Consider the following 69,808-nt stretch of genomic DNA (forward strand, 5'->3'; position numbering starts at 1 on the left):
TGGCTGCAGTGTGGAGGAACTGGGGGCAGGAAGCAGAGAGAGGAGGAGGAAGGAGTAGAGGCGATGGCTGATTCTGCCCAGGCCTAAAGTGTCCCGCTCAAGTCCAGCCACCATGCCAGAGATGGGCACCAGAGGGCGTTGTGTGTCAGCAAGCCACGGAGGTCCCTGCCCGTGTCAGGGTGGTGCGTGGACACAGCTGTGCACGTGGACTGAGTCTGTGAATGTCTCTACACCATCTGCCCATTCCACGTGTGTGTTCACACTTTTGCACCCTGCTGTGTTCGTGTGCACATATGTATCTGGGCTCCGTGGACTTATAATGGTGTGAAACGGGGCTTGTGGGGTTTTGATCATGAAGGTAGGTGTGTTGGAGATGTGCCAGAGGTACATATAGAGCAGCCTCCCCCACCATCTCCCACTACTCCAGCCACAGTTATTCCACTAGAAGCCACCTACCTCAGGGCCTTTGCACATGCTGTTCCCTCTGCCTTTGTGCTCTTCCACCATATATCTTCTTGACTCCTTCCTCACCTCTCCAGCTCTGTGCTTAAGTCACCTTCCAGTGAGCCTTTTCTTGACCTCCATCTTTAAAAGTATAGTCCCCACACCCAGACACACTCCCAGTCCCTGTTCATCCTTTGTTCCATAGCACTTACCCTCTGACAGAGTATAATGATGTAACCTACACATTTTGTTTGCCTGGTTTGCCCACCAGACCATCATCTCCCTGAGGGAGTTGTGTCTGTCTTGTTCAGTCTTGCACTCTCAGTGCTAGGCACACAGTAAGTGCTCAACAAATAGCTGCTGAATGAATGAATGAATTCATTCATTCCTGGATTCTGGATTCTGACCATCCTCTTTCCAGTTCTCTGTCATCCCGGCTCCCTCCCGCCTCGGCTCACACCCACATCCAAACTCTGACCACACCCTCTTCTTCCTTGTGTCTCAGTTTCCCCGAGTCCACTGGTTTCTGAGTGATGATGGAGTTGCTCAGCTGTCCCGTGCTCCAGAGAGGCAGAAGGTGACCGGCAGATGCTGCCGCACCTTGCTCGGAGGAGAAAGAGAGGCTCCGGGGTGGGGCTTCCTCCCCGGGCAGCAAGGCAGCCCTGCATCCCAGACTGGCCCTCACAAGGGGACCCTTTTGCACCTCCTGCCCTTTGCAGGGAGACCCTCTCTGCTTTTCTTTCTTTCTTTTTTTTTTTAATATCAAAAGTCAGCAAGTAATTTTTTTAAATTATTTATTTAACAGACAGAGATCACAAGCAGGCAGAGAGGCAGACAGAGAGAGAGGAAAGGAAGCAGGCTCCCTGCCGAGCAGAGAGCCCAATGCGGGGCTCGATCCCAGGACTCTGGGATCATGACCTGAGCTGAAGGCAGAGGCTTCAACCCACTGAGCCACCCAGGCACCCCCCTCTCTGCTTTTCTACTGACCAGCTCCTACCGATTCTTCAAGGGCCAGTCTCAAAGTCACTTCCTCTGAGGAGCCTTCCCTGAGCTCATGCAGGTGGTGTCTGGTTCCTTCCTGAGGCTCTTGCTCATTAATCTATTTATAGCACCCCACATGGAGTTTTGTGATTCTTGGGCTGTCTGTCAGGCTCCCTGTCTAACCGTCAACTCCTCCAACTGAAGGGCCTTGTCTGAGTCACAGGGGTGCCTGGGAGGCTGGCACGAGACTAGAGTCACTCCATTGATGTCTGTGGCATGCTTTTCATGCTTCCTTTGTTCATTCCTCACGTACTTACAAGGCACCTACTACGCACCAGCCCCTGGGCTGTGCATCAGGACTACAGCAGGGACTGAGCTGGCAAGATTCCTGCCTGGGAAGGGCTGACGGTGTAGAGGGAGAGCTGGATAAAAAAACAGAACAGATAGGAAAGGCTTCGGTGGCAGAGAGTTAAAACTGATTTGGGGACATGGCCAGGAAGGCCTTTTGAAGGAGTTCATTTAAGTGGAGGCCTGCAGGCTGGAAGGGAACCGCCACAGGAATCCTGGGAGGAAAGGGGTTCCAGGCAGAGGAAACAGTGAGGGCGGAGGGCCCAAGGCAGGATGGGTATTGACACTGTTCAAGGGGCAGCACTGAGACCCTCAAACATAGCAAGGAATGGAGAGGGCGAGGGGGTGTGTGGAAGTGTGGAAGGCCGAGCAGATGGCAAGAGTCTGAGCCTAGAAAACCTGCAGGACCAGGATTACATTCTTGGTTGGGAGGTAGCTGCTACTGGGTGCCCATTTTACAGATGGATAAGCAGCAGGTCCTGAGGTGAAATGACTGGCCCATGGTCACATGCCCCATTGGGAACAGAGCACTCCACCCACCCAGGAGTGGTAAGGCTGAGATGGCTTCCTGGAGGAGGCAGCCTGCAGTGTATTTGTAAATATTTCCTGGGCATTTAGGAAGTGCCAGGCCTAAGCCAGGGACTCCCAAGCCCGAGCTCACGAGCTAATTTCAGAGAGGCCTCGTTGTCCCCATGGGACAGGTCAATAAACTGAGGCAAGGAGCTGCTCCATGACTTCTAGTAAGTGGCAGAGCTGGCATTTGAACCCATACCTGCCTGAGTCCATAGATCATGACTTTCCACCCACTGCCTGGAAAGGGTGAGCCAGAGACGCAGGAAGAGAAAAATGATAATATAAATAACATATCCCCCTTTCTTATCTCATCAGGCCCTCTCCATCATAGCGTGGGTGGGACCTGCAGGGATCACCCCTTTTTACAAATGGGCAAGCAGAGGTCAGCAACCCGCTCCAGGCATTTCTAGCAGGAGGTGAATCTGCTTCCCTCATGTGAGGTCCCTGGCAGACCGCACACTCATGCCTGCCCAGAGGCGAAGGGTTGACCCCTTGACCTTTGCCAGGCTCTTCCCGCCCTCCCTAGCCCGCAGCTTTCCTTCTGAGTCAGCTGATCTCGGGGCCAGATTGGTCAGTGGCTCCTAAAAGCCCCCTACCTCCACGTGGGAGCATAAGAGAGGACTGGCCTATGTGGCCATTATATACTTTAGACAGTCTATACACACAGATGGAGGCCCCACGAGCAGAGGAGAAGATAACCAACGCCCCACCTTACAGCCTCCGAGACTCAGTTTCACCGTGTGGGGAAGGAGAGGCAGTAAAGACATCCACCACCACGAACAGCCACGTTTCCTGATGTCTTACTAGGAGCCACAAAGCTCACCACCGTGACCCACCGGTTCCCGGTGCCCTGCACACGGCGGCGGGCGCTCAGTGGATGTTGCAGAGCAGGGAACAAATGTGCGCACGCGGGGCATTGTGCTTAAGGCTTGTACAACGTTTGGTGAGAAGGATGGAACATCTACTAAAGCCCGGGTCCCGACCTCTTGCACAGCGCCGGGAGGCAGGGCTGTCACAGTCGCTTTTTCACACAGGCGGAAACTGAGGCTCAGGGGTCACCAAACTTGCCCAAGGTCACCGCTTCTGGAAAGTAGCCACGTAGAGATCTGAACCCAGGTCTCGGCCCCGGGGGCGCACTGTAACCCCTCCATGGGACCCCGCCTTCCCGCTCCCGCCACCCCAGCATACGTGGGGTTTTCCCAGGTTACGCACCCTAGGCGGGCGCACGGAGCGCTTTGGAGCGGGGCGCCGCGGGGCTGGGAGAGCGCGGGGGCGGGGCCTAGTGCCTGACAGGCGCGAGGCGGGCTCAGCGAGTCCCGGGCAGTGGGCGCGGCTTGCGTCTGGACAGGCGGCGGGAGGGACCCGGCTCTCGCCTGGGGGGACCGAGCCGGAGTGGGTCCGGGTTTCCCGGGTGGAAGGCGGGGTTTGATAGACAGAGGAGGAGCCGGATTTGGGGCCAGCAGGGGCGAGGCTTGTGCTTGACAGGCAGGGCAGGTCGGTGTTTGATAGGCAGGGGACGGGCCCCGGAGACGGACGGGCCAGTCGGCGTGCAGGGGCGGGGCTTACGTCGGCGCCATCCGGCCGGGGCCCCAGCGGCGCTGCCCAGTCTGGCTCCGGCACCGCCCGTCCTGGACGCGTATTTGCCGCCGCCGCCGCCGCCGCCGCCGCCTCAGCACCGCCGTCGCGCCCGGGCCCCCTGCCCGCAGCCATGAGCGCTCTCCGCCCGGGTAGAGCCCGCCGACCTCTAGATTAGTTCTGCCGCCGCCCCTGGACCCGCCTGCACCATGGAATCGCCCGCCTCCAGTCAGCCCGCCAGCATGCCCCAGACCAAAGGTAGGAACGCCTGATAGGGAGCGCAGCTTGACACCCCCCCCACACACACCGCCCCGCGCCCGTTCGGGCCCGGACTGCGGACCCCGACTTCGGTCTGTGTGATCCCACTCCAGTCCCGGACGGAGGCAGCATTCCGGTCCAGAATCCCTCCCTCTTCGGGTCTCCGTCTCAGCCTAGACCTCACCTGGACCCCAGCTGAGGCCTTGGAACTGCTCTCGGGCCCGCATTCAGGCTAAGATCTCGTTGTGATGACCCCGCTCCAGATCAGAAACCTCACTCTGACCTCCTCATTTAGGCCTTAACTGCCCCTAGAACAGGAACTCTCCCAACCTGGGTCCCTCAGTTGGATCCAGGTGGGATTCACTCTGATCTGCACCCCGCCCCCACTTCCACTCCCTGGTCCCAGAGCTGTATCCACTCTGGGATTTAAAGGATTCCCCATCCGAGCCCCAGCAGTGCTGCCCTGCTGGGGAATCTCACTGTAACCCTCTCCTACCCCCCATGTGGGTGCCCTGGCTATACTCCAGCTAAGAACTCCCTCCTCTCCCCCAACTCTGTCCATCCTTGTAGGCCCCTCATTGCTCCTTCCCTGGCGGGCCTGTGGCCCTGCAGCCTGGTCCCCAGGAACCTCTCTTGGCCTCCCACCCCACTCTAACACACGGCCCCCCTCTCCATCAGCTTCTCCTTGTCTTGACTTGCAAGCTTCTCTCTGCACTTGGAGAGCTCACCGCCTTTTGCTCTCCTGTATCTCCAGGGTTGATCCGCACCGGGTTTGTCCCTGCTGCCTCTGGGTTCTGGGCCAGCCGCTAGGCCAGGGTGCTGGCTGTGCATTGGGCTCACTCTTGTCTTCTCCAAGTAGCCGGCCTTCCTGGAAATTTTTGTGAGGTGGCGGCTGCGGCGGCAAGGCAGCAGGATTTGTCATGCGGGCGGGGGTGGGGGGGTGAAACTTGGAGGGTGAAAGGGGGATTTTGTGTGTGTGTGTGTGTGTGTGTGTGTGTGCGCGCGCTCGCGCACGCACGGAAGAGGGAAGGATGTTTTTGGCATGTTCAAGCCTCAGCAGGCTAGGCTGTGTGAGATTTCCAAATCGGACATAGCTGTAATGAATGGGCTGCCTCGTTGCTCTCTAAATCTGCTGCTGCCTCACGCCGGCAGCAGGAGTATCTCTGGACCTCAGTTTCCTTGTCTGTAAAATGGGAGTAATCACACACACCTCGTGTGGTTTTCTGGGTGTGATACGACGCAGCAAATCCTGAAGAGCTTCCAGCAGGCATGGGTGAGGAGGGGAGGAGTGCAGCAGGGCACCTGGCACACAGTAGGTGCTGAGGCAGGCACAGTTGCCCACACCTTGTTACCGTTTTCCTTGTTGGGAAGGCCTCAGCATGTGGGGTCAAGGCCTTGCCTCTGTCTGGGTTGCAGCTGCATATAGTGAGGTGGAGAAAGGTAACAGATGTCACTCAGTGGGCCTCTGCTCAGGGGCTGATCCTACCTCTTTTTCTCTGGAGGAGCCCAGGCACCAGGAGGGCCTGTGGGGTCCTGGGGAGGGTGTGGGTCCATCTCTGCCCCTGTGGCCAGCAGCTGCGGTGGCTGGGGGCCAGAGCCCGGCCGGCCCGGTGGGCAGGGTAATTACGTCTTACGTAAGTGGGAGGCCGGATCCCTGACCATTGCCCAACCACTGTGAGTAACTCAGGAGGCACTCAAGGGGGGAGGCGGCTAGGGAGGGACTTGCACTGCACAGATCTCGTGGAGCTTGGGAGCTGGGAAATCATATGCTTCTCCATTCTGGAGAACCAGGAAATCAGACACTTATTTTCTCCAGCTTGGGGTCTGTGCCTGGCTTGGTCAGTGCGGGACTTAGGACAGGTCCCTCAGCTTCACTGGGCCACAGTGTTTTCACGGGCAGAAGGAAGAGGATGGAAGCGGTGTTTGTGTTCGAATGCTCTTTCAGCTTTTCCAGGCAGGCAATACCTCACCCCAATAAAAGTTGGAGTTGTAGAGTTGTGAAGGGAGAGGGGTCCTTGGTGTGAAGGGAAAAGGGAATTTGGGGAGGCACTGTTTGATTCCCATGTGCTGTGTGACTTGAGTCCTGGTGTTGCAGTCTCTGAGCCTCTCTGCAGAGAGAGAACCAAGGTGAATTTCCAGTTTGTGGGTCCAGGTAATAGATGGTGTTGGTGGGTTAGATGGAGGTTCAGGAGCCTCTGCAAGGCTCAGGGACCTCGTCTGCCTCTTTGGGGTCTGGGGAAGGATATGGTGGGGAGCCATAATACCTCCTCATTAAAATCCTGAGACTTGTCACTTATCAAGCTTTTTTTCATGTTCCATGTTCTCTCCCATTCATTCCTCCCAGCCCCATTTAGAGATGGGGAAACTGAGGCTTGGAGGTGGTTAGTGCCTTGCCTAGGGCTCATACAGTTGTGACAGGTGCAGCTAGGGCTCTGTCCACGACTGTATATCTCCAGAGGTCTCCCCAGTGCTCCTTTATGTTCCATTCTGTGCTTAGCTGGTGGGACCCACCCTCCCTGCACCCCATCATCCTAGCTGTTGGGACGCTCTGTTATGCCTTGAATCTGGGTCCTCTCCAGGGCTAGCCTGACCTGGCACAGGGCCTGAGCTGGAGGTGATGCCTCTTGTGTGCACAGCCCTTTACAGTTGGGACATTTTATATTCATTCAGCCTGACCCATCTGACAGATGAAGAATTGGGGCCAGACAGGGGAAGTGGCTGGACTGAGTCCACAGAGCTGGGATTCTTAGCGGGGGCCCTCCCCATCCTGGGCCCAGGGCCTTCCAGTACCGTGCTCTTCTCAACCTTCTCAGAGGAATCTGAACAAAACAGGGCGTGGTTGGTACTTGACCTTAAGGAGATTTACCTTTGAGCTTCAGCTTTGAGCTTCCTGCCTCACAGCTGGTGTCCTGCTCTGTGCTCCATGCCACAGGCCTGGGGAGTTTTCCATGAGTCTTTGAGGCCCCAGGTCCCTCATCCCTGCAGGTTTTCCCCCAGCCTCCTTGCCCACATGCCATCTTTGGCTGGAGTCAGAGGCCAGCGGCAGCTGGCGCTGGGGCCAGTGGTCAGGGGCACATTTGCTTGGCGTGGTTTGGGTCTGCTGCTTTAAGCCACATGTGTCCTTGGGGGTACCGTATGCATCCTGTCACCACCCGCACTGCACTGTGAGTGCCGCCCATGCAAACGTGTCATGGTTGATCTTCACATCGCTCCTGCTGACCAGTGGGGACACTGAGGCTTCAGGAGAACTGTCTGTGTCCTGGCCCTGCCTGCCGTGACTACTGTCCCCCCCTCAACCCCCCGTCCAGTCCCGCTCCTGCTGTCGGAAAGACTGGAGGGTGACACCTTGGGGACTTCCCCCACCCCTGGTGTGACGCACAGGAAACTCTCTATCAGCCAGCCCATGGCTCCAGGCCTGAAAAGAGCAAAGTTCTCAGTTGCCTGTGTGGGGAGAAGGCTGGGGCAGCAGGAGGCTTCCGGTGGGTGAGTCAGCGGGCACTGGGTGCTGACTCACCCGCCGGGCATGCCAGCCCAACTGGCTGCTGCTTAAAGGGGCGATGCCTGCTGACTGGTGGGTTGGGAGGGGGGCTGTGAGCCCCGGCCTTGCAGGTCAGCATAGAGTCCTCAGATGGGCATCAGAGGTGGCCCCCTTCCTGGACCTCAGACTAGGTTGGGACCTCTGGGCAGGCCTTCCCCGGCTCTGCTCCCGCCCCGCCCAGGAACTTCCTCTGTTAGGCAAGAGCCCTGCTTCCTCTTGTTCACAGAACAGAAGCAGGTGGCAGTGGCCATGCACCGCCCTTGCCTAGGGAATCCTCTGGTCTGCTGGGGGCTCTGGGAGGTTGGGGAGGAGAGGTGGTATGGGGTCGGCCTGAGCTCCTGGGGTGGAGAGGTGACCGTGGTCCAATTTCAGGGCAGGCTCTTTTGCTGTGTGATGTTGGCAAAGTTACATTCACTGCACTCTGTGAATGATTGCAGTGCCCTGGGCATGGCGCACCTATCCCATGAGAGGCCTCAGCTTCCTCATCTGCAGACTGGGAATAGGGACTTTTCCTGCCTGTCTGGCTGGCAGCCACAAGGATGGATGCTGACAGCCTCCTTCCAGTCTTGCTAAGTGTTAGGTAGTAGGCCGGCCAGATTGGCCTCAGTCCCCAAAGAAACTCAGCTAGACAGGAAGGAGGTGCAGGGAGTAGACAGGCCTGTGTTCAAATTTTGACACCCTTCACCGCTTCCTGACTTCCTCTTGTGCCCTCTCTGACCTTTGGTCTCCTTTTCTGTATCGTGGGAGTGAACACTCCTCCCTTGCAGGGTGGTGGTAGAGATTGGAGACAGTGTCTGTCTAATGTGTGGCATCTGTTATTATGTTCTTATTGTTATGGTCATGGCTGGTATTTGGCGATGGGTGAGTAAATAGAACCCTGGACTCTGGAGATGGGCTTGTAAGTCCTGTGACACGAGGACTCTGACACTGGCTGCAGGGTCCTATAATACCAGCTACAAGGTACCAGACTCTTTCCCCACTGGTCCACAGCTGGAGTTGGGGCCTCCCATTGCCTCTTGGGCCTTCCTGGGGAGGCCTGTGGGGAGTAGAGGGGACTGTGGCAGGCCTCTTTGCAGGTCTGCTCTCCTGAGCACAGGGGAGTGTGGGTTGGGGAAGTCCCTCAGTTGGTAGAACTTCACATGTCAGGTACAGTGCTGGCTGTGGGGATATTGGGGTGAGCAAGGAGCACCCTGACTCTCAAAGAGCTCTGCCTTAGGAGCAGGAAGAGGCTTTGGAATCCAGATCCAAGGTCAGGTATGTCCGTGGATGGGGGTCAGGTGAGAGGGAGCAGTGGGGTTGTGGGTCCAGGCTGGGTGCAGGGCCTTGGCAGCCATGCAGAGTATTGTCAGGGTCTCAGGTGGGGTGCTCTGTGTCCCTGTTTGTCCCAGAGGAAGAACGCTGGGGATGGCACAGAAAAGGCCGTGCACAGAGCCCTACCCCCCGGCCAGATGGGGTGATGAGGCAGGCCTTGAGCTCAGCTCCCGAGGTTGGGGCTTACAGCCCTCTGGGGACCATCCTTCTCCACATGGCCCACATGAGTCAGGATTGCTTGCCCGGCTGCTTCTGTCCATGCCCTCCCTAGCACTGAGCATGGAAACCCCAAAAAGCTTCATATAAAAGGCATGAAGAATTTACAGGGCTGGGCAGTGGCAGCCTGGTAGGTTGCCTGCAGCTCACAGACAGCAAGCCTGGGAGCTGTGTCCAACTTGGGAGAGGGTCATCAGGCTCACCCTGTAGGGCCATTGTCCCCCTTTCCCTCCTGAGAGGTCCCTGTCACCTCTCCCTGCCCCGAGGGTCCCTTTCTGGGCTGTCACGGCTGAACTGGCATTCCAGGGGCTGTCCTGGCTTCTCTGCCCTTCTCCCAACTGGTGCCCTGCTCCTGGGCAGCTCAGCATTGACCCTGTTGACGCCTCTGGGCTGAACCCCAACCTGGCAGGTGGAGTCTTCCATTCATTTTAAACTTTTCAATTGAAGCATATCACAGATCCCAAAAACATATATAAAATGTACCTCTGTATTTTAATGAGTAAAAATAAAATGAAATCTGTGTACCCAATACCCAGCTAAAGAAATCGAATATAACTGTACCCCAAAGCCCCTCCCAGAATTGTGCCTCCCTGACAACTGCCCTGACTTTTGTATTAAACTTTTTTTAAAGATTTTATTTGAGATAGGGGGAGTGAGGAGAGTGAGAAAGCACAAGCACAGGGAAGGAGCAAAGGGAGAGGAAGAGGCTGACTCCCTGCCGAGTGGGGAGCTCGATGTGGGATTCGATCCCAGGACCCTGGGACCATGACCTGAGCTGAAGGCAGATGCTTCACCGACTGAGCCACCCAGGTGCCCCTGTATTAATCACTTCTTTATTGTTTTTTGAAATTGAGTTCTAATGTACGAGGGGCATAGTGACGCTCACCATCCTTCAGAAGGGGGCCTACACTGCTGTGGTGGTGGGGAGAGGCTGCAGCCAGCTGGCTGGGTTCACGGCCATCTCCTGCACTCACAAGCTGTGGGGCCTCAGTCTGTATCATGGGGACGATCCTAGAACCTAAACGGCAGGGTCGTGGTGAGGCCTCAGTGCACTGGTGTATGCAAGGGCTGAGTATGGGGCCGGCCCAGAGCTAGTGTGGCTGAGTGTGGACAGCTGTCCTTGTTGCTTCACGTGGGTCTGAAACTCCCGGGCTGACTGTGCGGGGTGCAGCCAGTGTAAGGGGAACCTGGTAGCTCTTGACTTTCCTCCTCCACGTCACGTTGCTATTGCCACCATCTTCTGTGGTGCATCCTCAGGATCGCGCAAGCCGGTGGGTGGGAGGTGACCTGGGAGGGGCCTTGGGTGTCAGGGGAGATGTGGAGAGCTGAGGAGCGTTTCTGTGTGCCACTAAGTAGGGGCTGGCGGTCGGAGGTCTGCCCGAGACTGCTGTGGGTGTGGGGCAGGGGCATGTTCTCTGCCCTCCCTGTCCTTCAGTGTCTGTGTCTCGGTCTTCCACTTCACCTCCTGCCTCCATACTAGTGGCACAGCATGCTCAGGCCCGTCTGCCTGGGGCAGACCCCGGGGTGGTGCGGGGTGGGGGGACCCTTGCTGGGTGAGCCTGTGTGCGCTTCCGGGGGGAGGGGCTGCTTGGAGGCCCAGCTCTGTGCCACCTCCCTCTGTGACCTCCTGGGTGAGTGTTCTCATCTGAACGGAGGGAATGAAACACCTCTGCTGTTGAGAGTGGGGAATGATGCGATCTCTCCAGTTCAGGGACGCCTTGTGTGCTCATTTAATGCTGAATTAGAACCTGAGCTACGTATTGGCCTTTTTACCATCGAGAATACATTTTAGGTCTTCTACACATTGAACCCATGTTTTATAAGATTTTGTTTCGATGCAAATGATAATAAAAGCAAGAATGGCCTTTTTAAGGAAAGGGGCTTTTATCATTTTGCAGGAGCAGGCGTGTGGGGCCCGGCAGTGCCTCCTGGTGGCCTCGGTGACCTCCCAGTGGTGAACTGTGAGAGCTTAGCCCACTAGCCTGAGCAAGAGGAGTGTCCCATCTCCCCGAGGCCCTGGGAAGGTTAGATGTCACTCCAGGAATATTCCTCCCTAGGCATAGTCTCTTGAAGCCCGGAATCTGCAGTCTGGGGGTTCACTTGGCAGTCTGGGGCCCACCTTGGCAATGGAAGGCCTTGCGGCCAGGGTGGCCACTGATCCGACCCGTTTTGTGCCAGACACTTCCTGCGCAATGTCTCATTCAGCTGTTGTGGTTACCCAACAACATGGGGTGTCGTCAGCTCTCAGTCTGACAAGTATACTGGCCTCGAGGGGGGAGTGACTTATCCAAGGTCACACAGGTCTGTCTGAGGTCTGTCTTAATAACCCCTGACTCTGGCTCACCTGTCCTGGAGATCAAGGTCATTGAACTCCCCAGGACATCTGGGAGGAAACAGGCTCAGGGAGGAGGTGTGCTTGCTGGTGGTCACATAGCAGCTCAGCAGCTCAGGTCTCCTGGTGCCATAGCCTGTCCTTCTGCACTCACTGCCTATTGGCCTCTACCACCGTGGTGTGGCAGATGGTCTCGTGGCTGCAGATGAGGTATGTGGAGCCAGGATCAGGGGGCCTGAGAGGTTGGGGTCTGTGTTTGAGTGCCGGCATGGGACTCTGCGCAAGTCTCCATCCAGGTCCCTGGCCTGCAAGTCTGCAGTGGTTGGCCTCTGGGGCACCATCCAGGGCTGAGCAAATCCTGCTGAGCGCCCCCAGGAAGGATGCCAGCGAGCCTGGCTCCCCGTTTCACAGGGAGGAGGAGCCTGAGGCCCAGACCTCCAGCGGCCCCAGGCACAAGTTTCCACAGGGCTTCTTTCTTCCTTGTTCTTGCATTTAAATTCCTTCCATGGAACCAGCTGACACTGCATGTGGTTAGGAAAATCTCAAAGGTGCAGGAAGGTGGTCTGTTGCTCCTTGGACTCCTCTGTGAAGAGACCGATGTTCTCTCTCTCTTGAAATCTGCACACCACCTCCTGCGTGGAGAGTGCTTAGCATGTCACCCTGCCCAGGGGCCCGCTGGACCCTTGCCGGTTCCTGGGGGGGGGGGGTCTCTTTGTTTTACAAACCCTGCCTCAGTGCCGTCCTCTGAAGAGTGGAGAGCCTGTTGTCCCCGCCGCCTGGGGCTGCTGCAGTGGTCCACGGAGACAGGAGACGGGATCCAAGGCTTAGCACTGGCCAGGCACATGACAGGTGCTCAAAGATGTTGGCGGTGCTATGTTCTCTCTCTCTCTGGCGGGAGTTCCCCGAGGTGGGCTTCCTGGGTCAGTGGGTGCTTCGATAGGGCCAAGTTGTCTTCATGTTGGTGGCCCTGTGAGCTCACACAAGTACCGGCACCATGGGGCCAGACTCTGTGCCTCGGGGTCCTGCACCCCAGCTAGGAGCGGGCCTCCCACCCCACACCCTCCAGTCGTGCACCCCCCCACCCCACCCCGTGCGCTTCTCCCCTGCCCCTGACCCTCTTGGCGCTAGAACTTTCCTCCTCCTTGCCCGCTGTGTGTCGGCCTCAGCTCAAATCCCACCTCAGAAAGGTCCCCATCCCTGGCTTATAAACATTACACCCACAGGCTTTGTCTGTTAGTTGCTGTTTGCCTGTGGTCCTGGCTCCCGTCAGCCCCGGGTTTGGCCCTGGTGCATTCTCGGCTGTTGGGGCTGGGGTTGCGCTGGGAGCTGTGGAGCAGCATCTCCGGCCCAGGCCTCCTGGGTACCAGTGGCATTGCCAACAGTCATAGCCGCTTGTCCGAGGTGGGAGCCTAACAGTGGTGGGGGGCGGGCAGGGGCCCGACTGCTCATTGTCCAAGGGGCGCGCACTGGGGGGGGCAGGTGCAGAGTCCTTCCCTCCTGCTCTGTGGATGAGGAAGACCCTGAGAGGTGGAGGGAAGGGCGTTGTCAAGGGCCTCAGATGCCAGGGCCTGCCCGGAGGGCCAGCACTCAGCCGGCGAGAGGGCAGGGCCAGGGGGTTGAGGGGTCCCCACCTGTAACCTGTTGCTCACCTGTGGGGTGGAGCCCACAGCGCCCATGGCAGGTGCCACATGCTTGGTGTTCAGTAAGTAATAGAGCCCTTCATCTGCTCTAGGACCTTGGGGACAGGGGGCCGCAGTGCTAGGGATCCAGCTGGCCCCCTGCCTGGGGGAGGCAGGTCTGTTCTTGCTCCCCGCCAACACTTGGTGGCAGTGGCCCCTGAAAGCTCCCCAGAGGCCTTCTGTGGGAGGGATGCCACAGGGTGGAGACTCCAGCCTGACATATGTGGGCCTGAGCACCCAGCCCTGCCATTCGGCTCACCGTCTCTGAGCCTCAGTGGTACTGTCTGTGAACTGGGTGCCCTGAGCGCTTCACCTGGACTCGAGCACAGACCAGCAGCTGGGGCTGGTGTGAGGTCTGCAACGATCGGAGATCACTGGGGTCAAGTGGGGGTGTGGGCTTTGGCTCATGAGAGCCCCCGACACCAGCTGTATGTTAGCTGCCTGTGTGGCAGGAGTAGCTGGGCCCAGTTGATCTTTCTCTGAGGGACCCGCATAGGATAGAGGCGACGAGCCAAGTGCAGCAGGGGCTGGGAGGGGGCATGGCAGCCTGGGGCCTTCCGGCCTCCCACATCTGCAGGGCTGGCCCAGACACTCAGGGCCTAGGACTTCTCTAGTGGACAGCTTACCAAGCAACCAAAATACCCCAAAGGTGTGTGTGGGGGTAATAAATTGGGAGCAGTTGGTGTTGCTTTTGACACTGGAAATCAGGGGTTGCGACCCAACATGACGACATGTGGGGGGCTCCCTGTGTGTGTGGAGGCCCCCGCAGCGTCTGTGGTGAGGGACGCACCACCCCTCCCCCTCCCACTGTGGACAGACCCTGAGAGCAGGTGGTACTGTCCAGTCTGTTTCCCCTCTCCCCGAGGCCTCAGGGTAGGGTTGACACAGGGGGTGGGGAGACCCCTCTCTCAGGCTTTCTGTTGATGTTTGGTCTTTGGAGCTACACAGACCTGTCTTTGTGTCTGCTCCCTACCAGACACTCACTGTGTCACCGTGGTCAAGCCACACCTCCTCTCTGATCCCCTTGGTATCACAGGTACAAGAAAACACTTTCCTGTACAGAGCGGCTGTCTAGGGCCGAAGGCCTAGTGTTATTTGGGGTCCTGTGGGTTTCCAGATGGCTCCGTCTAATCTTTGCCTGTCAGGCACCACCGCAGTGTGGCCCTGATAACTTCGGAGGACACGCCTAGTAACCCGAGGCTCACTGTGGGTCCATTATCCCCATTGCACAGTTGATCTCTGACACCCAGAGAATTTAAGGCACTTGCTTGAGGGCATACAGCTAGGAAGAGGCAGAGCTGCAACTTGAACCCAGGCTGCCCGACTCAAGTCAGTGTCCATAAATGTTTTCTTAGCTGCCCCTGAAGTAGTGACTATAGAACCATGACTTGTGAGACGTGACAGAAGCAAAGCCAGTGGGACACAGTGAGAGGCAGGGACAAGGGAGCTTAGCTGGAGTGATCAGGAAAGCCGCTTTGACTAGGCGAAAGGTGAGGATCATATACCAGCAGGGATGGAGCTGCAGGGAAGAGCGCTCTAGGCAGAGGGAACAGAATGTGCAAAGGCACTGCGATGGAACAGAAGGCGGCTCATTTAAGGAATGGTGAGTGGGAGGAGATGAGAGCAGGGCCAGGCAGAGGTAGGAGTTGTGGGAGCCCGGGGTGCCTCTCTTTGTGGTCTTGTCCTGTCGTTCAGTAGCCGAATTCCTTATTCTCTGCCTGTGGTGGTGTTGAGAGGTTGGAGAGGGCCGAGGACACACAGAAGCCTGGCACTGTGCCCACCAGTGCCAGAGGCCCCGCAGGCTGAGGCTGGCAGGCTTGTTGTGGTTTGCTGGTGGCTGCCCGTGAACCTTTGTTTGTTGTGGTGACGGTCGTCATATCGGGCCCACACCTGGGCAGCCCTGGGCCGCCTGGCCATCTGGGCCTGGCACTGACGTGAATGGCAGACAGTGGCGGTGGCTGGTGGCCTGTGGCCTGTTCCTGAGCTGTCTTCAAGATGGCCTCACCCACTCCCTCTGACAGCTGGGGAGTTGCTGCACAGAACCTATGTCCCTGGCAGGCAGATAGGTGAGAAGGCCAGGACCCTACTCCTTCTTCCCACCCAGCCCATGTACTTGGAGCAGCCTGTGTCCTGCCCCAGAAGGAGGAGCATGTGGGAGATCTCATGTACTGAGGGCCTCGTTCCTCTTTCACCCACCTGGCCTGGCCACAGGCATAGAGGCTCCCTTGACTACTAGGGAAACTGAGGCCTGGTGAAAAGGGGCCCATCTCATGACATTTGCAGATCCTAGGGTGGGAGATGGGTGTGCAGGTTAGGGCCAGGGAAAGGTTAGGGAAGGCCAAGAGCAGGTAGTGTGGGGGGATGTGCTGTGAGCCCCAGGAGACCATCTAGTGGATTGTTTTTGTTGTTGTTGTTTTTTAGGGTTTTATTTATTTATTTGACAGAGGGAAGGAGAGAGATCACATGACCACACACGCAGGGGGAGCAGCACAGGGAGAGGGAGAAGCAGGCTGCCTGCTGAGCAGGGAGCCCGATGTGGGGATCATGACCTGAGCCGAAGACAGACACTTTAACGACTGAGCCACCCAGGCACTCCTGGATTGTTCATTTTTTAACATAAAATATTTTACTTTCTGGTTACAAAAAGCTTCAAGTGAAGAGTAAAAGCTCCCCATAATTCTCATTACATAGTTGGCTTTTTTCCAGCTCTGTGCAGAGGCTTGTAACAACTGTAGTGACCTGTCGTGTGGGCCATCGTATAGGGCTACCTGCTGTGCCCCAAGCCTATGCTGAGCACCTCGTAGATGATCCCACCCTGCAGGGCGGATGCGCTTACCAGAGTGCTGCTTCGAAGATAGAGGACTTGAGGGGCCGAGAGAAAGGTACCATGCCAGGTCTCATCAGGGGTCGGAGCTGGACTAGCTCAGGCTGCTGCATGTCACATGCAGCGTTAGCAATGCTGGCCTGGCCAGTGGCCTCCTCAAGCCTTGGGGCCTGCAGCTCAGGGCCCCTGCCCCTGCCACCAGGGGTCAGTGATGACTTAGTCTGACCCAGGGGCAGCACGGATGTGGCCTTTGGAACCCACAGGCCTGGATACCTTGCCTTTTCTGTTTTCCTCTTGCCATGCAGAATGTGCTGGGCCCTGGGAAACCCAGGGAAGCGTCTGGGTCCCTGCTCAGCAGATGTCACAGAGCTCTCTTTGGGGAGTACAGGAGGCCGGTCCCTCCTCCTACAGGGAGAAGCTCCCAGCAGGAGAGGGCGCCAGGAGTGGCTGGCCTGGCCTAAAGCAGTCTCCGAGTCACCAGATCTGGGAGCATCTCCCCCTGAGTCACCGCGCAGCATCTTAGTTCCCTCCAATAAAGTAAGGCTAAGAACTCCCTCCAGGGTTGTTGGAACATCTGGAATAGATGGGAAGGGCCATTTGTGTGGCCAGCAGGCCGTTGCTGGAGGAGAGAGAGACGCACTCGGCCCCTGACAGCTGGCCACGTTGTCTTATCTGTAAAATGGGATGAAAAGACCTCACACAAGGGCACCTGAATGGTGTGGTCGGTTAAGCGTTTGACTCTTGCTTTCAGCTCAGGTCATGATCTTGGGGTTATGAGATTGAGCCCCGAGTCGGCTCTGCGCTCAGTAGTACTTGGGATTCTCTCTCTCTCTCTCTCACTCTGCTTGTCCCCCCTTGTGTGTGCGCAGTCTCTCTCTTTCAAATAAATAAATAACTCTTTAAAAAATCCAAACGACAGCCACATGCCCCACACGGGAGCTCACGATTACGCAGCGGGTCTGCCCCGGCGCCGGGCGAGCGATGGTGGATCCCAGTGGGTATTATGTGTGGAAACTTGTTTCGTGCGGCCCCTGGGTTGTTCCCAGACAGGCCTGGGCTTGGGGGCAAGTCATGCTGATGCCATCAGGGTGCTGTTCTAAGTTCTCTAAAGATCACTACCATGTAGGTAGTGATCATTTGTCTTTGTCTGGTTGAGCATACAGGGACTCAGAGAAGACTGGGGACTTGCCGAAGGTCTTTAAGGGGCAAAGGTGGGATTTGAATTTGGGACAGAGAAAGCGTATGATTCGGTGACAGACGTACTCCAAGAGCTGGGGCCAGCGTGGGGAGAGCAGGGCTCCCACTGGCTCTGGGGTCGAGGACAGTGCCATCGCAGCCCTGACTTGGCAGTGGGCATGGGGCCACGTGGGTCAGGCCCTTGGGTTGCCAAGGGCTAGGCAGACCTCCCTCAGAGCAGGCATCTGGGGCCTTGGGCGGCTTCCGTAGGGAGAAGGTGCCTGCCTACACCAGCCCCAGGGCTTAGCACCGCCCCCCCCCCATGCAGATCTGGGACTCCCTTTCCACCAGGGCTCTTCTGTGGCAAGTCATCTAGCTCTGAGGACAGCTGGGGCCAGGCCTCATCTACCCAGCAGCAACAACAACCCTATCCCATCCCCTGACAGTGGTGTCAGGCCCTGCCTGGCTGCTGGGTCCAAGTATGTGGGCCTCCAGGCCAAGGAGACACAAGGTGGCTTCCGGGGCTCGTGCCTCCCAGTGTGCGGTGCACGCTCATGGCAGGTGGTGCGGGGCAGCTCCCACTTCCCCAGGGGGCAGGTGCTTCATAAGGGGCGGGGCGTGAGGTGGGCGGGGAAGGCAGAGCACATAGCGGGGCTATGCCTGGGAGGTGGGAAGGACACTCCCGCTGGAGCTGGCAAGTGGTCTGCGTGGTTTTGGGGACTTAGGGTCAAGTGCCACCTCTGTCACCTGCATTCTCAGTGACCTGGGAAAGTCACTTCCTCCTCTGGACAGTGGAGCTCCAGTCCCGGTGGCTAAGAGCGGGGGCCGTGGACTCAAGCCGGCCTCGGTCTTCCCCCGTGGGTCTGGATGTGTCCCGCCCTTGCTCTCCTGCCTGTAAGGTGTCATAGTGGCTTCTCTGGAGGGCGGCCCCCACGGAAGCTCCCTCCGCCGTGCCCAGCGCCGCCGTGTCCAGCGCTCCGGAACGTGCACTCCGCTAGCACTGCTGCACGCTGGGCTCCTGGCCACCGCTCTCAGCCAGCCCAGGAGCCATGGGCATGTGGTCTTGGAGAGGCGCAGCCCCTCTCCCGTCCTTAGGAGACTGCCTGGTGCCCTGGGAGGGAAGTGCCTTCCAGCGGTGCTCCTGAAGGGGCGGCAAAGGCGAGAACTTTGGGGGAGGGGGCGGCGAGCAATAGGCAGCAGGCTTCGGTCAGTAGCTCCCCAGCCCGCATCTGATCCAGACATCCCAGCCGCCCCTGAGAGGGGCCTCTGCGGTCCTGATGACAGATGGGGAAAGGGAAGCTCAGAAGAGGGGCGGGCAGCAGAGCTGGGACCTGAGAGGAGCTCTGTCTGCCTCCGAGGCTTTCCAGCTAGGTTAGCGCCACAAGTGGGAGCAGGAGCTGGGTCAGTTTGCTAGCACCTCTGTCTGGGGGCTCCCAGATGCTTCCTGCCTGATGGTCCCAGAGGCCAGGAGTTCCTCAAGGTGCTAGTGGGCTGGTTCCCTCTGAGGCTGTGATGGAGGGACCCGTTCCAGGCCTTTCTCTTAGCTTCTGGATTCCTTAGGGATTCCCTGGCTTGCAGATGGCCATCTTCCACTGTGTCTCCTCACATTCTCCTCCATCTGTGCGTATCTGTCTCTGTGTCCAGCTTTCTCCTTTTCTAAAGCCACCAGTCCTGCTGGACTAGAGCCCACCCTCATGACCTCATTTTTAACTTGATCATCCCTGTAAAGAACCCATCTCCAAACAGGGTAACACCCTGAGGTACCAGGGCTTAGGACTTCAACACGTGGGGTTGCTAGGGGCACAGTTCAGCCCTTACCAGGCACTTAGGACACAGGGCTTTTGCAGGGGGTGGGAGCACAGGCCCTGGCGAGCACTTTGGCTACTGGAACGTGGCCCTACTCCCTCAGGGGGTGCCCAGTGGTAGCCTGGTGTGTGCCCCAGCGGGGCAGATCTGTGATGGAGTGAGCTTCCTTGGAGGTGTGGTCTGGAGACATCTTGGGCGGCTGTCGGGTGACTGCCTGAGGCCGGCTTCCGGAAGGCCCTGTGGGGCTGGAGCCAGAGATGTCCCTGTGCGTAGAGGCACCAGGCTCCCTCAGAGCACTGCCCACACTGACTGACCCTCAGCATCTGTAACTGTGCTCGGGGCCCCTGAGGGCAGGGGGCCTGAATCATCTCTGTCCCCAGGTCTATTGCCAGGTCTGTCCCCAGGGGATGTTGACAGACTGAGCGTTGACCAGGTGCCTCACCTCTTTGTTTTAGGGAAAGCCAAAAGGAAGAAGGACTTACGGATATCCTGCATGTCCAAACCGCTCGTGCCCAACCCCACGTGAGTCTATCTCAGTTTCTCCCCTGGCTCAGCCTAGAGAGGCTTCCCGTAAGGGGTGGAAAGGAGGGGAGCAGGCAGGGGAAAGCGTGTCCCAGAGAGCACCTCCTATGAACTAGGCCCTGGGGGCGTGGCCACGGGGGCTCACAGGTGTCGCACGTCCATTCTGCATCTCCTTCTCGCCCACCTTGGGGATGGAAGGGTGAGGCTCTGGCCATGTCTGTGTGACCACGCCTTGTATGTGACACCGCGGGTGCCTGATGACAGACTGGGTGCCGTGAGGATCACCACGGCCTGCAAGCTGCCTCCCGGGCACAGGATGCGTCTTGGGCTCCTAGGCCAGGCTGGTTTGCTCCTTCTCTCGGGCAAGGATATGCTGCTTTCTGAGGCTCATGGGGTCCTGCTTTTCCCCCCACAGACCTCCCCGGAACCTTGACTCCCGGACCTTCATTACCATTGGAGACAGGGTAGGTGCCGGCTGCACACCTGGGGCGGGGCCTTCATGGGTTGGAACCTCAGCGTTTGCATCTGACAAGTGGGCCTAAGCTGACCCTGTAGGGCCACTGGGAGGTGGCTGTGGACGGTGGGCAGAACTGGGCTTTGGAGAGGAACCTCATTCCCCAGACATTAGCTCTTTGGCCCTGGGCTGCCCACCCTTAGACCCTCTCACCTGGAATGGGGAGAGTTGGCCTGCCTCATAGGGCTGGAGAGCCAGAGTTGTCATGAAGTTTCCTGATCTCAGAGTTGGGGTCCTGGGGCTACCAGTGCTCATGTCACCTGTGGGAATGGTGCATTAAACATGGGGAATCCTGGCTCTAATCAGAAGCAGCACCTGGGAACCTGCCTTGCACACACACCTGCTGATGGCTTGCTCCCTAGCGATTGAGATCCTGGCTGGGGACTGTGGTTCCCCCACAGGCAGAGACCCACTGTGGAGGCCTCTCCATGGCTGACAGCCCCCCTCTCCCCGCACCAAGGCTCATTCCCTCCTGACACTTGTCACTGGGTGACGTTTAGCTTTCTCGTCTGCCAGACAGCAGAGGGCATGAGGGAAAGCAGGAGGCCCAGGGCCATACTGCCTGCTGTGAAAGCAAGAGCTTCGTTCTGTTCTTTCTGTCTCTAGTGCCTGAAACAGGAATGTGCACATAGTGGGAACTCCACAAATACCGGGTGAATGAATGATTCTGTCCCAACCCCTGAATGGAGTGGGAAGCAAGAGGGAAAGGGCCTCTCTGGAGCTCCCTGTGCCAACTGGGGGCGTTTTATAGGTGGTCATATTTATGCCATGTGATCGTCTTGAAGGCTGGGCTGTGCCCATTTTACAGAGAGCGGTGTGAGTCTGAGAGGTGGTGTGACTTGGCCCAGGTCACACAGCAGAGGGTGGTTGGTGTAAGATTTGAGCTCAGATCTAACTGACTGGCTGTTTCCTCTCTGCTGCCCCTGCGCTCTCCTGACTTGTGGCCTCTCTTTTTTCTGTCCCCCAAGAACTTTGAGGTGGAGGCCGATGACCTGGTGACCATCTCGGAGCTGGGCCGTGGAGCCTATGGGGTGGTGGAGAAGGTGCGGCACGCCCAGAGTGGCACCATCATGGCCGTCAAGGTACGCAAGGGCTCCACGCCATCCTGCCCCACGCAGCCCGGGAGCTTGAGAACACTTGGGGGGCTTCCTGGAGGAGGCACAGGGGCTGAGTCTATAGTATGGCCCGTGGGTACCCCTTGGAGCTCCTAGTCCTCCTGCGAGGGATGGGGGTGGTCGCCCTCTGCCGCATGGCCCCTGACTGTAGCCCTCTGTCCTGCAGCGGATCCGGGCCACCGTGAACTCACAGGAGCAGAAGCGTCTGCTCATGGACTTGGACATCAACATGCGGACAGTCGACTGCTTCTACACCGTCACCTTCTATGGGGCCCTCTTCAGAGAGGTGCGGCCCTGGTGCATGGGTGGGAGGGAGGTGGGGGCTGGGCTTCAGGGAGGAGCACAGGCTGCCCCACCCCACCTTTCCTCTGCACACCTGCCCCCCTCAGTCTGGCTGCCCCACTGTCTGCTTTTGCTCACTCGGGGACCCCAGGAGACGTATGCCAAGCGCCGCTGTGTGCCAGGGAGTGAGACCATACGTGCAGGGTTCTTGAGAGCTTTTTCCCAGGACCCACGCTGCCTGGTGACCCTGCTTCCTCCCTCAGTTTCCTTGTCTATGAAATGAGGCCAGTGATTGTATCTACAAGGTCACATGAAAATACAGTAATGTGACCCACAGCCTGGCACTCAGTCGGTCTTGGGGGTCACCTGCTTGATTCCCTGGCGTCCAGGCTGGCATGGTGGGGTTCTGAGCAGGGGCAGCCAAGGAGGCGTGAGAGGGTCCGGTTCTTGGTCTGTGGGCAGCACTGGTTGTGGGATGAGAGAACAATTGAGGGTGATGCCAGGGAGTGCGGCTTGCTGCAGCTGAAGGATGGCCTTCTGCTAGATGCTCCCTGAGCATCTACCAGGTCCCCAAGTGTGCCGGGTCCGTGCCTCCTCACCTTTGGCTCATGTGCTAAGCACCTGCTATGTTCCAGGGGCAGGCTGCCGGTCCCCTTGCTGCGGGGGGGAAAGACACAAACCTGTGCCTTGCTGCATGCTGGGTCAGAGTCGGCAGGGAGGCACCTGTGCCTACAGGTACCCCACGGAGATGCTGTACCCAGCCTTCATAGAAGACTGTCCTGAAGGATGAGTGTTTGTGGCGGAGCTGGCAGTGGGGGAGGCTGGGCTTTGCAGAAGAAGAAGGGAAGCATCCTTCAAGGCTAGAGCTAGGATGACCCGTGCGTTTTGGGGGCCGTAGCGGCTGAGGTCAGGTTGGTCTGCAGGGCTGGGGCATGGAGCTGAGCTGTGGCTGGCCTGAGAGCCCCCATGTGGAGGGACACATTTGGGTGTGTGTTTTAGTTACTTCTTTCTGGAAACTACCATGGTCTTCAGAATCAGAGGGAGGAGACTAAAGGCTTGTAAGGCTGGCTGGCGTACCACCCACTAGGGTAGACAAGCAGGGAAGGCGGAGAAGCGGAAGTTGAAATATTGCAGAATAGGAAGAGCTGGGAGCAGGCAGGTGTGTCTGTGGGGATGCCTGAGGAGCGCCAGAGGGTCAGGCCCGTGCTGACATGGCCCTAGCGCAGGCTGTCCAGATACCGGCACCACCTGCGCTAACCCGGGCTCACCTCCAGCTGTCCTTCTACAGGGAGATGTGTGGATCTGCATGGAGCTCATGGACACATCCCTGGACAAGTTCTACCGGAAGGTGCTCGAAAAGAACATGACCATTCCAGAGGACATTCTGGGGGAAATTGCTGTGTCTGTAAGTGACCTTGGTCTTGGGAGGGGTTGGGGGATTCAGGTCCATAGCCAGGGGCCCCAGCCCTGTGCAAGCAGGCACAAAGCCCAGCCTCATGGTGAGAGCTTGGACAGAGCTGGGTCCCCAGTGGGGCCCTGAACCTGGGCGACTGCCCTCCAGGGACCCAGTTCTCCCAGAGCCTTCTTGCTGAGGAAACCCTAGAGCCTGGGGCTCCCAGAACCACACAGATTTGGCAGATCTTAGGTTTCTAGTTGTTCTTTTTTTTTTAGATTTTATTTATTTGAGAGAGCGAGAGAAAGCGTGCGCGCAAGCATGAGAGGGAGAAGGTTGAGGGAGAAGCAGACCCCATGCTGAGTAGGGAGCCGGATGCGGGACTCGATCCCGGGACTCTAGGATCATGACTTGAGTTGAAGGCACTCGCTCAACCAACTGAGCCACCCAGATGCCTGGGCTTCTAGTTTTTGTGTACCCACTCCAGAGATTTCTACACCATTTTTAAAAAAAAGACTTAGTACCTAAAACTTCCTTATGCCAGAAATGCCCTAAGACAGCTCATAGAGGTACAAGCTTAACTGGGGGGAAGCTTAGCATCCACCGCTTGAGGTCAGATATGTCTGGAGGAAAGTAGCCATGGGGGCTTGAGCGTCTGGCAGCCAAAGGGAAAAAGGAAACGGGATCAGTTATAGTGGTGCCTCTCAGTCCTCACTGCACGTGGGAGCACTGAAAACACACTGTGCCAGAGTATTGAGTTAGGGTCTTTGGGGTAATCGTCAAGGGTTCCCCACTGTGTGTTCTGGAGGGGAATGGCTCAAGCACACGGGCCTCTGGCTCTGCTGATGGAGAGGAACCAGGGATGCTGCGGAAGGGCTGGGGTTTGCCCAAGAGCCTGCTAGGGGTAGTGACAGCCCCTTGGGGGGGTTACAAGCCTGGGACTCTGCAAGATCTTGGGTACATCATTTTCCTGGTGAAGGCTGGGGCCTGAGACCCTGGCCCACTTGGGTGGGAGGGAGAAAAGCAGGAGGCCGGGTATGCCTGCACCGGGATGGCCACGACACTAGGGTCAAAGCTGGGATGCAGGCAAGAGCCTGGGACAGTGGGCGGGGGAGGGCTGGGGTGCATTTGTGGCAGAGGGAGACAGGTGGACATGAGTAGGGGGTCTTACTGCTGTGTCGTGGTTGACAGAACCGGGAGTAACAGCAGCCTTGTCTTTCCTTCTCCTGCCCCCAGATCGTGAGGGCGCTGGAGCATCTGCACAGCAAGCTGTCCGTGATCCACAGAGGTCAGTCTCTGCCGCGGCCCCACCGGGGGTGGGGTGGGGTGGGCGCCTGCGGGCTGTTCAGAGGCACGGGCTTGCCCAGTCCTGCAAGGAGCGGGGACCTCTCCCCTTTCTCCAGATGAGCTGCCTGAGGTGATAGGTAGCGAGGTCCCCTTTGGGATCCCGATTGAGCCTGCTTCCCAGTCCAGGCCCTGTCACTTCTCCAACCCATTGTCTTCCGGTCCCACCACACTGGGCCCAGCTGCACGCCCCCTGTCCACTCCTCTAGGCCCTTAGGTTTACTGGTGCTTGGAGCAAGAATTGGACTTCGGTCCTGGGAACACTGACGGGATTTGTTTCGACATAGCGTTGACATATCGTGAAATGCACAGATCTGTAATTAACACCTGATGAGTCTGTTCAGAATTTACATCCACATAACCTGGCCCTTTTCAAGATGCAGGATGTTTGCACCTTCTACCCCAGAAAGTTCTCTGGGCCTTTCTTGGTCAGTCACTGCCCCTATATCCCCCCTTTGCCTCTCATCTGGTTTTCCCCCACAGTACATGGGTTTTACTTGTTCTTGAACTTCATGTAAACGGATTCGCCTGGCCTTTCTCCAGCCTCTGGCACTCAGCCTAATGTTTGTGAGGCTCAGCGGGGTCGTGTAGGTCGTAGTTCCTTCTTTTTCATTCTGAGTAGTTCACTTACCCGGATGTCCCGCTTCTCTCAAAGCTCATTAGACCAAGGCCGCTTCGACTCCTCAGCGGTTCCCCCAGCCCCTGTTCCCCCCACCCCCAACCACTGTTGGCAGCTCAGTGTGGAACCTGCTGGTCCTTTTCCTGTGCATTTCTGTGCTTCTGCACGTCGCTATAGGAAAGCATGGAGGTTGCATGTGTGCTGCATGTGCTTTTGCTGGAAGATTCCCTGCTGTGTGGCCTGTATCCTACTCAGCATGGACCCCTGTCCTGTGTTTATGCTTCTACCCTGTGCCTCCTGGCCGAACCTCCCATCCTCTCAGCGTGGATGCTGGCTGGCTTCTGGGTTCTCCATTGGTCAGTGGCACCATCCCCCGCCAGAGCCCCAGCATGGGAGCGCCCCGGAGCTAGAGGTTCTGCCAGGAAACAGGCCAGGTGCCCCCTCTGGACATTGTGTCCCAAGTGCTGATGGTGGGTGCAAAAATGAGGTCCTGGTAGAAACTCCCTTTCTTCCCCCCTTGTGACTAGTGGCCAGGGCATGTTCTGGCTGTGCTGCTCCCATCTTTGTGGCCTTGGGCTGGAATAGCACCTCTTGGAGCCTCGTCCCTCATCCACTCCCTGGGCCCTTGTATCATCTGCCCCGTGGGTGGTGGGGGTGTTAGAGGAGCCTGTTGGCCTCTGGTAGTGCCCCACAACCCCAGAAGATGAAAAAGGAGTGTTCTATTCCTGGCAGATGTGAAGCCGTCCAATGTCCTCATCAACAAGGAGGGTCACGTGAAGATGTGTGACTTTGGGATTAGTGGCTACTTGGTGGATTCTGTGGCCAAGACGCTGGACGCCGGCTGCAAACCCTACATGGCTGTGAGTGCTCCCCCTAGAGGTTCAGGAAGGAGGTGCCTGCAAGATCAGGGTTGGGTCCTGTCCTCTGTCTGTTGGGGACAGGGCTGTCCTGAGGCCCTGCATTTCCTTCCACAGCAGGGGTGATCTGTAACCCAGCCTGGCCAGCAGCCCCACTTTACCCCTGGTATTAGCGGTGTCCCAGATGCCCTTTTAGATGATAAAAGTTTCCGTGACCTGTAGGATTTGTGTAGTTCCCAGCCCTGTCCCACAGGCCTGAGGGTCCCCCCCCTTCCCGGGGCAGGGGTGGCTGTGAGGCATAAGATTTGGGCCTTTGCCATAAGACTCTAGCCCTCATTGGCCTCAGTTTTCTCCCGTGGTCTGTGTGGGGTGGGAGAGAAGGATTAGCACTGACCCTTCTGGTTGGGGTTGTGGAGGGAGGATCTAGCTGAGGGAGCCTTGGGTGTCCCCTATTCCGGCCCCTCACCATGAGGTGGGTGTTCAGGCCTCACTGGTCCCTTACAGCCTGAGAGAATCAATCCGGAGCTGAACCAGAAGGGCTACAATGTCAAGTCCGATGTCTGGAGCCTCGGCATCACCATGGTAACTGCTTGCAGCTGGGCCCCACCTTTGCTGGTCTGGGGAGGGGGGCTGGGGGTGCCATGGCCCTCCGGGAGCTTTTGATGGGCCCATCCAATAGTTTAGGCCTGGAAAAAAGGGTTGGCTTCACAATCTGAGAAGAGACCATGCCATCAAAAATTATCATATATCTAGGGGAACATCTGCAGTGATGTTAGCCCTTTCCAGCGGGGAGCGGTGTCCTTCATGAAAGTTTGCGACAGCTTGTAACCTATCAGACCTTCCCCAGAGCTTGTGGCACTTGTTGAGAAATCACAGCCAATTCCAAATTAAGTGAGCTCCTGGTACACAAATGATTTAAAAAGCAAAATTCTTAAGAAAATTGTGTTTTCTCACAGCAAGAAGTTTATTGCTTGTGAGGTCCTGGTGCATTTCCTTGAGTGTGGTGGGATGGGGTGGGTGGGTTGTCAGTCCTGGGGCTGTGGGGGTAGGAGGAGTGAGGGCGGGTCTCCAGCCCTTAGCTCAGCTGGGATGGCTACATCTGAGGTCCAGGAGGAGGGCTGGGCCATTGTGCCTCTTGTTCTTTCTAGAACCGCCCAGTGAATGCCTGTTTCTGCCTGAGTCAGGGCTTGGCTCAGGTCTGGGTCAAGGTTTATTTAGATACCAATATAGAAAGCCTATTTTGGTACCCATGTGGAGACCAGAATGCGAGCTCCCCAACCCGGGTACATGGGAAAACGTTGCTGTCAAAATGGCCCCAGTGTGCACTGAGCTTGCGGGGGGGGGTCATCGGCCTCCATCCCCATCCCAACCATTGGCGCTAATGGGAAGTGTCCACAGCGTGGTTGTTTCCGTGGTCATCACCCTCCCTGTCCCAGGCCCGTTGGGTCTCCAGGTGTTGGGGGCGGGGCACAATCAGTAATCCAAAACCAAACCAGTATAACACCTAGTGGGAAGGGGTGTGGAGGGAGAGAGACTCAGGGGTGGCAGGAGAGCAGCACAAGGTTCCGAAGCAGTAGGGGAGGGCCCTGCAGGACTGTGGGGGCAAAGGCCCTGAGTGGGGGATGCTGTCTGGAGTGAGCCTGGAGGGTCAGATTCAAGAGGAGGTCAGAGAAGGGGTGCGGGGCAGTTTTGGGTCAACGTAGATGTTTTGGATCTTACTGATAATGGGTTTCATTATCCTCACTGCCCTCCTCATTGTGTGACTGTCACCCTGTAAGCAGTGTCTGTACACACTGACTGGGAAGGGACCCAAAGCAAAATCATATTGTCAGAGACACAGAATTGGGAGATACCTTCCATTTTTCCATTGAGTACTGTGGACTCAATCCTTTTTCAAGTAAATGGCTTTTTTTTTGAAGCAGAGAGGAATGTTCGAAGGCTAGAGGTGCACGGTCTACCTGCAGATAAGAGTCTCCCAACTCCTCAGTTAAAAAATCAGCAAATTCTGGCTGGATTTCCAGATGACACAGGGCTGGTTGGATGTTAGAGACCCCCCACTCAATGACCGCTTGACACATATACACCCCTGCACCCCTCCATCCCTTCCTCCCATCCATCCGTCTGTCATGACTGGGGACCCACCACATCCCAGTGACAGTCTCAGGTGTTGGTGGAAGTCAGGCAGGGTGTGCTAAGTGTGTATTTCAGGTAGCAGGAGCTGTGTCACTAAGTGCTTCAGAACCTAGTGCCAGAAACAGGCGACAGTTCCTTGTTTCCCAGGCTTCTGCAGTGTGGGCTGGACTAGCTGGGCAGTGCTTCCCTGCCGTCTGGCTCTGGCTGGGGCCAGGGCTGGGCTGGAAGGTCCGGGAAGGCTTAGCAGACGTAGGGCCACTACGTGACTGCCTCGGCCATTTGCTTGCTGGGTTCCAAGGTAGCTGATGTCCCCTGCGATGGCCGGCTTCCTTGAGAGAGAGACTCTGTCCTGCCTGTCCCAGGATGGGCACCCTGTCGCTTTTGCCTCATTCTGTTGCTCAGAGCATCCCAGGCCAGGCCAGGGTCAAGGGGAAGTAGAGTCCATGTCTGGAGGGGGGACTAGCTTGCACAAATGGGAGAAGCTGCACTGGTAGCTTAGGAGCCCGGCTGCCCCAGTAGAGGTTAGGTTTGTCCCCAGAAGTTATGAAAGTCATAGAAACACCATCTAAAAATAGTAAAAACAAAAACAAGATGAAAAATTTAAAAAGACGAGAGGTAAAAAAAGACAAAGTAAAAAACAAAACGAAATGAAACAAAGACCAAAAAAAGAAAAAAGACGAAAGTAAAAAAAATCATCAAGGAGACATAGCCCCTTCTCCCTGCTGTCCACTGCCAACATTGTGCATTTCCTTCTAGATGTTTTCTCTGGTTTTTATTTTGCTTTTTTCCCTTAGCACGACATCACTCATGTTTCCCGGAGTTGTGAGGACCCCCCGTGGGCATCCCCTTGAGAGACCCCACACCATCTGCCCCCATCTCCCCAGCCAGTGTCTAATGGGGGCTGTTTCACTGATTTCCGGATTTCTCTTTCCTTTCAAAGTCTCTGGGTGACCCCGGGGGAGGGACTAGCAAAACCCTGGGTGCCAGGCCTGCTCCGTGGGGGGTTTCCCTCCAGGCCTTGGAGCCCACCCTGGGTAGCCATCTGCGGGCACGTGGGCACAGCCACGGAACCTACAGACGTGGGATGAGATTGGGAAGGCTCTTGGCCTTAGCAGGTGTTGAGCAAGTGCTGAGCAGGTGAACAGTGAATGGGGTATCACGGAGCGTGGCCCTTGTGGTCATGGTCACGGTTAGGGTCAGCCGCCCTGCAGCAGGCCAGTCCCCGGTGCTGTTTTGACTGCCTCTTAATACTCTGTTACAAATCACACCACACACGCATTTTGTGCCCAGAGGCTGTTTTGTTTTGTTTTGCATATTTTGAACTCTAGAAAAAATTACGGGGGCGGGGGGATGGGGAAGGGTTAGGAGGTGAAGAGTCTGGACGGTTTTGTTTTTCTAATTGTAACTCTGGCAGACCACTGGATCCTTCCGTGGAAAACCACACAGGACCCTCACTTCTGCTACTTGGAATCGGTGAACATTCTAGGAAAAAGCACCCAGAATTAGTCCTGTGAAAGTCTTACCAGCTCACAACCCTGCCCGCTGTGGTTTGCAGACCCTCCATCTGTGGGGTGTGTTTATGTCTTGGCTGGAAAGGGGCCTTTAGCCTAATGGGAAGGCCCTTTCTTAGCACAATAATTAGTGAGCTGTTCAGGCGGCAGTTGCCAACACGAAGCATTTGTTTGAGCTGAGGTCTCTTGTGTTCATTATGGTGATTATGGCCTGTCAGTAAGAAGTCTCTGTGCTATTCCAGGCGGGGGCCTGGGCTGACCTGATTTTTTTTTTTTTTTAAATTCGGCAGTCAAAATCAGAACCCAGAGTTTGTCTCAAGATAGCTGGTCTTTTCCACAAATGACTTCCCGCCAACTGCAGGCGAGGCATGTGGCGAGGGGCCTGGCGCGGGGACAGAGGCCAGGTGGCTTCTGTGTCACCTGCAGGGAGCTCCGGGTTCAGTAGGACTGACAAGGCCTCGGTGGTGGCTATGTGTTCAGGAGGTCAGCAGGGAGGGGGAAGTCTTCCCGGAGGAGGAGGCCTTGCAGAGGGGTCCTGCAGGACGATGCTGTGTGGGTGGGGTGGGAGCAGCCGCACACTTCAGTTGCTGATGGGCCCCAGGGGCTGTGGCCAGAGCTGGTCAGCGCAGTCCTCTCCATCTACAGCTTTGGGGAGAGACCGGCTTGGGAGGATAATTTCATTTCTCATTTGCCTGCTCTCTCATAGCAACAACTGCCCAAATGAAGGGCAGCAGGTCCTTAAGACCCCGTGGAGACTGTCCGGGGGTGGCCTGTGGCGAGCGGGGAGGCCAGTGCCTACCCCACGTGCCTTCGCTGACTGCTGCCTTGTGGGAAGGTGTCCCAGGGCTGCAGCGCCTCTGATTCTTCTAGATGAGCTGGAACTTGGGTTTTTACGTAAAGCCTTCTGAATTTAGGTGGTTTCAAAGCCCCATGACAGTCCCACCAGTCACCACCCTGGGCTTGATTTGCTTCGTGAGCCGTAGTCTGTGCCGACTGGGTCAGAGGAACCGACTACCGCTGTTCCCCCAGCTTTGATCTTTGTTCTGATGTCATGCATCCACCCCTCAACCCTCCTGTGGCCCAGCTTCGAGCGGCAGGCCAGGCCAGGTTCCCCAGGTTCTCCACATGGCCTGCCTCCAGGGGCCAGGTGTGTGCGCCTCTGACCCGCGTTCCTGCCTCCCCGCAGATCGAGATGGCCATCCTGCGCTTTCCGTACGAATCCTGGGGGACTCCTTTCCAGCAGCTGAAGCAGGTGGTGGAAGAGCCATCTCCCCAGCTCCCAGCTGACCGTTTCTCTCCCGAGTTTGTGGACTTCACTGCACAGTGGTGAGTCTGCAGCCTCCCAAGCCCTGCCCTGGCCTGACTCCAGCTTTGTTGCCCCGTGCCTGGTCCCTTTCTCCTTGAGCAAATAAATGCCCACATGACATAGCATCAAAATATGCAGGGCAGAAAGAGAGCACAGGAAGAGCTGGCAAATGATGGTCTTTGGATTTTGAAAGAGATCTGAAAGACCACAAGGTATTCAGAAGTGAAAGAACATAAGGACACATCTTTGTATTGTGGGCAAAGAGATACTCAGAGGAAAATTTGTATCCTTTATTTCTTTTATGGGAAAATAAGAAAGACTGCAGACAAATGAGCTTGGCAGGCAGAGGTCACTGGTCACCTTGCCCTTCACACCTGGGTGTCCCTGGTCCCTGGAGCCGGGATGAGGAGTTTCCCTCCTGATGAAGGACACCATGTCTGTGGTTGTTAACGACTGTGTTTCACTGTTGTTTGGTATCGGATCGTTGAGAATTCTCTGGATCACTCTGGAGATAAGAAAACAAATATCCCAAGAGGCAAAGCAACTTGCTCTAAGTCTCTGTAATGTGTACCCCCAGATCCCACTCCATCCTTAGGAGCCCCCCAGAACAGTCCCAGCCCTTCCTCTCAGGGCCCCAGGAGGACATGTGTGTCCTCACTGCCCACTTAGGGGTGAGCCCACCCTGGCTTGGCTGGCCTGGACCTCCCTCCTCCGTGCCAGTCTGGCTTCAGCCTGCCCTGTTCTCTCCTAGCTTGAGGAAGAACCCTGTGGAGCGCATGAGCTACTTGGAACTGATGGTGAGTGCGGGGCGTCGGCCACGTGGTGGGGCTCTGCGGGGAGGGCCTCCCTGTGCACAGAGCCCTCAGCGCCTCTGGCTTGCCTCTGTCCTGAATCAGTCGGCTACTCAGTTGTGCCTCAGGGTGTGCTCAGACATACCCCCGCTCCCTCCCCAGCCTCCACACCAGGCCCCTTGGAGGGGCTCCAGCAGTGCTCTGACTGCTGGTGCTGAGGGCTGGGGTGGGAGATGGTAGGGGGAGGAAAGCCATTTCCTCCGAAGCTATTGGAGAAGGCCTCACAGAGGAGGTGATATTTGAAGTGGGCTTGGAAGGATGAATAAGGACTTCGGTACTGATGGGAAGGGCATTCCACTTGGCCCTACGCCTGGTAGGGGTGGGGTGGAGGGAGTTCAATGTGGCCAGAGGGTGGCTGCAAGAAGGAGGGCAGGGGGAGAAAGCCAACCCGCTGTGTCTTAGCTAAGAGGGCTTCCTGGAGAGGGAGGTTCTAGAAGGAGGCATAGGAGATCACCAGGCAGAGAGACGGGCCCCGGGCAGGTGAAGCACACAGGAGCCAGGGATGCTTTGGGGAGGCAGGGGCATCGCTGCCTGGCCTCCGAGCTCTTACTCATGGTGACTGGCTTCTCTTGTCCCGCCAGGAGCACCCATTCTTCACATTGCACAAAACCAAGAAGACGGACATTGCTGCCTTTGTGAAGGAGATCCTCGGGGAGGACTCGTAGGGGGCGGGGCCATGGATTCCCGTTGGCCCTCCAGTGCCCCACACCCCCTCCGCTGGGGCACTGCTTGCCCACACCCATGAACTTGTGCCACCACAGCCTTGGGTGTTTGGGGAAAGACTCAAGGGGGTTGCTCTTGCCAGACTTGGCAACAAGCCGTTGGCCCCAAGTGCCAAAGAACCAGACCACCGGGGCCTTCAGCCAGGCCCGTGTGGGCCCCACCAGTGCCTCTGCCCCTGCTGCTCCACGGACCCCAAGTCTCCAGCCCCTAAGATCCTGGACTTGGACGGGCCTGGATGGCTTCCGCGAGACCCTACTGCCCCTTGCACAGAGGGCAGCCAGTGCCTGGGTACAGGAAACTGCCTGGGCCCAGCCCTGGATGCCACCCAAGTTGTATATATTTTTTTAATCTCTTGACTGAATGGACTTTGCACACTTTGGCCTAGGGTGGCCACACCTCTGTCCTGGCAGCGGTATCGGGGGACACGGTCAGGGGATGAGCCACGTGAATCCTCCTGCACCCCCTCGAGTGAGACAACAGAGCCATGTGAGCCTTTAGCCCAGCACTGGCAAATGGGGCCTCTAAGGGCACATGGGCTCAACCCAGCCCCTGGCCACTGCCTTGGGAGGGGGGGTTGTTTCACTTTTTTTTTTTTAATTTATCCTCTTGATGTTTTTTTTTTTTCTTTTGCTTTGTGGGTTTGGCTCTTTTTTTTTCTTGCATGGTGTGGAGCCGATCACTTTTCTCCCATCCCCTAGGGACCAGCAGGTGGAGACCCCCTCTCTGTTCAGTCTGGGGTCTAGGGGGATGGGCCCAAGGTCTCTGCTCAGAGAGGTGCTAGGGGAGCTGTCCAGCTCACTCTCCTTGGGGACCGGCTCAACAGGGGCTGTGGATTTGCTTTTGGTGTTGTTTTAAAAAAAAAAAAAAAAAAAAAGGAAAAAAGAAAATATATTTTTTTGAAGAAAGGACTGTGCCCAGGGTCTTATCCCTGATGGGTTGGGGCAGTTACCTGATTGTTGTTTTAATTTAAAAAAAAAAAAAAGAAAAGTGGGACAAAGATTGTGTGAGACTGTGTGTCAGAGCGGCGAGCCCCACTCCTTGGTGAAGGTCGTGTAGGACGTGCTCTTCCCCCTGGGCCAAGGCCAGAGCAGCATGATCAGGGGAGGTGGGGGTTGGGGGAACTGCTGCTGAACCCCTCAGGCCCTGCCTTGAACAGACCCTCACACACGTGAGGGCACTGCAGCTCGCAGCGGAGGCTGCAGGCCCGGTGCTGGTCCCTGGGCAGAGCGGCAGACACAGGCCCAGCCCACTGGAGGACTGCCTGCACAGCGCCGGTGAAGACGGCACTGCCCGGTGCACAGAGGGATGAACACGTGCCAAGCACTGGCCCCCAGCCTCGCCACAGCCACCTCATCCAGGCTGTTAGGTAATTGTCTCCGGTTATGTTGTCATCCCCACTTTATAGATGAGAAAACAGGCCAGAAAGCTGAAGTAATTTGCTCAAAGCCACACACCTTGGAAGGTGGAGAAACTGAGGCCTGGGTCCCCTGAAAGAGCTCTGAGGAGAGTCGTGGGGGAGCTCAAGGAAGGTTCCTTGCCAGGGTCCAGAGTGGCTCTATGATCCTGTGATCTGTGAGGCCTGGGCTAGGGCTGACACCCTCCTCCAACAGATGGAAGCAGAAGGGAATTTATTTTTGCCCATGTAAGTACTGGCTTCAGGCATGGTTCGATCCAGGGGTCTGGCTAATATCCTGAAGAACTTGTGTCCAGCTTACCTTGGTGTCCTCTCTCTGGTTTCACACTTCCCTCATAGGGACCAAGTCAGCAGCCAGTGGCTCCCACCAGCTTAGGGCTGCAGAAGTCTCGGGGCTGACTCTCCTAGCTAGGAAGGGGTCACATGCTCATCCTGCCAGTCACAGGCCAGGAGGATCAAACCGGGGAGAGTCAGCCTACTACATCTTGAGGCCTGAGAGCAGGGCCTCCCTAGTCCTCCATGGGAAATTGGGCCATGTTCCCTGAAGGAGACACTGATCCCTTTGTGGGGTCCATCTCTGTGCACACTCCTCTCAGTCTCAGTTCAGCCAGAAGTGAAGTCTGGTTTTTACCCCAAGTTGGTCCTCAGGCTTCTGCTTATGAACCCTTCCCCAGCACAGCACTGAATCATTTCGAGGCACTTTGTGCCCCTCCCTCCTTCCCTCATGAAGGCAGCTTCTCACCTCTGGCCTCTGCCGGACTGTGGCCTCTGCCTGGTGTGCCCCTCCCCATCTTCCTGTAGCTATGTTCCAGGTCGGCTGTGTCCACCTGCACATCCACCGCCTTGTGGGTCTGCGGTGTCCCTGCCTCAGAGAACCCTCCCCATCTTGTCCAGCCGGGCTACCTCATCTTTATCAGCGTTATCTGGGTAGATCTGCCACTGTTGTGTCCCCATGCTGACATCTAGCAAGCATTCAGTCAACGTTCATTGAATGAAAACGCGAATGAATGAATACACGAAGGGAAGGATGAGGGCGTGAATGAATTCCGAAGCCTTGTGTGTAGGTGCGCGCGTGGACGTATGCGCGTGCGCGGATCGGCTCGCAGGCGCGTGCGCGCTTGTGTATGTATGTGTGCGCGCACAGGACAGAACCCGAGTCCCAGGGGCGCGGCCCCAGTCGTTCCTCCTGCCGCCACCAGGAGGCGGCAGAGCCCCGACTTTGACCTCGTGTCCCCGGAGCCCCGCCCAGCCTCCGAGCTCCCTGCCCACCCACTCTGCTCCCCACCCCTCACCCGCACTCGATGTTCTCCAGCGGAACTACGGGGTGGGTCGGGGCCGGCTGGGGGCCCACCTGGGGCTCCGAACCTCTCCGCCCAGTTCTCGGTCTCTGCACCCTAGGCCCGCCTGTGCTCAGCCAGTCCTCTCCTTGTGTGCACAGGCCGAGTTGGGAGCTCCGGCTGATGCAGAGTGACAGGGCAGAGGCCTGACTCATCTACAGAACCTCATGGGTGCACAGCCGCCCCCGCCCCCCGCCCCACCCCCACCCCGAGAGCTGGCAGATCGCTCTCCAGTTTACAAAGAGCAACACAGTTTACAAAGGACTTTGCACTTTGCAAAGCTCCGGGCTCTTTACAGCACAGTGTGCAAAGTAATTTACGTTTGCAGAGCCCTGTACTGAATTGTAAAGCACTTTGTAGTTTCCCAAGTAGTTTACAGTTTGCCAAGTGGTGGCCTCATTAGGAAGCACTTTAGGGTTTGCAGGCAGATTCCTCTGCACATAGTTCAAACAGAGGTTGTTTACAGGTTCCTTTACTATTTATAGAACCCTTCAGATTTTACAAAGGGTGTCCAGGCATTCAAGTGGGGGATGCCAGTGTGCAGATAATTTGACATTTACAAAGGACATGCTCAAGCCCCAGGCCGTTGACAGTTCATATAACCTATGACCTCTGTGAAGGCTTCCCGCTGCTCCTCACTGGAAGTAGCCGGGTCTCCTCTTCCCTATCCCGGGGCTGTGAGGTAGAGGTCAGAGGCCCTTTGCCAGTGCTGGATGTCTTCATTCCTCTCCAGGCAGCACAGTCTGGTTGGGGGTGGGGTGCCTATCCCTGGGGCTAAGGAGTCTCTCTGGACTGATAGATGGATGGCAGAGGCACGTGGACTTTCTGTTGCAATGACAGTAGTGAGAGCATCCTCATCAGGCAGCATTCAGGCCTGGTCAGGAGTGGGAAGGCAGCCTTAGAGGGAAGATGAGGCGAGTTCCCCTCCGGAGGCCAGGGAAAGGCCAGGGAAGGTAAGCCTCCCTTGTTAAATATCAGCCCAGTCCCTTGTCTCCTCAGAACTACGCTGTGGATCCCACCTCCACTCGTCCAAGCCTCCTGATGGCCCACGGCGCCCACACCAGCTGGCTGGCCATCTCACCACTCTCCCACTTATCTGCGCTTCAGACACACAGTGCTCAACCACGCTGAGCCTAAACCCACCTCAGGGCCTTTGCACTGGCTGTTGTCTCTGCCCAGAACACTCTCCCAAGATGTCCTCCTGGCTGGCTCAGATGTCTCTGTTTACATGCAGCCTCATGACAGAGGCCTCCCAGGCTCCCCGTGACTCTATCCCTCACCCTAGCATATTTTCTTCCCACTGCACCAGGAGCTTTCATATGGGTGCCCGGAACGGAGGGGGCTCTGGCACTGACAGGATGTGACAGGTGCAGGGAAGGTGCCCTATGACTTCAAGGCTGAACCTAGAACCAAGCAGCGGGGCCCCGGGAGCCCAGCCCCGTTAGAACTGTGCCAAGGTTTGGGCGGCGGCTGGGGGAGGTGCTGCGGTTCTATTTATTTTGGGGCATCAGTCCTGGGAGGACTCTCCAGGAGCAAGGTAACCCTTCAATGCGCTGTGTGGGGCAGTGCACCTCCGAGAATGGGAGCAAACAGCTCAAGGCCACACAGTGAGCAGCACCAAAGCTGGGCACCCAGCGCTCTGTTGGCGTGTCCTGCGCAGCAGCCATCCACAGCCTGGCTGGGGCTCTGAGGGCAGGGCTCCCTGCGATGCTGCGGACTTGAGCACAGCCCTCCAGAGAGAGAACCGTGATTAAGGCTTACTCCCCCGCTCCAGTTCTGAAGCCTGTTTGGGTAACTCTGGCCCCAGGGGAGGGCCGGGAGGGGGTGGCTGGCAAAAGGCTCCCAGCCCCCGGCTTTATCTTGGGTCTGCTCCACGGCTGCCTGTGGCAGGGCGGCTGTCTTTCCTCTTCTGGCAGGGACCTAGCATCTGGCCCGGCCCTCCTGGGCTGGACTGATCCCTTCCCCACCAAGCCCTCCCACCCGGAGTCTGTGGCCTCTGCTTGGACACCTCCCCCGACGGGGAGCTCATTCTCCTTTAGACTTCCTAGAGGGATCAGAGGTTCTCCTTGTCCTGGTTCTACTCCCTGAGGCCTGTGACGTGAGGGCCTCATGTGTAAACCCTGGCACGCTGTAAGTGTTCATTTCTTTGCCTCTTGTGAAAGCCATTTTGAACCCTTTTGGAAACCAGGTGGGAGGGTCTATATATACATCCGCTGTGCTATGTTTATCGTGGCTCGTGCATCCTCACGCCCGGGGACTCGGGGTCTCCTGGAGGTTACAAAGGCCCAGGGAGGGTCTGGCCCTGCCCGCAGAACCCCCCCCCCCGACAGTGAAGCAGAACTGGGTGAACCCAAAAACCCGGGCGTCCTGCCCCGCCCCCCACTCCCAGCCCAAGCTTTGCCCTACCCGGAATGAGCCACCTGCCAAGCCAGGTTTAGCTGCCTCCACCCCCTCCAGGCTCGCTGAAGCTGTGGGCTGCTCTATTCTTGTCCTGGTCCAGCCTTGCTGCGCGAGACTGGGGTGGAAAGATGCTTGGGGTGCACCAGCCCAGGAAGTCCTTCCTTTCCGTGGCTCTCCATTGCCCAGGGCGGGGGGGGGAGCAGGCAAAGGACACCGAGTGGATACTCTCCACTGCAGAGCCTTATCTGGATTGCTCACTGTGGGGCTTGGCCACGGAAGGTGTTATCTGAGCGCCCACTGTATGCCAGGGAGCCTTCCAGAGCTGGAGCCGAGGCTGACCGGGGCTGCCCTCAGTGAGCTCCGCGAGGGCACCAGAGCGGGAAGGAGAGAACTCACAGATGCTTAAAGCAGCATTTCCCACTTCTTTTCCATTATTGCTCCCTGAGGAGAAACACCACAATAAATTAATTAATTACATCATTTATGTTCATTAAACTTAATTATAATTAAGTAGTTTTGATTCATGAGGTAAATTATTTAAATTTACTTTCTCCTAAACAAGAGATACGGTACTGAGGAACACGATTTTGTCATGTGGGGTCACAGATTATTGTACCATCAACACTCTTTTACTCCCCCAAGAGCCAACTTTTGCCAAATGTATGGCTAAGAGTACTATAAACCACACTCAGTGTTATGACAGAAAAGGGGACAGGTGGGAGTGGGACCCTTATGGGTCCTGGCCATGGGAGAACCCACAGCCTCAGAAGACTCCATGTAAGGGGACCAGCAGGAGGAGGAGGAGGAAAGAAGTAGGTGAGGAGTGGAAAGAGCATGCCAGGAGCAGCCTGTGCAAAGGTCCTGAGATGGGAGGGGACTTGGTGTCACTGAAGAGAATCAAGGGTTGGGGCAGATCCTGTGGGGTCCTGTAGGACATGTCAAAGACTCCAGATTTCATTTTCACAGCATACTGGGAGTCGCTGGAGGGTTTTAAGCAGAGGAGAGATGCGGTCAGACTTACACTGAGAACAATAGTAACACCTTTCTGAGATGTCATCATCTCTGCTATGTAATGCCTTTTGATATCCAAGCCCTGCTCCATGCCCCGACCTCCCTGAAGGTTTACCTACCCTCTATCCCCACTCTTGGGTCAGACAGCCTTCCCTGGACTCTGTCACTCCAGGCTGTGTGGCCTTGAACATGTCACAGTACCTCTCTGAGACTCAGTGTCCTTCTCTGGCCACTGTTCTTGCTGACATGGTTTCCATGAGACCCTGGAGGCCCATTACAGGCCTGGTGCACAGTGGGTGCTCAGTCCCTCTGGTCCCTCTGGTTCCTGCTCTTAACCGCCCCTCTTGTGCTGTTCCAGGTCCAGCCACGGAATGCAGAACACCAGGCACTGTGTTTCTTGGCCTCCAGATTCATTCTCCTTCTCATAGTTGCCTTTAAACCCAAACTTCATTCCCCGTAGTCCCACCAGGATGGCAGAGCTAGGGTTGCATTTTAAGCCTTGGTCTCATTCTCTGTCCTAGGTCTGGAACATTTCACAGGCTGTGACGGTGGATGGGGACAGACCTCCCTTCTGGGCTTCTGGGGGCCTCCTGAGTGCAGCAGTGCAGAGCCTGGCCAGGTGTCTGACCTGATGTCAGAGCCTCCTTGGTCCCTCCCGTCTATGGACAACTTTCAGCAAATCACCACTTCTCAGGGCTGTGTTGGTTGTGCGATGGAGCAGAAAGGCAGCCTGCCTCTTTGTATGATCTCTGTGAGTGCTGAAGAGGAAAGCGCGGAGGAGGGGCAGGCTTCAGTGCTGGGCCTTTTGGTTAGGGAGCAAGGGCCAGGATCACTGGAACAGGCCGTCCCTTGCATTTCCTGCTCATTTTGGGCTTTCTGCTGGAAATTCCCTTCAGAATTCTTGGTTGCAAGCAACAGAAATGTGATTGTTCACCTGAGGTAAAGGGGGGATTCTTGACTCAGTCTTAGGGCTTACTGAGTGGAAGGGAGAAGATACAGGGGCCCAGGCCTCCATGCCAGCCTGTTCAGGACTCTGCGGTGACCCTTGTCCAAAATTAAGCTTCCAAGTCCCAGGCAGGGGTGGTCTAATGACCAAACCAAAGTCTGGTCCTTTCAGACTCTGCAGGGGGACACAGAACACTGCTGGCCTGGGATGCTCTGCAGGAGCTGCTCCTGTTCAGAAGAGGTTTGGATGCCGGACAGCCAGCCCACCCAGATGCAGATACTCACTACACCTTACCTCTTCAGCCTGTGAACTCCTATTCATCCATCAAAACCCACTTCCTCCAGCTCTGCCTTTGTGTGGTTTTCCTGTATTTGTCACTCATTTCTTGCGGTTCCTATGGCCCCTTGCTTCCCTCTACCCAAACCCAATCACACTGGGTGGCTGTGCCCATGTCCACGCCTGCTTACGGCACCAGACTTCACTCCCTTGAAGCAGAGGCTGACCTGGCAGTTAGTGATCACCTACCCTCTGCCACACACTGTTCCATGCACTGTGCACAGGTTACCGCATTGAATTTTTACAACAGCCCTTGGAAGTGGGTTCTGTTGCCTTTCCCATTCTACAGAGGATGACACCGAGGCACAGAAGATGCTAGGCAATTTGTTGAAGATCACATGGTGGGTGAAAGGCAGGCTTGGGGTCCCAGCCCAGGTAGCCTGGGGTCCAAGGCCTGGGAGGGTCCAGCTCTCATTCAGGATGGGATCTGGCCGCCACTTGGGTGCTCTTCCCCTATCAGGCATTTGAGGACCTCCCTTCCCCCCAGACTGGGTTAATGGAGCCCAGTAAATATAATGCCAATATCTAAATGAAAAGCTCCGTGTCATTCAATTCTTCAAGTTGTAAGAATAAAGAAAGCACATAGTTCTCCAAACATTGGCAAGCACTATTTTCAGAACTAAGAGGGAGAAAGAGCTGGAAAGAGTGGGAAGATCCTGCAGCTTGGGTCGCAGAGACCCAGCAGCGTGGCCAGGAGCAGCCCCTCGCATCTCCATGGGATGAGGCCATCACCTGCCTGCAGCCATGGCTGTTGTGCCCCACCCCGTCCCTGGCTCCGCAGCTCTGCCCAGGGCACGATACGGGCCAGTGCTGTACCGGGACTCCCCAGCTGGACAGAGATCCAGGAGCCCCTGGGGGCACTGTGGTGAGAACACACCCCGTAGTGGCTCCTTCTGGCTTGGGTCTCATTTCCCTGTGGCTATTTCCCAGGATTCCTTGGGAATCCTTGCTCCCAAAGAATTCCTTGCTCCATGTCCGCTACTGGGTGGACCTAAGGAGAGGGGGTGCCCCCGTGAAGTACACTGAGGGACACAGAAGCTAACAGAGGCTGGGGCTTTAGTCCATAGAAGTGCTCAGTGAATGAAACCCCAAGTCCTTCCAGGCATTGTCCTTACCCGCTGTGAGGTCATCCTGCCCCCAGAAGCTCTCGTGGCTCCCCACAGAACCTGGAGTCTACTTCTCCAGGTTCTTACAGCTTTGGGCTTTTCTGTAGCATTGCTTCTCCCTTCAGCCACCCACCTCAGTCCTTGCACTTCAGCTGGGCAGCCTCGGGCAAGTCGCTGCCCCTCTCGGATTTGCCACATTCTGAGGCCCACATGCTGGCACCTGCTGCTTTCTCTGGGAAAAATGCTGGCATGGTTTCCTGGGCAACTGAATTATGTGGCTCCTGTCATCTGCCGGCACTCCCGGCGAGGGGTCCTAGGGGTCTTTGGGGTTGTTGGTGTTCATCTCCGCTGGGGCCACTGGATGAGGAGGCCGGGGGAAGAGGTCAACAGGGTGGGAATCACAGAGGTTCTGGAAGGCTTCACCTCCCCATGCGTGGAGCACAATGTTGGCGTCTGACCAGAGCCTGCAGACCTCCTTATGGGAACCATATACCTGATCCCCTCTGCGGGGTCTGGGCTCTGGGCTCTCTGGCTGACCACTCACATCTCCGGCCTGTTTCAGAGAATGGCCCGTGGGCCTTCTTCGCCCCATACGGCGAAGTGGAAGTACGTGAGAGTCGATGCTCTCCTCCCTGGGTCACCTCAGCCAATCTTCTGCAGCAGGAAAGCCCAGCCCCTGAAGGCAGTGCAGGCTGAGAGATGTAATGGGCACTCCCGAGCTCCCCGGAATCAGGCTCTGGCCAGGACAGAAATGCACCCTTGCTGGGATTCTCCTGCTTGCTCCTGTTTCCCTCACTCCCTTACTGGCTTCTCGGAGCACTTCCTTCATGGAGCACCTGCCGCCGAGTCCTTGTCTCGGAATCCGTTTCCAGGAGAAGCTGTCATAAGAGAGCTCGCCGGCCTGGTTGTCTTGGGGACACGTAATAGAGCAAGTGTATCAGGTAGGATCCAGGTTTGGCTGCTTATTAACAACAACGATAGCTAAACCAAACTGATGGTGGTTGAAACCAGACAGCTGATTATCTTCCTCTCCTATAACAGCTCGAGGGACAGTGAACTGTGGCACAGAGGCGGCTTCATGGTGTCAGGGCCTGGGTTCCTTCCATCTTGTTGCTCTGCTCTTCCAGTGGTGTTTGCTGCCTTTGTCCTTATGACCCAGGATGGTAACTGCTCCAAGCCCACATTCTCGGTGGCAGGGATGGGGAAGAGACGAAGAGGTGGCAAATCCCTTCCCTGGAAGGGCATAACCTGGAAATGCTACAGCATTGATTCACATCCCATTGGCCATATTTCAGTCACATGGTCATCTGTTGTTGCAAGGGGTGCTGGGAAATGTAGTTTTTGTACAGGCAACCAGGGCCCTACCTAGACCCCCAGGGATCTATGACTATAGAAGGACGGGGAGTAGAGTTGGGGGAAATCTATCAAGTCCCACCACAAATAAGGGCACAAATAGTACTTTGAAGCTGGCACAACGTTCATCTTTCAGTGAGAATGGCCTTAAAGAAAATATGCTGAGGATTGTGTGGGTGTGTGAACGGGACCTGTCAGGGAAGGCGGCATGGCCCTGGGTGGTGGGCTGTAGGATACTGTAAGGTTTTCTGGAGACGTGCGGTGCACCAGGGCCTCCTAGGGTCAGGAGTTGCGGAGGAAGAGACAAGAAGTGGCCAGAAGGGAGCTGCCAGTAGTGAGGAAACCCTCAAGCTTCTCCACTTTTCAGTTATGCTGTGACACACATGGGAGCCTGGGGTGGGGGGTTGCTGATGGAGGGAAAGGAAATGGTGTCCATGAAAGTCTCACCAGATAGGCAGTGGGAATGGTTGCAAGAGACAAAGCTAGACTGATAGTGAGAGAGACACAGGGCACTGGAACAAGTTGGGTCTAAGGGAGCCGTCGGCCTCTGGAGGGTTTCCAGAGGAGCTCTGAGAAAACCAAGTCTCCCTTATCAGGAGCAAAGGCATTTAAAATAAAAATATGATGGGCTGTTCGGTGAGGCTGTTCGCTGGGTTCTATTCATTTTCCATGAATGTTTGCAAAACTAGAATCATGACAGACTTACCCACGTGCATCCTTGGTTCACTCAGCATTCAGTCCGAGGCTTTCAGACCAATAATCACCATTTTGAGGGCTTCCTAGCATTCCATCGTCATGATGTACTGTCCTTTCCTGAGACAATCCCCTGTCATTGGACGTGGCTTCTGACTCCAAGAGTCTGCTCCAAGAGACTAACGCCGGCGTGGACATCCTTGAGCCGGCAGCTTTGTTGGCGGTTCAGAGTTTAGATGATTTCCCTGGGCACGATTCCCAGAAGAGAAGTGGGGCAAAGGAGAAGCACATTTGCCTGTAAGGGCCCCGGTGTGTGCAGCCAAATGGCTTCCTGGCCCGGTTCTGCCAAGTTACCCGCACACCTGCGGAGCCCGAGAGAAAGCTTCGCCCCCTGGGAAGGGTGTGCTGCTTTGGTTTAATTTTCCTTTCCCGGATTTTTGAAGTGCTGTGTTCATTGTACACATTTCAGAAGCTATTGAACAATTTAAAAAGAAAACTTGCTTATAATCCTGTCTGCCAGAACAATTTATGATTTGTATTTTTTAGAATTTATTTCTATTGAGACATACTTGACACAGAACATTGTGTGAGTTTCCGTATACAGTTAGCATTTTGATGTATATCTTTCCAGACTTTTTTTCTATATAAAGTTTTTTATGGTATGAAAATTTACACACATAAGCCTTCTATTTTTTTAAAAAGATTTTATTTATTTATTTGAGAGAGAGCGAGAGAGCACACGCAGGGGGAATAGCAGAAGGAGAGGGAGAAGCAGGCTCCCCGCTGAGCAGGGAGCCTGATCCCAGGACCCTGGGATCATGAGCTGAGCCAAAGGCAGACACCTCACCGACAGCTACCCAAGCGCCCCCACACAGAGCCTTTTATTATGAAAAGTTCAAACATAGATAAAATTAGAGCAAGTAATGAGCAACTGAGTACCGAACACCCAGTTTCAAGAGTGCTTATTGTACGCTGGTCTTGTCTCTAACGTCATACCTTTTTACCTCCCAAATTATAGGGGTAGTCACCCCATTCATCCCAGACATCATATAATTTCATCCCCAAATATTCCAGAGTGTCCTTATGAACAATTAGTCCCTAAATAATAGTATTAATATCATTATTTCATACCTCACCTGCAACAATCATTGGTTAATATCAGCACATGTCCGGTCTCTGTTCAAACTTAGAATCGTCTTAGACATGTGAAATGCATCAAAACCTGGTTGAATCGGGATCTGAATGAGGTCCCCATGTCACACAGGCTGACGGATCTCCCAAGTCTGTTTCATCCCCAGCTTGCCCTGCCGTGTGTTTTTCCTGGTAATTCATTTGTTGAAGAAACTGGATTGAAAGTCCTGCACAGGTTGTGTACTTCCTACAGATTGGGAGCTGGGTCTGGACACTCAGTCAGACTCAGGTTGGATTTTTTTTTTTGGCAAGATCTCTTGATAGAGAGCTCTGTGTTCCTTTCGCAGGAGGCATTGAGTCCTGCTGGCTCTGGGGCGAGAGCAGCTGCTGACGGTCAGTGACGGATTGCTAATGGATTAGTGGTTGCTAACTGGTGAGCTCTCATTCTGTTGTGACTACTTCATTTATTTCTATGTTACTATGGAGAGAAACTCAGCTTCCTCTACTATTTGACTCCCTGGTGGTGCGGTTTATAAAGGAAAGGTAGAGTACATGCTTGCGTATTCCCTGCCATAGTTGATCACTCTGGTCTTCTAATGGTGGTCCAGTAGGGATTACAAACATAATTATGAGCTCATGGGTTCAAAGATACTTCATATGTTTCAGTACATTGTGATAATGACCCTTACTGAGGGTTTCTCCCCTGTAGGTTGTCATTAAAACAATATATGGTTTAATCTTAGTGGCAGTTGGAAAACATGGCCAGAAATTTTGGGACATTCGTGCCATTGAGAGGTGTGGTCTCTGTGTTCCCCCTTGACTCTGGGTGACTGGCGACTGCTTCAGACCCCGGCAGAGTGGGGGACAAGTGATGTTCAGACCTTTTGAGCTGGGTTGTACAAGGCCACAGAGTCTATACCCAACTCACTCAACACCCTGTTGCTACGATCTCTCGCTGCTCCCAGACCCTTGGCTGGAGAGGTCACGTGTAGCCCAACGACCCACAGTCTCCACCACGCTCAGCCTCCCAGCTGCTCCACCAAACCCCAGTCACGTGGGCGAAGGCGTCCTGGATCTTCCCGACCAGCTCACCTCTAATTGGATGCCAATGAGTGAGATGTACCAGCCTTGGCGGGGAGGGAAGCACAAGCCACCCAGCCCACCCGCCCTCAATTCCTGACCCACGAAATCATGTAATAATGAAACGACTGTCTAGGCCTAACGTAGGGGTGGTCATGGAACAATGGATAATTGGAATACTCTTCCTTTTGTCTCTCTCACATAAGCCAGCTCCTATCTGCTTGTATAGTCCTCTGGATTAGATCAATGGCGCGTACCACACTCTCCCCCACCTCACAGGCCCTCACTAGACTACATGTTCTGGCCAGCACTCCAGAGAGATTTCGAGCATAGTATTGGAGTTTCCTTTCTTAGCCAACCTAAAAACCTTTTTTCTATTAATAGGTGAGCTAAGACCATATAATCAATACGTTTAGCCTCCGTTCTGTCATATTGTTTTATGATACATTTAGATCAGTGTTTTTTTTTTTAAACAAATTGTCTTTCAGTATGATTTTTATTTCTGCCTCTCTTTGGTTTTATCTTTTCGGTCCTTAGGAAAGTTCCTGTATCTGCTCCCGTTGTTACCTTTATTACTCAGCTCTGTACGAAATACTTTCCGTCCCCTCTATTTTGTCTCTTGGTTCTCCACTACGAGCGATACTGAAACCTGCTCTGATCCTCCTCCCACAGCATCTGATCTGAATTACTACCTTGTACAGGCTGACATGAACCGCAGGACAGTCAGCGAGCTCACGCCAGATTTTACGCGCTCTTCTCGTGCTCCCTCAAATATCTGCTGGCTGCATTGCTTCAGACCATCCTGGAGCTCTTAGAACGATTTTTTGGTCTTCACTGTCCAAGGAACCATGTGGTCTGTCTGTGTATAACTCGCACGACTTTTGTTCGTGTCTGTCTGGTCATTTCAGTTGTCTGAGCTTCTTTCCTGGGAGCATCCTCAGAGTGTCCACAGGAACAGTAGCCTTGGGTCTTGTTGGTGACCATTTCTAACCTTTATATTTGGGAATCAGTTTACCTGGATCTACCCTCCTTGGCTCATGCTCTGGTCCCCTCCTTGTAAACAAGCCTTCTAGTTGCTTCTGGCACGAAGTGTTGATGGAGGTCAGTCTGATGACCTGTACTTCCTGCCAAGTGACTGTGTCTTCCTTTTGCCTAGATTCCCAGAGGCATCCATACAATATGTCTCTCTGGTGGATACTCTGGGCCAATCTTCCTAGGTATCCAGTGTTGTTTCAAGGCAGTTATTTCAGGAAAAGGATTTTGTTGCTGCTGTTGGTTTGTTCTTTTGTTTTTGTTTTTTAAATTATGGTGTGTGGACATTGAGTTCAGCTTTGATTACTTTCTTCAGCGACTTCTATTATACACATGTTAGCTCTCTCTGCTTGTTCTCCGCATACACACTTTCTCTTGAATCCCAGTTATCGCTCCCCTTTTTCCTGATGCCCCACAACTTATCTTCCTTAGGTCAATCTGGTGTGTTTCTTTGCTCTCGCGTTCTTCTCAATTTGGGCTGTATTCTCTAATGAGGACTTTCTTTTATTTGTAATTTTCCCCTCAGTCCTAGCACATCTTTTCTGCAGTCTTTCCATTTTGATTTGTTACTTGTTATTCTTTTGTGTCTTTTATTCCTTTGAAAATTTCTGTTGACTCGTTTTTAAATGTTAGGATATGTTTTTTATGTTCTTGAGTGTGTTCTATGGGCACACATTTTGGGGGTGCCCTCATTATTCGTGATGACATTGCCTGTTATTCCATTTTCACAAAGATAACTTTGTATAGAATTAAATGACAATCTTTTTCTGATTTTCATTTTTATATGAAAGGAGTTTTCTGAACTTTCCAGAAGAGGGAGGGGTCAGAATCTGCTTTTAAGCTTCGTAGCTCTAGAGTTCCCTCCTCCATTGTGTTTACGAAATGTTAAAAAAAAAAAAAAAAGGTCTTGTAACCCCTCTTCCCCTCTATGTAGACCTTCTCTCCCCCCCCCACACTCTCTCTCTCTCTCTCTCTCTTTTTCTTGCTTCTATTTTGTGGTTCCTGTTGTCGCTGTTATGCCCAATGTGCCTTCTCCTTTCAGCAGATCCTTCTTTGTGTGGTCCTACCCTGAAAGGGACTTTTAGCTTATCAGTACTGGGAGTTCACAGGGCCTGCTCTGCTCCCTTAAGATATTTCTGTGGTCATTTGTGCTCACCCACTCTAGGGAGTGCATGGTGAGACTTCCCAGCTTCCACAAGGCATGGGTCACTTCTGATCACTTCCGGGCTGAAGAAGCCAAGACCATCTCTTTCTGTCTTTTTCATTCATTCATGCCCTTCTGTCTCTTTCATTCACTGCTGTGGTCATCTTGGAAGACACAGCTTCAGCGAAGATGGAAGGGGCTGGAACCCTGAATCCTGGATTCCCCCACCCGACCCTATCAGACCAAATGTGAGCAAACAGTAACCTTTATAGCAGTAAGCCATTGGACTTTGGGGGGTTATTAACACAACCTCTCCTATTCTGACTCACACAGAAATTGATATGAGGGAGAAATGCTGCCATTGCAAAGGCCTGAAAGTGGGGGCTCTGGTGGGGGGGCAGTGAGTAAGGAGTCTGATATGAGAGACTGGAAAGTTGGAGATCTGTGTTAAACATTTCACAAACCTGTCTCCAACGACAATCTGGAAGCGACAAGGAAGTCCTGGATTTATGGTTCCTGGGGGAAAAGGTTGGAACAGAAGATGCAGGTAACGTTTCTTTGCTACTGCTGGCTGCATTTGGCAAGGATTACGAGGAAGAGATCAGCACAAGAGGAATGGACGGGAGTCAGTATAAATCCGAAGTTCAGGACAGAGTCGGGCTGATGTAACACTCTGGGTGCTTCTCCAGGCCCAACAGCCAGAAGTGGTGTTTAAAGGGCTTTGGACCCGAAAACCCACAACACCTCTCCTTTGCTTAAGGCGACTGAGGGGCAATATTACAGTAGGACGTGGCCTTCCCACGTCTTGTGTCTGACAGAGTCAACCATCCCATTGAGAGAAATAAGGCCAGAGGTGATAAAGCAAAGGCATATGGGTGAGAATTTTTTCTTGTCAAGAAGTTCAGCACATAGAATACACCTGAGGCAGATAGAGCAGATGCCTGCTGGGGTTTTAATTAATTAATGTTAAGAATTAATTAAAATTTTTTAAAAGATTTTATTTATTTATTTATTTGACAGAGAGAGAGATCACAAGTAGGCAGAGAGGCAGGCAGAGAGAGGAGGAAGCCGGCTCCCCGCTGAGCAGAGAGCCCGATGTGAGGCTCGATCCCAGGACCCTGAGATCATGACCTGAGCTGAAGACAGAGGGTTTAACCCACTGAGCCACCCAGGCACCCCAAGAATTAATTGTTTTTTTTAAAAGAGATTATTTATTCATTTGCCAGACAGAGACAGAGAGAGCACAAGCAGGGGGCGTGGAAGGCACACACAGAGAGAAAAGCAGGGTCCCCACTGTACAGGGAACACGATGTGGGGCTCTATCCCAGGACCCTAGAATCATGAGCTGAAGGCAGATGCTTAACCGACTGAGCCACCCAGGTGCCCCAAGAAATAAGTTTTTAGAGGGGGAGAGAGAATGTGCGTGCACACGTATGTACAAGCGAGGGAGGGGAGGGGAAGAGAGAGAATCTCAATCAGGCTCCATGCCCAGCATGGATCCCAATGTGGGCTTGGTCCCAGGACCTTGGGATCATGACCTGAGCTGAAATCAAGATTCAGATGCTTAACCGACTGAGTCACTCACCCAGGTGTGCCCCACCTACTAGGCTTTAAAGGGAATATAATTAAATTTAATTAATTATAATTTAATTTATATACATTTAATATAATTAAATTTAAAGGGAATGAAATCCCAGGGCTGGCCTACAAAAGCCTTTGATGATCTGACACTTTAGATGGAATGAAATAATGTTTGAGTTTTCACCCCTTCTAGGAGAAAGGAAGCAGACAAGAAAGTGAGAAAGCTTACTCCGGATATGGCCAAGAAGGAAGATAAAATAGAGTGAGGGGGGTGGGGGGACAAAGAGCCCCAAAAGGTACAGTGAGGGGCTGTGGAGGAACCTGGACATGGAGATTTTGTCAGAGAGAGGACTCATGGCTTCAGTCGAGAATCTTCTCACCCACAAGGTAGGGGCTATACAGTGTGCCTGGCAGGTTCTCAAGGTTGCCATGCTTTCTGAAATTCTCAAAGTTTTTTTTCTTAGAAATTCTAGATGAATTTTGAAATGTCTTGATGGACTCCAAATGGGAATGCTTATTGTGATTATCTGATCCCTATTGCACTGGGAGGATAGTGTGTATATGTGGAAAGGAGTATATGACTTGTGGTTTTAGTTCAAAAGGCTCTGGACAAAGAGGAGCCCCACACAGAGGATGACCAGTGCGTGTTGCCCACAGATCCTACGCTGTCAGCTGGAGGCAATGGTGGGGCGGGACATCAGTGTTTTCCCTTAAGGAAGGGGTGCGTGTTCTGTATAGGGAGGAGGGAGGAAGGGGTAATTGGAATATTAGGGCAAAAACAACTAGCACTCACTGAAGATCCACGTTTCCAGTCTTTCTTGCCATTGCAGTGGGATCATGTGACTTGTTCTGGCCTCAGACTACTAGCAGATGTGACCTGGATTAATTTCAGGGTGACACAGGTAAGAACTGCAACTCTCTTTCGACCTCTTTCCCCCCGATGATGGTAATTGTGGAAGTCATGTGTCCCAATGATGGAGCCACAAGATGGCGGCTGGCTGGATGCTGGGTGCACCATGTGGAGGAGACCCGCCTTGCACAGCCCTCCAGTGTATGGGACACTGGGACAGGAGAATGAGGCAAACCTCAGTTTGGTTACGATTGTGGGGAGCTCTTACCACAGCGTATCTTAGTCTCTCCTGAGACTAGAAGCTTACTATTTTTTTACACAAAACTGAAACCCTACTCACCGTGTTATTAACAACACGCTCAGAAAAACTGGTAAACATCAGCTTTATTGAGGTATAATTTATACACAATAAAATATTTGTCTCTAAATATAATAGTTTATAGACAATAAAATCCACCAATTTTAAGCGACATTTTGATGAGTTTGATAAACATAGACAGCTGTGTAACCACCACCACAATCAAGATGTAGGACACTTCCTTCATCCCCCCAATTTGCTCCTACTAATTTGCAATTGACCTCCATGCTGACCCCCAGCTGCTGACAAACGCCGATTTGTCTTCCATCACTGTAGTTGTGCCTGTCCCAGTCTGCCATAGAGATGTAATTATACTGTAGCTAGCCTTTGGTGTCTCGACGCATTCATTTAACATGATGTCTCAGAGATTCAGCCAAAAGTCTGTTCCTCGTTACTGTGCACCAGTACTCCATTGTATGGGTACACCGCGTTTATCTGCGCATCACGTGATGGACATTTGGGATAGTTCCAGTTTTTGACTGTTGAAAATAAAACTCATGAACACGTGTACCCAAGCTTTTGTGGTCATGTTTTCATTTCTCTTGGGTAAATGTCTAAGAGTATAATTTCTGTGTTGGATAGAAGACACCGTCCACCGTGTTCCCACTTGGGTGTCCCATTTTGCGTTCCAGTCATCCGTCTATCAGAGTATAACCTGCTTTTTATCTCAACTGGTATTGCCCTGCTGAAGGGAGACATTTTTCCGAGACACAACTTCAGTGGTTTTGATAGTTCAAACCATTCCCTGTTGTTTGACATTTAGGTCACTTGCATTTTCCCCCGATTGTAGAAATGATTGTGAAGGACATCTCATACATGAATTGTACTGTACATCTCTGCCTGTTCCCTCCGGTGAAACTCCTACAGCGGCTACTCCAGGGTAAAGGGTACACACTCATCTTTAGACTTTGGGTACATACCGCCATATGTCGCCCGCTCACCAACCCGCTCACCATTTGGACCAGCAGTGTGGGAGCGTGTTCCGCCCTTTCGTATGTAATCTGAAAGACCCTTGGTACGATGGGGATATTGGTCTTTTCCGTGTCTTCTGTATTGTTAATAAGTGTTCACAGTTTGTGTTTTGCCTTTGTAACTCTGCTCAGGGCGTTTTTATCCACAGACATTTTAAACTGTTTTGTCATCCAACATGTCAACTGATTCTTTTGTGATTTCTGTCTTTGGTGTTATGCTTGGAAAGGCCTTCCTCATCTGAAGATGACAAAAATAGTCACCTAGATTTCTTTATTTTTTAAAGAACTTCAATCTTTACATTTAGCGCTTTGTGTTTGTATTTTGTAACTGTGAAATTTATGAGGCGTACCAAAGAGTCTGTGACACATATGCAAGCTTAACAAATCATAACAGTAAAAATCCTCACCCCAAAAATATTCGGGGAGAAGAGGAAGTAACAGAAGAGATACAGCATTTGCTTTTTTGTTTCATTTATGTAGCGTTCAGATTGAGCAAACCTGAGCTCTATATTGTTTAAGCAAAACAATAAGGGAAAGCAAGGAAATGAACAGTGTTCTAAAGGGCCATTTCTTCTACAGGGGAGGGCGGGGTGACACCAGGCAGGGACACCCAGGACGTCAGAGGTCTCAGGTGCTGTTTCTTCAGATGGCTGGTGCTCCCACTGGTTCATCTTAGCATTCTGGTTTAAACTGGCACAGTCATTTTATATATCCTTTCGGCTATATATTCCATGTCATTTAAACATTTTTTTAACTTTTTTTTCCCAATTTATTTATTTTCAGAAAAACAGTATTCATTATTTTTTACCACACCCAGTGCTCCATGCAAGCCATGCCCTCTATAATACCCACCACCTGGATCCATAAAGCATTCTGGTTTAAACTGGCACAGTCATTTTATATATCCTTTTGGCTATATATTCCATGTCATTTAAACATTTTTTAATCGTGACACAATTTACCAAAAATTTAAGTATACAGTTCTGTAGAGTTAGGTATATTCACACTGTTGTGCAACCGATCTCCAGAACTCTTTTCATCCTGCAAAACTGAAACTCTGTCCCCATTAGACAACTCCCCACCCCCTCCTCCCCCCAGCCCCTGGCAACAGCCATTCTATTTTCTGTCTCTATGACTTTGACTACTCTAGGTGCTTTATATAAGTGGAATCATATAATTTGTCTTTTCGTGACTGGCTTATTCCACTTAGTATAATAAGTCCTCAAAGTTCACCCATGTTGTAGCATCAGAAGGATGCTACATCAGAAGTTGCTTCCTTTCTAAGGTGAAATAATATTCTATCGTATGAATACCCCACATTTTATTTATCCATTCATCTGTCAATGGACTCCACGTAGAATTTTAAAGAAATAAATACAAATGTCAACTCTTTGCTTCTGCATTTGACTATCATTTACTAGGAATATGTTTGGGTGTATGGTGTGAGGTAGGGGTAGGCAGCCTGCTCTGAATTTCTCGAGTTCTGAGAACTGTGAGAAATGCACTCCTTCATTTTGCAAGCTTTAGTGTAAACTTTACCATGTAGAGATGCTAAAATAAAGCATCTGTTCTTTTATTCATCAAGTATGAATCAAGTACCTGCTACTTGCCAGGAACTCTTGTAGGGCCCGGGGATACCACTCCGTGAAGACGGCTATAGACCCTGCCCTCACTCTGCCAGTGCCTGATACCAAGGGCTGGCAAATAGGGACCAGTGTGGGATCAGAGGAGAGAATGGTCACTTCCAGCTTCATGACGGATGTGAAGAGAGGCATAGAGGGAACAACTTAGCCAGAGGCCTGAAAATATAATGCAACTATCATTTCCTACTTTGTCACCCAGAAAGCGTTTAGTGGCAGGTGACAGGAATCCCCAATGACAGTGGCTCGAATGTTCATATAAAGGGAAGTTCGGAGGCAGCTGGTTCCAGAGCTCAGTGGAGCCCCATATCTTTCCATCCCTCAGTTCAGCCTCGGTCATCAGTGTGCTGACTTGTGTTCTCAGGCTTACTGTCTGACAGCTGCAAGATGGTCACCCTGGCTTTGGCCACTGCAGCCTTTCACACTAGCCTGCAAAATCTGGAGGCAAGTGGGTGGCAACCATCTGAAAAGTCTGCTCCTCCTGGGTCTCTCCCTTTGTATCCAGAGGCCCATCCTGCCCAGGCTGCCCGCACACCTCGCTGTTGAGAAGTCATGTGATAGCCACAGCCCAACCGCTGGCAATGGGGAGTGGGATTCTGTGGCCGGTTCAGGCCAATCATGATTCGTCCTCTAGAGAGCCCTGCCATCCAAGATGGGAGTCACAAGGCACGCGTGGCTCCCCAACACTGGAACTGCATGCAGCTAGGGAGACTGAGGAACTGCATTTTTATTAAATTCAATTTCAGTTAATTGAAATGTAAATGGCTATCGTAATATTAGGACAGCAGAGCCCTGGAGTCTGGGCACTTTTCCCTTGGCTGAAAAAGTCTGGATTGGTTTATCCGGGGAGGAAGGAGGCAGCTGATGAGAGGGTCACCGAGGGTGTGTGAGTGTTGGGGGAGGTGGGGTAGAGACGTTATGGAGGCTGGTGTGGCCTCACACACTCCCAATTATTTTCTCAGGATGGGAGTGAGGGGGACCCCCACCTCATGCGTTGGCGGGCGCGCTGGCCTCACATTTCCAAGAACTTCAGCCCCGCCCGAGCGCTATAGAAGGCACAATTTCCTCTCCAGCGTCTCTGAGGACCCTCCGGCTGTGATTTACTGCTTCTACTAAATGTTGCAACTCCTCTTTGGGTCTCTCCAGCTGAGGCCCTGAAGAATATTGAGGAAGTGACACAGAGGCAGAATTCCTAATGTCCTTTATCCTGTCCTGAGTCACACTTCGTAACTTGCCTTTGCCTGGTGGACCAGACAGGACCGGAGGAGTCAACTGCAGACGCGTCATCCAGAGACATGCAGACATGAGCCGCCTTTGGGGAGGGGCGTTGCTAGCCCATTTCACAGGTAGGAAAGGTGAGGTCGTCCCTGTGGGCTGGTCGGGCTCACTCAGGCTGTGCACAGTCTCCTCTGTGGCCTCTGGAGTCAGAGCCAGAGGCAGCCACAGGCCTCAGCCCATAACTCAGAGGGAAGTCGATGGAAGCATCGTTTGGGTGTATTTTTAACCTCGCTGGCTATGAGCGGAGAGGACGGCGCTGCTCCATGACATCAGGGAGGATAAATGGGCAAGGTGGTGGGCAGAGGCCGCTGGCTGACCAGGCCTTCCCCGGGAGTCAGTGCAGGGCAGCGAGCCATGACTTGATGATGGAAAATCGAGGCTTGGAAGGTGATGACATGGCCAAAGTCCCAGGGTGCATGTGTGTGAGTGCGTGTGTGCGGGGCGGAGCTGTGAGCTGAATATCCGCCAGACTCCAGGGCCCTCCTGCCTCCCAGGGGGGAAGCGCTCAGGCTCCACCTCTGGCTCACACTGGGAGCCTGACCAGTTACTTTACTTCTTGGTGCCTCAGTCTCCTCATCTCCAAAATGGTGCCGTAGCCCTATGTCCGGGGGTGGGGGTGGGGGTGAGCTTGCCGCTGCGTGTGGCCGCCACTCACACCCACTGTGACCTGTGTGCAGCCAGATGTGTGCTGAGCACCCTCCACAGCCGGTTGCAGTTCCAGAACCACAGCCCAGGCAACCGCTGTCAGGAGGTGAGACCCTGGTCCAACACCTTCCACGCTGGGATGGCACGGGGTAAAGATCCAAGCCTGGGCAGTTTTGCATCACGACCTGAGCTCCTAACCATGACCCTTCAGGTCAGGCTGGTTCTAGAGCAACTTTCCTGGCACTGCTGTTTCCCTCGGGCCTGGCTCCTGGCTCCTGCTGAGTGTTTCCCCCCCACCCCACCCCCAATCTCCCTGTTCTCAGCCTCCGCTCCGTGGCCTCCACTCCTGCTTGCAATTGCGGGGGCTTCTCATTTCGGCCATCCAGTCACTGATTCAATTACCTCTTCGGCGCATCTTCTCTGGCCCTACTGAGAATAGACCGTGGACACGGCACTGAGCCCCACCTGTCCCGGGGAGTGGACAGACGTCGAAGACATAAATAGTCATCATGACACAGCCCTACAGACGTGCACATGGGGTGGGAAGAGGGTAGGGGCGGCTCTCCGGCCTGAGGCCAAGATGTGAGGGAGGTCTCTCAGAGGAGGCGACACTGTGTCCAAGCTTCAGGAATGAGAAGGAGTGGGGCACGCGATGAGCTTGGGGCCCGTGATCCTGGCAGGGCCATGGGAACCGGCCTGTGGGGAGGTGAGGTACAAGCAGGGTCTCCTGGAGGCCCAGAGAGAGACAAGTGTGGCTGAGTGAGACAGGCCACCCTTGCTCCAGCCCAGCCAGTCCCAGCCCTGGCCATGTTTGGGGGTCACGGGCGTGGGGAGAGGGCAAGGCTTGCTACAGTACACATTGCAGAGCCCCATCCCAGTGGAGGTGGATTTGAGGTTCGAGGTGGGGCCCACGGTCCAGGAGTTTTTACGACTCCCATCCCCCTGGACTCAACCAGAGACTCCCACCCACAGCAGGGTTTGAGAGGGTAGGAAGAGACACTGTGCCTCAAAAACGTGTTTTTGGGGATGAGTGCCATGAGAGATGGTGCCTGAGTTTGATTTCCTGGTGACCGACTTTAATCTGGGTGCAGGCAAATGTAGCTATGGTCAAGGAACACGGGTCCTGCCCTCCAGAGACTCCCACAGTGGCAGGAGAGATGGTGCTGAACTGATGGTTTTAGGTCAGCGCTGGGGACCAAGGGGTCACAGAGAGGTGGATCCTACCAGAAACCACAGGCTGGCGAGCAGGGCCCAGACAGAAACGCACGTGTCTGGGCCTTGAGGATTGCACACGAGTCGATCACGTTCCAGCAAGGAAAGAGGAAAGAGCGTGCCAGGCAGAAGGAAGGGCAGTTGCAAAGATGTGCTGGGTGTAGCCACCGTGGACCGTGTCCCCGGGCTGCCAGCACGCGGGGCAGTCCCTGCCTGCCAGCGGGGAGCCACGCCGTTCCGGGTCCTTCTCCTCTCCTCCCGTCTGCCACCATTCAGAGCACAGCTGACTTCCCAGAGGAGAAGCCCCCTCCTTCTGGCCCCCAAGTCAATAGGGAGGAGGCTGATGCTAGCTCTTTTATTCTCTCTGGCGGGTGCCACTACCCACTCAGTCAATGAGCAGCCGGTGCAAAATTGTCAGGAGCAATTAGAAGGCATGAGCTTGATCTTCCACAATGCATCTTTATTAATAATGCTTTTAATGATGCAACCCAAACGGCTGGCAGGAGCGGTCGTGGCCGCCCGTCCCCTGGGCATGCCTTCTTATCCACTCCTGCTGCCTCCCTGACTCCCTCTCCAGAGGAGAGTGGGGAGTTCGTCCCTTTGCAGACGGAGGGCAGGCCTGCGGCTGTGGCCCAGTAGACCACGATGAAGGGGGGCCGAGGAGCGTCGCCACCCGCTGGGACACCCTGACAAATACCTCTTACACTCACAGCGGCAAAACAACCATCATTTTATTTAGCTGACAGTTCTGTGGATTGATGGTCGGGTTGGGCTCCATTGTGCTCCGCTGGGTTTCTCACTGCATGTGACCTCACCTCGGACAGCTAGGCCTCCCTCCCCAAAAGGTCCCAGCCTCCAGCTGGCCGGCCCCACCTCGCCCTCATGGTGGAAAGGTCTCCAGTCCAGCCTGGAAGCTGCAGGGCCTCCCGAGACCTCAGCCAAGACCAGGTCTGGCTTCAAGTCTGCCTTACCTTACTGGCACTGCAGCTCCCATGATGCAAGGGGACAGGAGATGGATTCTTTCTCTCCACAGACGTGGCTGCAAATAATCTGGAGCCACGTGTGCAATTTATACTGGTGAGCAGAAGTCAGGCATTCGGTCAGTTAAGATGGGAGCTTATGGTGGGTATCACTGGAGCCACAAAAAGAAACCGGACTCGGTTTCTGTTCTGCAGCTGCCTCCGGTTTGTCGGAAGTCTATGTAGTCAGATTGGGGGGGGTGGGCATCCAAGGTGCTAGAAGTCAGTGGAAGTTTTAGCCTAACACAGAAATGAGATCATGGAGGTGGGACATGGGGAATGAACTCGGATGGCTTCTGGCAACTACGCAGCGCCCTGTGGTGTGGGGACGAGAGCTGCCATTGGTTTTGCCTTGATTTACCAGGGATGCTCTGGGGACCTCTGGGTTGTTTGACGTTGTGTTCCTGCTGAGGCCCACAGCAAGTGAGGTCACATAGGCCGAGGTTGGTCTGGGATCGGAATCGAAGTGTGCCTGGCTTTTTGCACGTGTCCCGGCCCAACTGGCTTTGTTTGACCCAGTGATTCGGTGGCTGAGACATTCCCGGGTAAGCCGGCAATGCTGGTGTGGATGCAGGTATGGCTGGAGGCAGGAGGCTGGGGATTTGGACACAGAGTCTGGACAGAAAGAGAGCGTCCAGGAGTCATACCCTGGGGCGCCAGGCAAGCCCTGCTTTGGGAACTACCTGCTCCCTCACCCCTGCTCTGCCCCATGTTACGACTAAGCTCTCTGCTTGTCTCACGACACTCCTTTCCTTTCTGATGTGTTTGTCACATGCCCAGGGGCATAGGTGGCAATGTGTTGCTCCTTTTCACCTGGGGAGGAAGCTTCCCTCTGAGGAGAACTCCAAGGTCCTGTGTGGCTCAGGCTGGGGCCTACCCCAGAGAGAGGCCTGGATGGGCTGCCGGTGTCTGCTGGGCGGTGGACGATGGTGACAGCGGCAGCAATATTAGTCACGAGCATTGTCTGCTGAGTGCTCTCTTGGGCTGACCTCATCTCGTTCTCCTGACAACACTCTGGCTAAGTGTCATGAAATGTGTTTTGCGGATGAGGAAAGCAAGGCACAGAGAGAAGAAGTGGCTTGCCCAAGGTCACAGAGTGAGCCAAGGTGGGGACTGGGGAATATCCAGCTCCAGGGCCTGGGCTCATTCCCACGAAGCTGACTGGCTGCAGGAGCCAGGACGTTGGGCCCAGGGGGTCCCAGCCAGCGGCGCTGTGTGTGTCGCGGCCCTGGGCTTCCGAAGCCAGCTCTGACATGGGGGCAGTGACCGGCTCAAGGTCACACAGCTGTGAAGTGGCAGAGCCAGGCATCAGTCCAGGGCAGGTGGCCCTCGGAGTCCTGGACAGGAACCCCGCACTAGGAGCGCCCCAGGCTTCAGGGCACAGGGCCAGCTGCTTGTCGGGGAGCAGAGCACCAAGGGACTGGTGAGGCCACTGTTCCCTTGGGGGAAAATTCACTTCTTAATTTTTGCTTCCCTGGGGTCCCCTCTGACCTGGTGGTAGGGAAGAGAAAAGTTCGCATGAGGTAGGGTCCTGGCCGACAGGAGGCCGACAGACAGCATACTGTCTACTCCAAGGGGCCCCATCGGCCTGGAATCCCCCTGTCCTCTTGTCTGGGGTCTCCAGGCAAGGAGGGGTCTTAGAGATCCCTCGTCACAGCCACGACCCAAAACTAATAGCACGTGGGTCATGTCCCAAGCACGTCCCGAGTGCCCGCTGCTGTGCCGAGAGTCGGGTGCCATGGGCCTCCGTGAGCCCGGAGGGCACGACCGGTCTCCGCTCCCATTTTCCTGACAAGAGAACAGAGGCAGAGCGTGTCAAGGACTCACCTCCTCAGGTAACTAGGGGCTGGCCGGGGATCGCATGAGGACCTTGTTCTCTTGACCTCAGGCCCATTATTGCTGGGGAAACTGAGGCCTGAGAAGAAGCGAGGTCTCACTCTTGTCTCTTGGCGCTCGAGTGGAAGAGACAGGACCAAAACTCTAGGTGCCGATGATGATGGAGAGACAAGGATGAGGCCCCACATCCTGAGCAAGTTCCTTCACCTCCCCAGGCCTCAGTTTTCCTGTTTGTAAAATGAGACGCACCTGCCTCCGAGGATGACATTGAGGACTGAGTGAACACCGGTGAAGTATTTAGAACAGTATGTGCCCAGCACATGGTCAGTGCTCGGTAAAGCTGGCTGTCACGGCGGCAGTCGTAACTGTCAGGGATGCGTTCTTGCTACAGCCCAATGACACGCCTGCTAGGCTCTTCTCCACTCTTCGGTTCACAGACCAGCACCCAGGCACAGGGTTAAAGAGGTGACCTGAGCTCCCTTCCCCGGCCCCGCCAGCCCCAGGAGGACGTGATCTAGTCAGCCTCCCTCCCCATGTCAGAGGGGCAGCCGAGCCTTAGTGCCTGGCGCTCACCCACTGGGGCCGGTACCAGCAGGGGAATGTCCTTTCCTAGCAACCTGGCGGGGACTGCACTGGTGCCTTGGACACTTTGGGGTGCCCCGTGGTGGCAAGTGGAGACTGCCCTGTTGTGACTTTCTCTTTGTGGGTGAGGGGTCTTCCCTGTTTCACCAGAAACTTCACAATGGGGATAAAGGCTTGCGTGGCCCTTGGGCTGTATCAGGCTTGTTCTAAGTGCTGTGTACACTCACCCAGCGCTCTCCCAACTGCACAGGGAAGGGACCGGCATCAGCCCATTCTGCAGATGGGAAAACTGACCTGGAAGACAAAGTTCCACAGCTGGTCAGCAGCAGGGTTTGGCCTTGAACTCATGCGGAGGGGCTCAGAGGCCACATCTTAAACCCCTAGGGTATTTTTTTTTTTAAGATTTTATTTATTCACTTGAGAGGGAGAAAGAGAGAGGGAGCACAAGCAGGGGGAGCAGCAGGCAGAGGGAGAGGGAGAAGCAGGCTCCCTGCTGAGCAGGAAGCCCGATGCGGGACTTGATCCCAGGATCCTGGGATCAAGACCTGAGCCAAAGGCAGACACTTAACCATCTGAGCCACCCAGGCTCCCCCTCTATTATCTTACTACACATTTATTGTTGGGGAAGCAGGCACAGAGCAGTGTGGCGAGTGTGTGTCTTACACATGACCACCCAGCCAGGAAGGGCTGATGCTGACTTGTGAACCCGGGCTCTCTGGCCACAGAGGCTGTTGAAGTCACCATGACACCCTCAGCCTTGCCATGGTCTCCCCAAGTCCCCTCTCTGCACCCCACTGGCCCTCACTCCCTGGGTCCCAGCCCAGGCCCCTCTAGTTGGTCTACTTATCCCTCCCTCGCAGTTCCGCTGACCACTTCACGCATTCACCTCAGGCCCAGGCCAATGTATGTGACCTTTGGTGGAGGGTGACCTCCCCAGGCCTCAGGGCACCTTTCTGAGAAATGGCCTTGAAGCCTCGCAGGGCTGGAGGAGGCTGGGGAAATCTCGAGGTGGACTCAGGTACCCCTCCAGGCTCTGGGCGTCCTCCCTGCCCCCTGCCAAATCCTCCTGGGCCCAGACTTGGAAGCCTTGAAGGGGCTGCCAGGGCTCCGGGTGTACCTATGGGGTGGCCTCAGCTGCTGCACTTGGAAACTCACCTGACACCTGTGGGATGTGGTGGGAGACCTTTCCCATCCGCTAACACCCTTGTCTGGGCCTTCCTAGCCACCAGTTCTCCGGAACCGGAGTTACAGATTTGGGGTGCTTCTTACCCCTCCCCCACCCTGCCTCAGGCCCTTCTTTTCCCTTTGAACTGTCTGTCTTGCTGCGGAGGAAGCTATTCATAGCCCAGATGATGCAAAATTTATAAAGTGTGGCTGGTAGGCTGAATCTGCGTCGGCGCAGGCCCCCCTGCCCCCTCCCCACTCCCCTCTCCCATCTTCCTGTGTGGTGGGAGGGCAGCTCCCTCCCTGGCTCGCTCCCTCAATCCCTGTCCCTCCTGGCCCTGCTGGCCTGACTTTCCACTCCTGGAGGATCCCGGGCTGAGCACAGTTGGCCTGCGGTCTGGTCTGTGCTGTCCACCCCCGCCCCCTTCCACACTCCAGCCAGCCTTTCTGTTTCCTCACCTGAGGAATGGGTTGTTGTAAGAAGCAGACACAGCAGGGCCAGGCACTGCTCTAATGGACTCATTCAGTCACAACACCCCACAAAAGAGTTGCAATGATTATTTGAATTTTATAGATGGGGAGACTGAGGCACAGAGAGGCTGACTGGCTGAGACAACCAGGGCCTGAGGGGTGGAGGGCTGTAAAGTGGCGGAGTGGGGGTCCAAACCCTCGCCTGCCCCTTCATCACTGCCTCGGACCCAGCGCATGAGCCTGCCTCCCTCTCCATCTGAGGGGAGGCAGAGTCCCACAGCTGGAGAGCCACGGGCCTGGAACCTGAACCCGGGGCAGGGGGGGACCAGCAGCCACCCACCCCTTAACCTCCAGTCTCTCTCCAAGTTGGTTATGGCTTTACCCTGGAGATTCTAGGGCTAGAAGCTTCCTAGAACACCGATGCCTATCTCCCTCCCAGATGGGTGGGCGAGGCCCACGGAGAAGACGTGAGCTGACCACGGACACAGACAGGGGCCTGCTCTGGCTCTGCTCCTGCCCAATGGGAGTGGGTGTGTGGCCCCTGACACAGCCAGGCACAACCCCGGAGCCTCACCTACCCTGGGCAGCCAGGCTTGTCACTTAGACCCCTTGCTGACCTCGTGGCCCCCACTGGTGGCAGCTCTGGGTGTTCAAGGCAAGAAGGATAACGCACGAAGCTTGGGGCAGGGCCCGTCTGCTGCTCTCCCACAGTCACCATCTCAGTCCCCCCAGCAGCCTCGGAATGGACACTGCTCTCATGCCCGCCCTGCAGATCCAGAAACACGAGTTCAGGGAGGTCAAGAGATGTACCCAAGGTCACACAGCCGGCGGGCGGCCAGTGTCAGCCGCTGGTCCTGCCACGGTCCCACTGTGTCCCTAGTGGTCCCACACACCCGCACCCTTTTATTGCCATAAAAGTAATCTTCCGTCAAACTACCCAGCTTAAAACGTGCTGCTCAGGGGCACGGAATGCATTTCCAGTGTTGCGCATCCATGTCCACTGTTTAGTTCCAGAACATTTTCCTCACCCCGAGAGAACACCTGGTACCCGTTAGCAGGTCCTCCCCAGGCCCCTCCCCTCCACCCATGCAGGGCAACCTTGAGCCTGCTTTCTGCCGCAGTGACTCTGCCTCATCTGGGTATTTCGTACAAGCAGGATCACACGGTGTGGGTCTGGCTTGTTCCGCTCTGCATAATGTCCTCAGGGCCCAGCTGCGTCGTGGCAGGTGTCAGAACTTTATTCTTTCTTGTGGCCACGTACTGTTCCAGTGCAGGGAGAATCCGCTCACATTTTGTTTCTCTGTCCATCTGTTGCTGGGCATTTGGGTCACTGCCACCGTGTGGCCCCTGGGGATTGTGCTGTTAGCAACATTCATGGACCAGTTTCATGTGAACACGGCCTTCAGTTTTCCGGAGTGGAGACCTCCGACGGGAGTGACTGGCTTGTCATCTTAGACTTGCTGGCTGAGGCTTCCACAGTCGTCGCTCCTCCAGTCCCCTGCTGAGCTGACCGGGTGCATCTGCCCCTGCAGGCATGAGCCGTGGCTACGTCTCCCACTGAGTGTGCGCTTTGCTCCTTCCCTCCCTGATCACCGGGGGCTCTGAGGGACCGGGTCCCAGACAGGAAATTCATGGCCCACGGAGGAAAGGGGTCTAGCCCAGGGAGAACAAGACGGGCTGGGATCTGACCCCAGGCCAGCTGGAGGCCCCTGGCCCCCCCACCCCCACGCTGTCGTGGTTCTCCCTGTTGTTACTGCACGTCGCTGCAATGGGGACTTGGCTCCTAGAGACGACGAAGCCACAGGACACTCACATCCCATCGTCTTGGGGCATCACTTTGCTTGAAGAGCTGAGGCAGGATGGGACGCTGTCATGCGCAGACAAGCCCCGGCTGGATTCGGCAGCACAATGCCTACCTGCCCCGGATTTTTCACCCTGGGCCGGGGGCGTCTGAGAAAGGTCCATCTTGAATGGGCTGACACGTGCTGGGGACACACCCTTGCAATCCCCGGGTGCTCAGTGTCGGAGATGTGATCGAAACTGCCAGACAGTGCTCACTTCAGCTGTACATCGGCTCAAGTTGGAACAAAACTCTCAGACGGCCTCCTCACGGTGTGCATTTCGGTGGCATCCTTGCCGTCCCCTTCCTCTCCCAAAGACAGAGGGCAAGCTCCAGCCCCTGTCTGGCTGCCTTAGGCTCTCTCGAAACTCTCTGAAGCCCAAGATGGCGAGGAAGGAGACCCGTCCATGCACAAGCACAGCCCTCCAACCACTGGCTTTGGCACCAGTTAGAACAGTGGCTTTATGTTCCTTTCTCCAGGGTCCCTGGCTGCCCTCCCTGTCCCTCCTGTCCCTTCTGAGCAGTTGTGGACACTCCATAAATATTGAGCTGATGAAAGGATTTGTCTCTCTGGCCTGGCCAAGGCAAAATGGTGGCCATCTTGGAATTCCATGAGTGCCCTTCAATGTTCTGGTATTTGCCACTCGCTCACTGCATGTTGGGAAACTAAGGACTCAAGTGGTGTCCAGCCTTTCCCAAGGTACCTACCAAGACTGTGGGGGGTGGGACGGGCTCATGTGGGAATCAGCTCATGTGGCTTCTGCCCCCGGCATTAGTTGGGCTCCTTTGAGTTGGCTGTAGGCCCAGTGCCGCTATGTCCCTGAGTCCTGGATCATTGGCATTCTGTCAGCCATGAGCACCAGCTCCTCTGTTACTCCCCATGAGTGCCTCCAGGTTTTGGGAAGGAGATGAACCACCCATGTGACCAGCATTCACTGAGTGTTAACCCTGGGCTAGCTAACCCTTCCATCCATGGTACCCCTGAGACAGGGGTCCTGACCGCAGGGAGCAGATGTTCTCATCAGGGGAAGAGAAAACCTTAAAATGCCAGGTGGGGGTAAGGGCTGTGAAGAAAAACAATGCAGAGAAATGGATGGAAAACTCGGGAGAAACCACTTGGAGAAGATAACATCTGAACAGAGACACCAGAAGACTTCCTTCTTCTGAAGGAAGAACTTTCCAGGTAGGAAAGTGGGAAGTTAGTACGTGCAAAGGCCCAGAGGTTGGCAGGCGTTGGGCATGTTGGAGGAAGTTGCCTAAAACTGCCGAGATTGCAGACTTGGTCTAGCCGGCAGACACATTCCATTTGGCCTTGGGAGAGTTAGCTCTCGTGATGACTTTAAAATTTAGATTTAATGGCCAACATTTTAAAGCCCGAGATTCCTTTTCCCCATCAAAATTCCAGATTCCCAGCCTCTCTGAAGAAATGAAAGCTCTGACAAGCCCGAGCCCTTGTTTTGGAAATCTGGGTCCTAGTGCATCCAGCTTGGACTCTTGGACCCTCCCCTGCTTTGTCCACCCACTGGAATGCACAGGATGTGCATTTGTGCCCCCAACCCTACCTCCCTGCAAGGGTCACTTGCGTGTTCTGGGGGACATGCTTGGGTACCCTCAGAGGTCTCGCTTGTGCCCCCATAATCCATCTGGCAGGAAATTGGTAGCTGGAGTGTTGAAGCTCTCTTGTCACCAAACGAGGCAGGACTGAAAGGTTATCCAATGTCATTTCTGTTGGTGTCTCCAGCTCCTAGCAGTTCAGGGCAATTTTTCTGCCTCTGGAAAGGGTGCAGGGGCCCCACTTGCCTTTTCCTGAGCCTGTGCTGCCCCTACCCTAAAATCTTGGGCAGGTTGCCTTGTCTGTGCCTCAGTTTCCTTATTTGGAAAATGGGAGTAAACAACCACGGACCTATCTAGCTCAGGACAGAAAGGGGGAGGAGGCAGGGATCTTGATGCTTTAAGGCTAAAAATCTTACTCATTTTCAGTTTAGGGTCAAAAAAAGAAGATTTGGGGACACGCCAGCCTTTGGGTTGAAGCCAAACCAACGTGGCATTCGGGGCCCCAGGATCTGGGATCCAGCACGTTCCGTCTGCTCCCCTTCCTTCTTCCTTCCCTACCTGGCCTTTATCTCCCCTTCATGGTTCAGCCCATTATCTTTGAGCACCTGTCACATGTCAGGGGCCTGGGGGTCGCTGCCTTGCTGTGGCCTCCCTGCCCTTGCCCACTGGTGCTTCGAGGGTGGGAAGGGGATGCTTCCCGCCCTGGCTCTCTGCAGGCATGTCTGGCAGCTCCTCCTCTCCTCTTGCCTCCAGCCTTGGAGTGGACAGCTTCCTGCTTCACACATAGCTGGTGATCGTCCCGGGCCCTGTTCAGCTTCTTGGAGCCTTTGCCACCTGCAGATTCAGTTCCCGAGAAGCAATCTCTCTGTCTGGGAGACCTGGAGGGCTTTCTGTATCCTGGATTCATCCTGCCTGCTCCCCCTGGCCCAAGTCCCCACTGCACAACGGTCTGGCTCCGAGTCTTTTTCCTCTTGTTCAGCACTGGAAGCTCCCCGAGGACGGGGGTGGCCCGCTTCCTTCCTGGCTTGGCAGCGTCCAGAAATGACACGGAGCAACACTTAACGTGTCTTATTCATTTCCAACTCGCCATCATCCCATGTGTAGGGCACTCTAGAAGTGCTCGCCGTGTTTTAATAGGTAGGTAAACTGAGGCACAAGGAGGCGGAACCATGTGCCAGGGATCACACGGCTACTACATGGTGACAATGGCCTGGTGGTGCAGCTGGGTTTGGAGGAGGTGCCGGCACAGACTTTCTTCGAGGGTGAACGAATGAATGAATGAGAGAAGCAGGGCTCTGAGCCTGTTTTGGGGGCTGACCACCAGGCTTCCGTCCCACGTCTGCTGGGCATTTGCCCACTGTCGTCTGGCCCCCAGTCCACTGGCAGAGCCTCCTGTGTGGCCCACATTCAGCCAGAGCCTTCGGTTTGGAACAGAGACAGCCAGAACCAAGCAGGAACCAGATGGGCTCAAGCTCCTCCTTCCAGCCCCCACCTCCGCAGCTGAGGACAAGACATGGACACAAGCAGGTTCTGCAGCATGACTGTGGCAGGGCCGGGACAAGGACCTGAGGGGCCACCGCTTTTCCATCCACCTGCTAGAACGGGCTTGTCGCTGTCCCAGTGGTAAAGGGTCCTTCTCCCCAGACTGCTGGTGCCTGCCACCTCCAGCCTTGTTGCACCGTGAACTTCTCTCCTCCTTGAACAGCCCAAGCTCGTTCCAGCAGCCCTTACTCTCCCCCAAGCTTGGAACACCCCTCTGCCAACTCCGACTCAGGCTTCGGGTTTCAGGATAGATGTCACCTCCTCAGGGAGGCCCTCCCAGTCCTCCAGGGTGCTTTAGGCGCTCACATTCAGGAGCTTTCTGGTTGGTGTTCTGATCACACACCTGCAACACCCCCCGCCCCCGAGCAGTGCCAAACTGCAGGGACTGGGCCCCTTGCTCACCGCAGTGCCTGTCCCTGGGGCCCTGGCATACAGCAGGCGCTCGTGAGTGCTGGGGAATGAGTAGCACACCTTGTGTGCAGAACGCATCCTGCCTAAGAAGATGGAGCTCCCTTTTTCACAGGCCCAGCAGACATCTCCTCAGGGCCCAGTGTCTGGGACAGGAGGGTGTGCTTCCCTAGCAACACAGGAGTCTGGGTGGGAGACCTCTGGTCCTCCAGGGTTGGGACCAGGGAGGACTGGTCGAGACACCAGGGTCTGCCTTGACCTCCTGTCCCCCTCCGCCCCCCATAGGGGGCTCCGGGCTTCAGACCTAGGACTCCTTCTCATTCTTATTCTTACAGACTCAGAACCCTCATGCCTGTCAGGCCTGACTTTTTCCTTACACAGTCTGTTCTTGGCGCTGGGTGTTCAGGGATGCTCTAGAGGCTGGTCCTATGGCTTCCACTCTGCATCCCAGGGCCCACAGTGGAATCTGGCAGGGCCTTCTCACACACCCGGCTCCAGGGATCTTGAAAAGGCCTGGCACGTGAGCTTGTGAGGTCTGCCTTACACTTGGAGAAAGGCCCCCTGGAGAAACTGAGCCACTTGCCTGTGGTCACAGAGAAGCTGCCTTCACTGTGAACGGTTTCCAGATGCTTCCGCGGCCCTTCCTCCTTCCTGTGTCTCTTCCTTCCCTAGAAACTCGGATTTGGAGCCAAGGGAGGCCGGAGGACTCAAAAGGGAAGTGCCCGTTCTGCCCTTGGTCACAGCAGCCCGTGTCCCAAGTCACACAGCATTAAGTCAGCAGCAGGTGAGGTTTCAAGCCAGCAAGTGTCTGCTGGCTCCACGGAGCCGAATTCTCAGAGGGAGCCGTGTGGGACCCTGTCTGTGGAAGGAGGGGGTACAGTGCAGTGTGGGGGGGAGATTGGCCATTCAAAGCTGCTCCTGCGCATGGCTTCTCCCCCTCCTGGTTTTCTCAGTGTGGGTCTCGGTGAGACTAGGAAGCACGATGGGCCTTTGTCACCCTGGGTCAGGGAGCCGTTCAGTTGTGTGGGGGCTGGAGGTGGGGCCCCATCTCTGTGCCCAGGAAGGGGGCAGCTGATGGGAGTTGACTGGCAGATTCTAGGGATGGCCACCAGAAGGATGGGCTGGTAGTTGGCCTGAGCTGGGTCCTTGTCTGATGCCCAGTCCCGTGGTGGGGACAGAGATGATCAGGTGTGACCTTGTCCTGTGGGAGTCAGGAGGGAGGAGACACACAGGGGGGCACACATGGGACTGCTTAGGGATGCCATGGGGTCCCTGCGTCAGCCTGGGTGGGACAGAGAGCCTAGGGCAGGTCTCTTTACTCTGCCAGCATTATACAGTCTCAAAAACATGGAGAAAACGAAAAGAAGAGCCCCAAAACCTGGGACAGGCCTTGTTGATATCCAGATGTTGCCCTCCGGATACTTCTGTTTGCATGAACCACGCGTCCTTATTCTGTGCCACCGGCCGCTTGCCTTCCTGATTGCTGGGTGCACGGCGCCCTCCGTGCGGGCCACCATCCTGGCCGCTGCAGGTTCTGCCCCCCGTGTGTTGGACAGTAGCCCTTCCTGCTGGGCTCAGGCCCTTTCCACTGCTCAGCATCACAGCGATGCCGCTGCTGTGCCCCTGAGAACTACCCCATGTCCTGATGACTTCCTGAGGCTGTGGGCACGGCTGAGGCTTCCCGGTCAACGGGTGCACAGGTGTCATGTGTATATGCAATTTGTACTACACACACGGTACACGGAGCAGAGGGTGTAGTGTGGCCATCCCCTGCACTTCTCTGTCCCCCGGTCTCTCACTTCCCCACTCCCAAGGCAACCACTGGATTTCTTGTGTGTCTTTCCGGAGGCTTCCACACATGCACAGCACTGAGATGAAACCTTTCTGGCAGTTCTTATTTTTAACAGGAAATGTAGCATGTGTAAGTACTACTCTGTCCCTCGCTTTTCTTTTAGCGTGGTGTATCTTAGAAGCGTCTCATGTCAGGAACAATCAAGCCACCTTGTGCTTCTTCTCGGCTCTATAGCATTCTGTGGTCTGATATTGCTGACGCTGGCCCCTTCCGTGGCCCGTGCTGGGCCTCCCGGGGTCTGGCCCAGCGCTCATGTAAACAGGCTGTTGTAAGCAGCCTTGCGTGAGTGTTGCTTCCCACTTGTGGGAGGACACCGTGAGCTGTGTCTGTGGGCCCGGGGCCAGTGGTTTCCGGCAAATTCGCCTACATGGCCTTCACGGCAGCCATCTGGCCGGCGATGAATCTGGTGCGCGTGTCCCTAGGCCACGCGGAGGTCTTTGCCAATCTGACGGTGAAAGGGCACTGCTGGGTCGCTTGCATTTCCCACATTTCCCACACGTAGGACAGCACTGTCTGTGGTCGGGGTGGGTAAGGGTCCTGCATGTCCAGGGCACGTGTCAGGGACAGACAAAACGTCCTGAAAGATTTACTGTGGCAGGACCTCGCAGTGCGAGAAGGATTCCCTCGGGGGGGAAAGCCCGGGAAAGGTGCCCAGGCCGGTGAAGGAGCACAGGCTGGGAGAGTGGCCACCAGGGCAGGATCCGGGGGCGGGGCGGCTGGTTGCGGGGATAACGATAGGCCTTCTCCTCAAGCCTAGTTTGTCCCTTGGGCATGAGGGAGCCAAGTCAGGAGAGGGAGAAGGGAGGACCCCGGGGGCAGACGAGCAGGGGCGACCCTAACAAACCAGGCCTGTCCCCCTTAGCAAATAATGAACCCGGAATGGAGCGGAGGCTGATGTTTTATTCATGGCCGGCGCGGAACCATCAATCACCAGTTCCTGCCACCCAGCCCAGCACTGCCTCCATCATCCTGCCATCCCGGGCTATTTTGGGCTTGGGCTTGGCCTCGCCTCCCCCATCATCCAGGCCCCTCTCCCTGCCTGGGCTGGGGGGCACTTGTCCAGGCTCCAAATGACAGGCTAGAAGCCACAGGTCCATTCTTGCTGAGCATTTGGGTAAACTGAGGTCCAGAGAAGGGCAATGGCGCTATCAGACTCCTACACTGAGGAGGCGGGGAAGATGATTCTTCCCATCTGACAGAAGGGGAGTGGAGGGCCGTGGGCACCAGGCAGGGTCCAGTCGAGAGGAACCAAAGCTGGAGCTGTTTTCGTCTGTCATCACTTGTCCCACCAACCTGCTTCAGAGAAAGGGGCTTCTGGGCCCTCAACGAGCCCAATGCCAGTGCTGTCCCCCATTTACGCCATAAACACCCCGATGGTCTTGTCTGTGCCAGGCCTGTGTCAGACCCTAGGGTCACGGCAGGGGGCAGCCCCAGGGCACTGCTGGGCCTAAGCACAGCACCCCCTCTCGCTAGCCACAGCCAGCACAGTGCAGGCCCCCTGCAGGGAGAGGAGCCCCTCAATCCCAGAACCTTGGGGATCCTGGCAAAGCTCCTTCAGAGGACCCAGTAGGAAGCCCGGGCTCAGAGGGGAAGGCCGCCCAGAGGCACACAGCATGGCACCCGCGGGGACAGGAGAGAGCAAAGGGACGGAACATGTACTTAGTATCACTCTGGGCCCGTGGTGGTCGACTGCTGGACGTGGGCACCTCAGTTAGTCCTCAGCACAGCTGCACGAGGACTCAGCGATCAGCCGAAGCAGTTGGCAACCCCCCAAGGGCTCCTTCCCCTAAT

The 69,808-nt window shown here is 55.2% G+C and overlaps 1 protein-coding gene across 1 annotated transcript; it reads left to right on the forward strand.

Annotated features, from left to right (window-relative positions):
* Positions 1–3,963: 3,963 nt before the first annotated feature.
* On the forward strand, positions 3,964–33,230 carry MAP2K3 (mitogen-activated protein kinase kinase 3). Its single transcript, XM_044249256.1, has 12 exons — positions 3,964–4,179; positions 19,517–19,583; positions 19,999–20,047; positions 21,066–21,179; positions 21,379–21,498; positions 22,783–22,899; positions 24,124–24,175; positions 25,583–25,710; positions 26,212–26,289; positions 30,538–30,677; positions 31,409–31,454; positions 32,090–33,230. The coding sequence occupies exons 1-12, from the start codon at positions 4,131–4,133 to the stop codon at positions 32,171–32,173; spliced, it is 1,044 nt and encodes a 347-aa protein (XP_044105191.1). The 5' UTR covers positions 3,964–4,130; the 3' UTR covers positions 32,174–33,230.
* The last annotated feature ends 36,578 nt before the right edge of the window (positions 33,231–69,808 follow it).

Source organism: Neovison vison, chromosome 5 (genome assembly GCF_020171115.1).
Source record: "Neovison vison isolate M4711 chromosome 5, ASM_NN_V1, whole genome shotgun sequence".
NCBI lineage: Eukaryota > Metazoa > Chordata > Mammalia > Carnivora > Mustelidae > Neogale > Neogale vison.

Bases quoted from the DNA above. Each gene is read 5' to 3' on its own strand.
- MAP2K3 (XM_044249256.1), top strand. From the start codon at position 4,131: ATGGAATCGCCCGCCTCCAGTCAGCCCGCCAGCATGCCCCAGACCAAA. The intron at 19,584-19,998 runs GTGAGTCTATCT...TTCCCCCCACAG, and splicing joins CCGCTCGTGCCCAACCCCAC to ACCTCCCCGGAACCTTGACT. The intron at 26,290-30,537 runs GTAACTGCTTGC...GCCTCCCCGCAG, and splicing joins GGAGCCTCGGCATCACCATG to ATCGAGATGGCCATCCTGCG.